This window comes from Rutidosis leptorrhynchoides, unplaced genomic scaffold (assembly GCF_046630445.1).
Source record: "Rutidosis leptorrhynchoides isolate AG116_Rl617_1_P2 unplaced genomic scaffold, CSIRO_AGI_Rlap_v1 contig51, whole genome shotgun sequence".
Classification (NCBI taxonomy): domain Eukaryota; kingdom Viridiplantae; phylum Streptophyta; class Magnoliopsida; order Asterales; family Asteraceae; genus Rutidosis; species Rutidosis leptorrhynchoides.
The window spans coordinates 1-72089 of record NW_027266737.1 but is presented as its reverse complement, the minus strand read 5'-3'; the positions used below and the strand labels follow the sequence as shown (position 1 = coordinate 72089).

General features: G+C 33.3%; 3 protein-coding genes across 6 annotated transcripts; 2 read left to right on the top strand and 1 right to left on the bottom strand.

Moving 5' to 3' along the window:
* The first annotated feature begins 7442 nt into the window (after window positions 1-7442).
* Window positions 7443-9500, top strand: LOC139884144 (probable trehalose-phosphate phosphatase J). Its single transcript, XM_071868218.1, has 10 exons — window positions 7443-7712; window positions 7805-7945; window positions 8037-8108; window positions 8209-8295; window positions 8370-8447; window positions 8546-8647; window positions 8738-8885; window positions 8985-9055; window positions 9185-9277; window positions 9450-9500. Exons 1-10 carry the CDS (start codon window positions 7443-7445, stop codon window positions 9498-9500), a joined length of 1113 nt encoding a protein of 370 aa, XP_071724319.1.
* A 46911-nt stretch (window positions 9501-56411) lies between these two features.
* LOC139884145 (PLAT domain-containing protein 3-like) lies at window positions 56412-64529 on the top strand. The gene is made up of 2 exons (XM_071868219.1): window positions 56412-56489; window positions 64089-64529. Exons 1-2 carry the CDS (start codon window positions 56412-56414, stop codon window positions 64527-64529), a joined length of 519 nt encoding a protein of 172 aa, XP_071724320.1.
* Window positions 64530-65611: 1082 nt separating this feature from the next.
* On the bottom strand, window positions 65612-67613 carry LOC139884143 (uncharacterized). Of its 4 annotated transcripts, XM_071868216.1 has the most exons (6): window positions 67497-67613; window positions 67339-67412; window positions 66705-66816; window positions 66326-66628; window positions 65875-65884; window positions 65612-65841 (listed from the first exon to the last, which is right to left on the bottom strand). In XM_071868216.1, the coding sequence occupies exons 1-6, from the start codon at window positions 67611-67613 to the stop codon at window positions 65612-65614; spliced, it is 846 nt and encodes a 281-aa protein (XP_071724317.1). The 4 variants fall into 4 exon arrangements, with proteins under 4 accessions (XP_071724317.1, XP_071724315.1, XP_071724316.1 ...); XM_071868214.1 differs by having other exon boundaries at window positions 65612-65884; window positions 66317-66621; window positions 66686-66816; XM_071868215.1 differs by having other exon boundaries at window positions 65612-65884; window positions 66317-66628.
* Between the last annotated feature and the right edge of the window lie 4476 nt (window positions 67614-72089).

Sequence of the window (72089 nt, the reverse complement as noted above, 5' to 3'; positions counted from 1 at the left end):
TTTCCCTTAAAGCTCTTTCATTCGATTTATTTTTATGCTTGTTTACTTTGTTTAATTCGATCATCATGTACGTATATTCATGTATATTTAATTTCTATTAAATTAATATGTATTCATCGAGTACATTATATTACTCATGTGATTACTAAAATTCAGTAGCATATATTCAAAATAAATTTCCCTATTGTGTTTTTATTATCGCAACTTTTGCATAACATTTCCAACAATCTTAAAGCATAATACTATTTATATTTTGATTATTCTGCTGAAAACTGGATTATCGCATGTTTTTCAAATCTTGTTAAGAATCGGAATGTCACATCTTCATGTATCATGATCGAATTGTCACATGTTCATGCATTCTCTTGAAAATCGAATTGTCATATGATCATATATATTTTTTGGATTTATGTTCTTCGTAGATTTATGTATATGATTAATTATTTTGAATTTACTAACGGTTTGTTCAGGATTTATTTTTGAAATTTTATTCAATACAATTCGAATACTGATTATTCGAAGGTAGTATGGTTCAAATCGAACTCTTGCCTCTGTGCATGCATCCCGACGCATTCGTCACCGTAATTGTTAGTTGCGTGTTCTGAAAAGTCAAAGTCAAGCAAGGTTTGTCGACCCACCCCATGTTTGTAAATTATAAGTAATTGAGGTATGATCTCTCAATTCTTTTGTATATGGTGTTTCAGTGGCGATAAGATTTAATTTAGGGTTTTGGCTTGCTATTATAATTTAATTAATTAAGAACGTGAATGTCGAAGCATGGGTTTGCTTGTTGGATATTAATTAATTAATTAATTGAGTTAGTAGTGGATTGTTCTTGATCGGTTCGGCTTGAATTTCAAAGTCTTGTTTTACTTTGAGTCAATTAATTGCAATCACGAATTAATCATCATTAAAGATTAAAATCTAAATTTTAAGGAGATGGTGTGTTGTTCTTACTTCTTACGTGGTGCTGTCGCTATCAAAGTTTAATGGAGTATAAATTTTGTTTATATCATGGTAGCTATTATTCACATGTTAGATACTAGTATTTTGTTAATTAATCATCATGATTGCTAGATAATTAATTAGCCAAATCATCTAGTCATTTCTAAATATTTTGAATATTATTTTGCTCATAGCTTGTGAGGATGGTGATGTCTTATATGATAAATATGGATAAATAATTGTATTTTTTGTTTTAGTTGTTTATCAGATTTGACAGTTTGTTCCTCAGAATTGCAGCATGATCATTTCAGTCCTTCTTGTGCGATCAGCTTCCCTGAATTTAACAATGGACATTTTAGTCTACAGAGTGACGATTAGATTTGAACTTTCACAATTCTGACAGTATGGTCCTTGGGTTTACACAGTTGACGTGTAAATCCTAGGCTGTCCGATCAGCCCCCAACTTTAGCAGCTTGTCGTTTTAGTCCCTGACTCTCTGTTTTGATCAATTTGGTCCTCTGTGGAGATAAATGTGTACCAAACAGTCCATTGGTTCACTAATTTTGACGGATGAGTCTTCATAATTATAAAAGTGATACTTTGTTACAGAAGGTATATTTGAGATAATTTTATTAATTATCGTTGGATCGGATTGGGATCGATATTTAGTCGAAAGGGAGACGGTCAATATTATTTGAACCTGATGTGGTTCAAATAACTTGTCTCCGTGCGCGGAACAAATATGGACATATTTCAATATATATGTTTTGCGAATATACATAAAGAACTTTATGCTCATGATCGATATATCTACGGATTAATCGATGGATGGATTAATAAGTGCTACTTATTAAGTTTCTAATATGTGTTATTAGATTGTGGAATGTTTGATTAATACATGAACTTAAAAGTTTAAGTGTCATGTTTTAAAATCAAAATTCATACGACATATTTTTCGTGAGCAGAAAGAATGTAAATTAGATGGATTTGTAATAATAGTCTAATATACTTATAACATGATTAATATGAAAATATTAATATGAATAAGTAATGACGAATTATTTTCTAAGGAAAATAATTAAGGACTCTATGCTAATAAATATTAAAGCTAAACCTTAGAAATTTTTAATAGATATGAATAAAAGAAAGAAATGTATACTTTCTTATAGAGAAAATTTACAAAAGTATAAGTTGTATACTTTCTTATAGAGAAAATTTACAAAAGTATAAGTTCTTTATTTCAAAGATGATTCTTTGAGAATATATTTGAAAGGTAAAATCCTAGACTTATGATATTAAGTTCTAGAGTTATGGTTGATTAAAGAAGATAATCATTCTAAATGGGTTATCCGATATTGTATATTAATTTGTAAAGTAGACCGGTTCGTTATTGAACGATCTTGACTTTAAGATTAATATAAATAAATCTCTAATCCACAATATAAATTAAGTGATGAATGTCATATTGTCATTTAAAATTTATATATGGAATTTACCTTCGAATTGTGGGGGATAAAAACAAAATCTTAAATAGACTATAGTTTGCATAAGATGGAGAATATGTATGCATATTCTCATCTAATGAAATCCAAAAAGGGTTTATGGAGTTATTTAATTAACGATAACTTTCTTTAAGTAACTCGGAGGATTTTTAAAATATAAGTTAAAATAGAAGTCGAGTCTTCTATAAGTCTAAAGTGACTAGACATGTCGCTCATATTTTCTATTTTTATAGAAATATAGTCGATGGCTAAACAATGCTTAATTGCATACTTTGTGCATTGTTTATGAAGAAATATATAACTTGTCTTGTAAAGGAAGTAACTGTGAATATTAATTATTTACATGGGAAAGTATAAAGTTCTTTTAAAAGGTTAAGAGTTGTAAAACTCATAACATAATTAAAGAGTTATATAACCGTGCATATTTGATTCCGAAAGAATCATGATAAGAGAATTCTTTTGAGAATTTCTTGCGAAAGTGTACACGTGTTTAAAGTAAGATTTAGTAATGCTATATTTACTTGAATGAACAACTCTTACATTGCTGTAAAAGTTAAAGTAAGATTTATTCTTACGAGAAAGGGTTCTAATATTTCGTTAAGGAAATATAGTAGAGCTCAGTTGTGACTTTACTTTAAAAGTAAACTTGGTGGAACACCAATTATTATTTCGAGAAGTTTAAAGTCAACAACAAACTTGTTAGGAAAGTTTGTTCTTACTAATTTATCGTTTGGATATTATGACTTACCGATAAGTCTAATAGTCTAAAGATCCGGCATGCCTTTATTTAAGTGAATGCAATTTAGAGATCCTTTCTATGTGGTATGAAAATACCTAATGTTAGAAAGAATTCTAAAATATGGAAAGATGCAGGTAAGACAACTTCTTCCTTTATATATGGTTGTAAGGATGTAGTTCTTAAACCATAAAATTGAAGAGCTTTCAATTGGATAGCTCTCCTTACGAGAAAAACTCAAACTATGTTTGAAGACATAAGTTTCGCAAAATTGGAAGTTGCAACTTCAATAGAAAGTTAATAACTTTAGGTTATTATTAAACTTAACCCATTAATCATATGGATCTAAAATAGATCAATGTTGGATCTGGGGATGCTACAAGCATGGCTTCTGCGGCAACTACTGCTACAAGTTGCTACAACTGTAGTTGTTAATGTGGCTATGGCTGGATACAACTTATGTGGTCTACAATGAGAAATCTGAGAGGTTTCCAATCTACTTTGATGAATGACATGTAAGACTTGATGGAGTCTATAGAGAGCTATGCTTACTTTGTAGAAATGTCATTTGATTGGTAGATAAAATGCTTGATTGGAACCATACTAAGTGATATTATCAAATCACCAAGTAATTCGGTGAAATATGGGATAAAGCATATATGCTAGGCAGATATGTTTCTAGATGATATCATCATCAGAACATCTGAATGACGTCATGCGCGAGACACCAAAAGTATATATATATTTTTTTTTAAGATATATATAAGTCTTTTGAGAAGGACATTCCATGAGACTTGGAGAATTTGATAAGTTCACTAAGTGTTGAGCCAAATCAAAGCATGCAAACTACTGCATCTTGTCATAAGTCTTGAGGTACCCAACGAGTACCATGATTATGATAAAAATAGACTATAGATCCATGAGTGGATAATTATAATGCAGTAAAGACAAACGAATCCTCTAGATTGTTTGCGCGCATAAGAGAGAAACACTTGTTTTGTTCGATTTTTTGGAGGATGTTCCTTGTAAAGGAATTTATGTCAAAAGGACATGGAAAAGTCCAAATACAGACTTCTCTGTGAGAAATTATACTTCTCTAAGAAATATCTTATTGACATCGAGCATCAACAGATAACGATTGTAGATCTACTAATTGCGGTTAGAGATAAAGTGTATGTTCGACTGAAGGAATGGGTTTGAAGGCTATATCCAAGGATCACTCAATGGTAAACTCTATCAATGCTGACAGGAGATCCCTAAAACGTGATTCGAAGAGAAAAATTGAGTTGAGAGGGATTCTACCCGAGCACTGAGGGGTTCATTCCCCTTGATCATTCTGTTGTTGAACAATAGTGCTACCTGCATCATGCGAGGTTGAGTTTTAGAACTCTTAATGATTCTTGCAACTCGATATTTGAAGTACAACGGGATATTTTTTAAGTTTAGCTTAAAGCAAGAGACATCACCTATAGAGTAGGTATGGCCGCTTTGAAGAAAATACAGGCCGTATTTTTCAGAAATCTTCCTGAAGGTACCAAGTTGTTCAGGGCCTAAAGAACAGCAACAGAAACTAGAATGATATTAGAGTGAATATCATGTGGGTGTCATTATCTTGGTATACACAAAAAGGCGGAATAATTCAAGACATCGCGTACACTAATCCACGAGTATATCCGATGGTATTCCGCTAGGACCGATTCAAAGTTAAGAGCTATCGAGCGTCAATGTGATATTCATTCGTTAAATTCTCCAAGTGAGTCTGCATATAAAGTCATATGTTGATTTCCATTCATGTGGGGGATTGTTGGACAAATTGATAATATTAGTCCGATCAATTGTAGTTTGACTGGAGTTCTTAATAGGTTCTACTGTTCGAATGTTTAGAAACTAGGTGTTGATGCGTAGTTCTTCATTTATAGATGAAGATTGAATATTCATATGACCAATTTGATCCATGATGAATGAGAAATTATGTTGAGAAGTTGGAGGATTTTGTTAAGATAATAAGCACTTTGTTTATTATCCCACATTGCTCATTTACACAATAATAGTTGTGCTTATATAGATTCTCAGTATAATGGGTCACTTGACTTGCATGTATAGATGAAGTCTACAAGTGTCCATAAGCGAACATAGGCCTCTAGATCGTGTTTTGGGCCTCAGTCCAATTCGGGATGACTTGGGCTTTGACCCAGGTTGACTTGGCTTATGTTTTGACCCATTTCGGACATGTTTGGGCTTCGGCCCATTTAGGCCCAGCCATAAATTCGGCCAGGCACGCTAAGACTGTCCGATTTGACTTGTTCGAACAGATTAGAATTGTCTGTCTCACATGTGATTGGATTTATATTTATCTACTAGTGTTATATTTCGTGTGCACTCAAAGTCAAAGAGTCCTTTTAGGAATCACCTACCCTTTTGGCTGTAAATACTGGACAAACCCTTCATAATTTTCTACACCGAAAATTAGGATTTTATATCAGTTAGTCTTTGCATCCATTCTATCTGCGTCACGTCTACATAATCTAGAGAGTTTAGATATCGTAAGTTACAGAGAACAAGATTAAATTTTATCCTCATTATTTAGCTCAATAGTGGTTGTATCTTGGAAAATTTTACGCCGTTCAAACCGAAGCATAATACGGGGCGTATTACGCTTTAAGGAAAGCGGGAACATCGACCTCCACTGTTTGTGTCTTTCTTTCCCTTAAAGCTTTTTTATTCCATTTATTTTTATGCTTATTTACTTATTTAATTCGATGTTCATATATATATATATTCATGAATATTTAATTTTTGTTAAATTAATATATATTCATCGATTTTATTATATTACTCATATTACTCATGTAATTAATAAAATTCAATAGAATAAAGGATCCAGAAGGAGAGTGAAAATAGAGGGTCGATGCAGGAGAGATTTAACTATCATGCGAATTGCGAATGAGTGAAAGAACTTAGTTTCGCCGCTGGTTTTGCTTCTTACTCAACGACCATTACATTTCTGGCTACGCTAGTTGTTAGTTTTGTGGCATTTTACAAGAGGCGCGCTTCTTAAATAAACCCTTTTTAGTACCGCAAATATTAATAGGGTTCCCTTCCAAGAAATAATTATACTTTCTATCACTTCCATTTTCATTATCTAATTAAATAAATTGGACAAAGTTCCAATTAAGAAAGCATCCACTTTAATTAATAAACCAATGTGTGCATTATGGTTATGGTTATGAAATAAGACCCGTGGAATATTTAACAACCATGAGACTACACATATAATGTGGCATGTCAGTTTTTTTTGAATTGTTTTTGAAATTAAAATTATTCTACGGATAAATAATTAAGGGAAAAATTTATCTTTTATAACATCAAATAAAAATATAATATATGACAAAATTTAAATTTTATCATTTTTATTTTTAAAGATATGTTTGCAATTTGTTTTAATATGTCTAATAATAAATTTAATATAATATTATAATATAATAAAATTTTAATATTTTTTTATTATTTTGTAGCATAAATAGAAAATAATATTAAAAAAAATTAAATACCAAATATATCATTAAATTAATTATAACAATAACAAAATATAAATTTTATCACAAATCATATTTTTATCGGGTTGATCGAAGAATTTCGGGCTATAGTCGGAGCCAAATTTTTGGCAATAAGTAAGTAAAATGGGGTATGGTACAATTATTATGTAGGCAGTAAATAATAATCGAAGAAGATAGACTGTCAGTCAAAAATAACAGAACCGAAAGGAAGAAAAGAGTAGAAGACGGCTACATACCAATACTGACGGCCCACGTGTCAATAAGAATGGGTCCCCACCGAATCCCCTTTTCAAGTAGTCAATTTTTTTTATTCTTAAAATTAAAAGGTAGGTCCCTTTGAGTTTGTGTGGGTTGGGGGCGACTCATGATTTATATAGTTCTAGTGTCCGCTAGTGAATGGCATTCGACTATAAATCGACAACGCAGACGTTCTAAGTCTCTCTCACACACATTCTCTCGAACACATCCTCTGCTCTCTTTTATTTCCTTTCATTCCCAACCTCTGTGTAATAAATAAAACAGAGCACTCGAATATCTGTTTTCTTCTCCCAACCTCTGTGTAATCGAATGGGTATGTCTTTTTCGTTTTATGATTTTATAACCAAGTCAAAATCAATTTTGGGTTTTTTTTTTTTTTTTTTAATTAAATTGAATGTATATATGGCGCTACTTGTAGTGAGTTTCATTGAAGAAAGACCAAAGATGACGAGTCAAAATGTGCTAATCTCCGAACCAGGAATCATCACTCTTTCCGTATCGAAACCAATCTTCACCGCCGCTGCCGCCACCGCTCAGAAGCCACCGCCGGCTCCCGGCGGCTACATAACTATATCCGCCAAGAAGCTTCTGAAGAATCTGGAAATCAACAATGGAGCAAGGATAAACGCCTGGGTGGAGTCAATGAGAGCTTCTTCTCCTACCCATATCAACTCAACTCCTTCTTTCTCCAAAGATGACTACAATTCTTGGATTGTAAGTATTAACTCATAAAAATAAAAATCCCATTTTTACTTTTGAGTTTTGAATTAATGTTGTTGTTTTTTTTTTTTTCTTTTTTTTAAAAGGACCGACACCCATCAGCTTTGGAGAGATTTGATGAGATTATTGAAGCATCCAAAGGAAAACAAATAGTGATGTTTTTGGATTATGATGGAACTCTTTCACCCATTGTTCCAGACCCAGATAGAGCTTTCATGTCCAAAAAGGTTGGTTTTTTAATTTTATAAAAGTTTTAATTTTTTAGATATATTTTTTTCTTCAGTTTTGTTGACTAAGAATGTTAAATGGGTAAATTAGATGAGAAGAACAGTTAGGAAGCTTGCTCAATGTTTTCCCACTGCTATTGTGAGTGGCAGATGCAGAGATAAGGTACATTCCCTTTGCTCTAAGCTTTCTTATTTCAATCTTTTCAAGTAAAAAGTTTTGACTTTTTGTTGTTGTTGTTGTTGTTGTTATATTGCATGTTTAGGTCTTCAATTTTGTTAAATTGAGAGAGTTGTACTATGCTGGTAGTCATGGGATGGATATCAAAGGACCAGAAAAAGGATCCAAACACATGAAAGTCAGTCCCTTTTCTATGACTTCATTTTAAAACCTATTTTAAAAAATTTATTTCAATCTTCCTCTTACGATTCATTAAACTTTCTTCAGGAATGTGAATCTATTATGTGTCAACCTGCGAGTGAATTCCTTCCAATGATTGATGAGGTCCGTTCATTTACAGTAAAGATAGTTGTAGTAACTTTCACATGAAAAGTTACTTTTTTCCTTAGTTAACTCTTAGTGCTAATATGAAAAATTTGCAGGTATACAAGATATTGGTTGAGAAAATTAAATCCACTCCAGGGGCTAAGGTGGAGAACAACAAATTCTGCCTATCTGTGCATTTTCGTTGCGTCGAAGAGAATGTAAGGCATTGGTTTTGTCTTTACGAATTCTCATTCACACTCAATTACACTCTTCTCAAAATCTGTTGGATTAACTAGTAAATATTGCAGAAATGGAGCGAATTGGCGAAGCAAGTCAAATCAGTTCTACAGGAGTATCCGAAACTTAGACTGTCTCAGGGAAGGAAAGTTTTAGAAATCCGACCAACTATTAAATGGGACAAGGGAAAGGCTCTAGAATTTTTATTAGAGGCTCTTGGTAAGTGAAAAATTAAAATTATTCTTTGCTAATTGATTTCAAGAGATTCTAGCAGATAACAAGCTAATTATAATATTCTGCAATTGGGATTTTCTATAGGATTTGCAAACTGCAAAGATGTTTTTCCTGTTTACATTGGAGACGATCGGACAGATGAAGATGCGTTTAAGGTATCCAATGTTTCAAAATTTGTTCAGAAATGAAAAACCAAATCTTATTATGTACTACTACTGTTAATATTAAATGAAATGAAATTAATAATTCTTTTTTTGTCTGTCCTTGGTGTGGAAATATAATAGGTATTGAGAGACAGAGGGCAAGGTTTTGGGATTCTGGTCTCTAAATTTGCAAAAGACACAAGTGCGTCTTATTCTCTGCAGGAACCAGATGAAGTAAGTACATATACATATACTTGCACTTCTTTTACAGAAAAAACAACTACCTCCGTATCATAATAGATGATGTTTATGAATGCGTTAACTGAGAGCATCACAAACCAACGAAAACGATAATATATATGCAGGCTTATTATATCTTACATACTTTCTTTTTAAATTTGTTCAGGTTATGGATTTCTTAAGAAGATTGGTACAGTGGAAACAAGCTATGGCATGAAATTAACTAAGAGGAGGGGAAACTTAGATATTCCTACTCTCAAATCTTAACTAGGAAATTTTAGGTGATAAGATAACTTCTTGCTCAAGTTTAGATAAGAAAAAAAGAAGGAAGAATTATGTAATAGGTGGTACAAATTCTTTAGGTGCCTCTTTTGTTTTTTCCTCTTCTCCTTTTCGTCTTCAATGGCCTTGTACATGTAATTAACCAACTCAGTATAAGGGTAAAAAGATATTGTAATCAATTTACCTTTTGTTTCGTGGGTAAATCTAATGAAATTCACGTATGGATGTGTCCATGGCCATACTACCTAGCTGTCCACGGCAACAGATTATAAGTTCAGATAACTTCAGGAAACATATACTGTAGGAAAGATATATAACCTGAGGAAATCCAATGGCATATATAAATAATTTCCGAACTTCTAGATTGACCAGCTTGACACGGAAAACAATCATGGAAGTGAAACAGAGACAATTAACAACTGTAACCATCATTAGGGAGACGTTGAGGATTTACCAAGACAATGAAAAACTTAATTGAGGATCAAGTAAACTCATAGAATAGAATCATGCAACGCTAACGCCAAATATGATCAACAGATCATAAGTTGTTTCAAACAACAATTTCTAGCTCTTTGTTGGTGTCCATCTAATATCATTTTCTTGATTTTTTTTCCAACGCTTCACCCCAAGATGTTTTAAGCAATAATCCAAGATTAAATCCCAAAGTTAAGGGTTTCCTCGGCTTCAACGATTGCTTCAGATTCAAGCTAGGTCAGGGATTTTAACTTCTAATTGGTTGGAGGATGAAGTTTCAAAATACTAGCTACGATGAACTGATCACTAGTCGGAGAGTGAATCAATAGATCTAGATATATTTTTAGGTCTGTTTGGGTATCTTTAGCCGACATTTTTGAAACTAATCTCTCGTTTAAACTGTCAGCGCACAAAATCATAAGGAATTGGCCATATATTTTTCCCATTTGTACAGAAATCAATAGAGAATTATGTGAAAGTGAGAAGATGGAGAATCGGGTTCTGTAAGAGAGTGAACACCACAAGGAAGAATAACCTTTTTTTTTTTTTTTTTTTTTTCATTTTCTTGAGAGATTCTAATATGTATATTCTAAAATACAAATTCCTTCACCACCAATGGCGCTAGTTAATTCCAGGAACTTTAGAATTCATAAGAAATTGGATCTTGGATTTAATTAGTACTCGGGGCTAAATTAAGGCTTTATTTAATCTTTATTGTAAACTTGATGCTGAAATTCCATAAAGTGGTCTTAAAACTACTTAAATCAGTCTCTCTCTAAAAGCCTCCCAACTCCATTGAAAAAACCCTACAACACATCTCCGTGCCCTGCCGCCACCCACCATCTCCGGTGGCGGCGGGGCACTTCTGTCTTTTATTTTTAATTTTCTTTTACAACTCTCTTTATCGATCTCTATTTTCTTCCTCTCTTTCTCTTTTTCGGTTAGATGTTTGCTCCTCTCCTCAGATCTGGTTCAAAGCGAGTTCCAAAAAATTTCGACGATGCGGACTCGCCGAAGCTTCTTTGGATATGGGACGTTTTTTTCAGGTTGAAGGTCGGTGGAGGCAGCGTCTTGTGGAGGTTTCAGAGCCGACACCCTTCCAAGGCGGAGTTCGGGTGGCAGCTGGACTCTGTGCCGTTAGATGGATTGATTGTGGTGACCGGTATAGGTTGTAGCTGTCGGATTTATTTTTTCATTGCTATGTTTATTTTTCGTCTTTATGTTGTTGGTCTAGATCTGGTGTTTGGTGATGGTGGTCCATGGTTTTGTCTTTCTGGTGGTACTAACTATGGCTTGGAGATTGAAGCTCGGCTTTCAAGTTTGCTTTGCAGATTGAAGTCGTTAATGTCTTCTCGATTTCAAACTTTGGACTGGCGTGTGATTAGTCATGTGTCGTTCTTTGTTTGGAATTCGTGTGTCTCTCGGCCTTTTTGGAGTTTTTACCTTCAATTATGGATGCTGTCTCTCCAATCAAAAGTATCGGTTATAGAAAGTTTCGAGAAATCGATCAAATCTTGCCAATCATACAGCATTTACCGCGCCTTTAGCTGCGGTGATTGTCTAGTATTTTTACTATGGTTTTTTAACTTTCGAGTTAGAAAGATTCTAAGCTGGTGCTCCTTAGCCGCGAAGAGGTGTTGGCCCTCGATTAATCGATCAATCAACTTCGCTATAATTTATACTACTTGTATTGGTTTAGTTGTTAAATATGCTCTGTACTTAGCTAAATTCCAACCTTATATTACTTAATCATTTATCAATGAAATACAAGTTTGCATAAAAAAAAAAAAGAACTTGATGCTGAAACTGTATGAAGTACCTAAATTTTGCGTAATCAAAATTTAAAATTTATTTATCAAAGAAAAAAAAATGATCATACAAAATATATATATTTTTAAATTTTGGTGGACTTAATAATTAATCAATAAGGACAACAATATTATAGCAAGCATTATTGGACCTCGCAATTCTACTTTACTAATATTAGTACTTAAAACGTCAACATTCATTTTCTATATTCACCAACTTACCCTAGAGAAAATGTCAAACAAAAGGGCTTTTGCCATTAGATATATGCTTGCACTAGCATATATCCATGCTGATGAAGTCCTACTAGCTAGGTTTCAAGTTCATGCTAGAAAACAAATTAACATGGCATATTTAGCGAGACTTTTGTATAAAGATAAGGTGATCATAATAAGTGGTTTATTTTGTGGGAAAGTGCAAGGCCCCATAAATTGTAGATCCTAATTAATTTTCTGTAATATACTACTTTAAATTGCTACTTCATGCTGAGTCAAAAGAGATAAGTTCTGACAGAGAGATATTTTAGAAACATGCTTCCCTTCCCTGTGTATATACTATGTATGTCATCTGACCCAATTTGATCGACCTTTAATTTTTCTTACTTTCTTCATATGATCGTTCTCTCTTTTCCTTTTTCTTTTTCCTTTTCCTTTATCTTAATTTGTTTAGTAAGAGAATGACCACTTGGATTAATTAATTAAGAGCTTAATTAGTAATTCCTTGACCAGCTGGCTGCTGCGCGCATGGAATCAGGGAGACTAATCATTAACGTGATCGAGTTTTTTTAATGTCATCTATCCTCGATCTGACGAAAGATTTTGATCTTTGAAAAACCATACAGGGATAGCGTGGTTTAAAAACAAGCTAATGACAAATGATGCTCATGCTATTCTCGATCAGATAATTATCTCCCAATGTACAGTTATGGAAAAATAATTAATTGCTCCAAGACTAGAGCGTGACTGGTAGTTCTATATATAATTGTAATAAGAAATCTTTTTATCTTATCCTCTCTGATTTATTCAAGGATGCCTAGCTAATGCTTCATTATATGTGTAATTAAGTCCACATGTTTGCTGCTCGTGATCCTTGAAATGATATTACTAGCTATCTACTGAAAAATGAATAAGTTACTTCTATTAGTTGACTCTCTCTAGTTTTATCAATTACCAAATGTTTAATTATGACAATGATAGATGAACAGCTAGGCATCTTGGGTGCGTAATTTCTTAAACAAAACATAATTTTTATTAATATGAACAACTTGCAAACAACCTAGGGGGCCCTTAAACGCACATTTATTGTCATACTATTTTAAAGTCTAGAAACAATGATAGGAAAGGTTAGGAAATGGAAAAGATTCTTTCTATGTGAAACAAAATTGATTAAAGAAAAGAGAAGAACAGCACGACTTTAGAAGCAAGTTACATTATAGTATCTGGTTTCCCATTAATCTAATTGTTAGATTAAAGTCATGTTTGTTTCGTTTTTTGAAACACGGGAAAGAAGATTTGGGAGGATTTTATTGCAGTTTAGTATTGAATTTAATATAGTGAAATTTGGTTACCAGTTAGGACAAACAATGGAACACACACCCACACGCACATTATAGTACTAACACTCGAATGCTCCCTCTGGTCCGTATAGCGTAATGAAATTTTTTTTTTCACTTCGAATATATTTTTTAGATTAAAATATCGTTTTATTAAATTTATATATATTTAAATTATTTTTTTCAGTCATATTTTTTAAATAAACTTTTATAATAAAATTATAATTATTCTATTTGCATAAACATTCATGATCATGAAATAATAAATAAAATATAAATATATATTTTTCTATCATTAATTATTTTTTTTAAAATTCGAAATTTTCATTGCGCAACTCTCGAAATGAACTCAAAGGGAGTATAAAATTTTTTCTCGGCGAAGAATAGCTTGTAATCAAATTTAATATAACTAGAAAGTACGATATTCAGGGCAATGAAATAATAAAAACAATTATGAAATAATAAAATAATAAATACTCCTTCTGTAAAATCAATTATGACGTCTTCCAAATCCCGCGAAGTCAGAATTTCTTTGATTCAATGACATGGTGGTAACATCAAAATAAAAAATATAAAAAATCAACAACATGGTGCAAGCTGCAACAAACAAAATTGAAAAGAAAATTGTTCAAAGTTACTCCTTACATATGGAGATATTACCAATAATTTTTTCTTTGATAATAATAAAGTTAAAAAATGATTATGTGTAAATCTCTGAGGATTATGTGTAAGACTGAAATTTTGTACTGATCTAATGATTTAAGGGTTTGTATATTAAATTGTTGGGGTTTTGAGCGTTTCTAATAATTAGTGTTTGGAAAGAAAAGGTGGGTGATCAATAATTCCAATTCGCGTTAAGGCTCAACATCTGTGAGCTGTTCCATGATATTTGATCTCTTTGTGTGCTGAAGGAATGTTTTTGACTTGCTTAGTGTGTTATTGAAGAAGAAGACTTGTAAGAGAAGAGATCAATCATTTGGTTGTGCAGAGAAGGTGTTCGATAGAATGGGCGAGAGAGAGGAAAAGAGAAATATGATTGAGACAGAGAGAGGGAGCCTTCCTTCATCAATGATTTGACGCCTACATTAGCTAATTTGTTCCAAACGACCTGAAAAGCATGCACAAATTACCATTACAGTTTGAAGCATAAACACAATTAATTATCTGAAACATAAAAATTGGCAGTCGATGTGATTATTGTACCAGCAAAATCAAGGAAATCAGCCATTGTGATTATTTTCCCTAGTAATGTTTGTCTGATTGCTCCCAGATTTTCTCGCCTATCAGCTTTCCAGTTTTTTCCTTGTGTTTATAGATTTTCTTAGTCTAGATTAGTGGCTTTCATTAATGAAATACTTAACAAAAGAAATTGGCCAATTGAGTCTTTGGAATATAACGAACAAAGAATGAAAATTTACCATGTACATGTATATATATAAGCTGTTTGGATATGTGAAATAGGAAATAGTGATCATGGAAACGAGGAAAAACAAATGCAGTGTAGCTAAAGCTAATGAAGCCATAGAAAGAAAGCAAGGCCAAAGAAAGAAATTTCCTGGTACATGAATTAAGTTATTGCTTTAATTAAAAGGTATAGAGTCATTAACCAAATAAAAAAGTTGAAATCCTTTGAATTTAGCAAAAATCCCCTTAGAAATAGACATTGCCCCAATACTAATACTTGAATTTATTTTAAATGAGGGATTTTTACACACCTCACAACCAATAGCGCATATAAATAGAATGTTATACATAAAATACCCTAATGGGAGAGCAGAGGCAGAGCACATATTGCTCACGCAAAATTAACTTAACTCTCTATATTTGGGGACTCAGATTTTCAGGAACCCTAAATAAAAAATATATACAAGGTTGATTTAAATATCTACGTACCTTCCATTATGTATTTGATTCAGCTTATAATGTTATTTTTCGTAGAAAAAAAAATATTTCTAATTAACGTTAGGTTTTTCCTTTTTTTTTTTTTTTTTTTTTTCTTTTGAAAGGGAAACCCTACATATGATCGATGGTTGAATGACGAGTTGTAACCCACTTAAGAGAAGTCGTGTTTTGATGTGAAGAAAACACATGCATGGGTCGACACACACTTGAGTTAAGTAGGACCTCTAATTAAGCTTTGAGAAATCTCGATCGATTTGTTTTCTTTTGCCGTGGAAAGAATATTGAAGTCCACTATATATATTCTATCTAATATCCATTTATCATTGGTGTGCACGCCCTACTCAAATAGAATTAATACTGTATCTTTTTATTTCTATGCACCAATTATTGGCAACGATAAAGAAACTAACAACTACAAAACCCTAGAACATTTTATATGGATGGTAGAAAACAAGAGATAACTTCCTCTTACTTATATTTATATATATATTCAGTGGCGGATTTTGGAGTTTTTATCATAAAATCGAAAACAAATCCATAATCTAAATATTTGGTATTGTAAACTTAAATTTTAATTGTACCGCGAAATTTTTGATCCAAGACATGATTTGAATCTATCAAAAATTTATTTTCATACAATTATAAAATCATTATATGTAATTTGTGTTGACGATATAATTTATTTTATTAAAGTCATAATAAAAAGATATTAGTTTAAAACAAAATGGCTTGAAAAAAACCTTACAACTGTGAGAAAAAAATGAGATGACATGATGCAAATTACAATAATACTCATAAGATAGTTGGAAAAAAAATATTTTAATTTAAAACAAATTAAGATGGCTTGAAAAAAAAATACAATTATAATTATAGGAAAAAATATTAGATGACAAGAATCAAAAGCTTCTAGACTAATAAGATAAATAGATAATTGAAGAAAAATTAAAATTCTAGACTGAAAAGATAAAGAAGGAAAAATATGAAAGGAAGTAAAAAATTTGACTTGAATCCAAAACCTCATGTGTTAGAAGTAATATTCACTCCACCATGCTAAAGACAATGTATTGACTCATCTTGTACATACTAATTTTTATTTTCAAAGTCATTTAGGACATATACTCCCAACAGGACTTGAATAGATCCACACCTGTAGATAGTAGTTATAGAGGTGTAACGTCCCTCCTAACCTTACTAGAGACTAAGAGATTGTTATGTGTCATTTCTTAATATCTAACTAGATCGTACATAACTATGTTTCAAACATTATCTCACATAAAAAAACTATTATATAAACATACATTCTAACTCAACACCATTTTAAATTCTTGCTAGACAAACTAGAATAACGTTATTGTGCAAATATACTTCTTTCGTCCATTTTTATATGTCACTTTTAATAATATTTTTTGTCCCTTATTATATGTCATTTTTAGGAATATTAAAGTGAAATTGTTTTTTCTACCCTTATAACATAAAATACTGAATTGTATCTTCCTGCAAGTACAAAATTACTTTATATATGAAAAACAAAGTCCAAAACGAACTTGGACCATCAAATCTGAGCCACCGGAAAATCTAGCCTCGTCGGTTCCTGTTCAAGTAGCTGAGTACACAAACAACCGATTCGGTTGAGTCGGATCGGGAATCGAAGAAAGCCATCTACCGAAGACAGCAAATTCTTTCACGAGGGAAGCATAAACCAGAACCGAATCCGATTTTTCCGATTGATTTGGGGGCATAATGGTGAGTGCTTGTTCGAAAAATCCAGACATTGAAGGAATATCGCTATTTTGTTCAAATGACGAAGAAGGAGAGATGAGTGACCCGGATCTGGATCGACAAATTCAGCATCGTCGGTGAAGCAAATCGGTTTGGTTTATTTGGGTCCTTTGGTTGAGACTGGATTGCATTCGTCTCTAGTGACGCCATTGATTTTTATGGGTTTATAGCTTTCTTCATCCAACCGAGCATGTGATCGAAGGATCTGGTCTCCCTGACCAAAACCACTACGGTTTTGATTGGAGAAGAAGAAGACTGCTGCTATTGAGATTTAAAGAGCAGAAGCAACCAAAATGAATATGGACCAGATCTGAAGTTTCGCCGGAGTGCTCGTGCCGCCGTGACGCGGCGAAAGAGAGACGGAACTTCATTTTTATTTTCTGTTATTTTGATTTAAAAGTAAAGTGTAATTTATGATAAAGTTAAGGGTATGTTTGTACATTCAGATATTTTAATGTTTGAAATGTGAGTAATTTGTATGTTTCCTTAATTTCAATGAAATTGGCAAAAGTGACATATAAAAAGGGACGGAGGGAGTACACAACAAAATGACTAAACATGAAGTCTACAGCGGCATAGCCCGACCTGAAATGTCCTTGAGAAACTATGTCTCGTGCGCGTCCCTTCTTCTACTAACTAAATTGGAGGAAAAAACATAAACAATTTTTTGAAAACGTAAGCATAAAGCTTAGTGAATGAATTATAAGTTAGCTTAGTGAATGAATTATAAGTTCTAACAAGTTTTCAATTTTCATAACACATTTATGTATCAACTATCAACATATATCATAACAGCATATAAAATTATTTAAAATATTAGACTTATAAGTATCATTAGAAAGTTCTGAACAATATACTTTAGATATATCGTAAACATAATTCAAGTCATGAAAACTATTTCTAAAATAGTCTTAAAAGAATTTTAAAACTGGTCACTTCTGGATTATCTTGGCCCGGATAACCAGCCTTGGTAGCAAGGTGACTTCAAGATAGTTACGTAAATATATGCAACCCTTCACTCCCGTTGTAACCATAACGAGAATCATTCAGCTAGAGGTCTAGCCAGCATGAATGAGCGTGTCATATGCGCATAACCTATCACTAGGTGGTCCGTAGACCTGACACTATCTGATTATCCATCAATTCTTGATATGTACTCGAGGTTTTTTTTTTTTAAATCATTCTAAAAAGATTTATCTATTTTATCAAGGTTCTTCCAATTTCTAGAAATCATACATACATATATCACATTAAAAATCCGTAGATAAATATTTTCATGATAGATTATATATTGTCAACTCCTAACAATCGAGCTTTCTATTTTCATAAATACTCTCATCTTGTTATACTCAAGCTCTCTTAACAATCGAGCTTTCTACAACAATTCTCGAACTATTGTCTACTTCTATAATCGAGACGTAATTGATTTAAGATCAATATTAATATATTGTCAACTCCTACATGTAGATGCAATGCATGAGAGAAAAGTATTGTTGTAAGTTCAATTTACCTATTCAAGAGTATGGTAGTGAAGCAAAGTAAAAACATATGCTACATCAAAACAAACAAAATTCTAAACACCAAAACTCAACAGATTTCTCAGGACTGGTCTAATCTTTATCTTACAAGCGAGAGTTGTAGTCTCCACATAATTTTTCTTCATCCAACCCCATGTAAAATTTAATAAATCAAATCAAATATTTTCATAATAATTCTTTTTTATTTGGAGTTACTAGTATTATATGATTAACTTATGGTTCTTATTTCCGATTATAGTAATTAATAAACATCACTACTTAGAAATATCATACAACGTCTAATAGTGCAAATTAACAAATTATTAATTGTATTTAACTTGGTAAGAATTCATACACTATATGATTTATACATAAAAGAAGAGAGATTTCAGACTCGCCTTATTGTAGTACTTTACTTATAAATTTGCTTTATTAACTAAAAGTTCAGTATTGGCTCTGTGCACAAGCTTGGAAATGTGGGGGTTTGCTTTCTCTTCTACCATAAGCTAGTAATCTCAATATATATCGGTATCTGTTTATAATTATATAATTGTTATTAACCATTTTTTTATCCAATGATTGTATAGACAAGTAAGATTTCAAGTGAGAATTGTTGACTTCATTGCTCTTTTTTGAAAAGCTAACCGACTAACATACCATCCAATCTTGCATATATTTTACTGAGCTTTATTATATTTTATATATTTAAGATATACAGAATAATTCACAACCATTTTATAATTTGTTTTATATTTGGTAATTTCCTTCTTATATCAGCCGTATATTAAAATAATAGTTTGATTTTTATATCAATTAATTCGAAATTTATATTTCATCAAATAATTTACGATTATTTCAAATATAAATTGAATTTTATGTTATACATACAGATGATCATGAAAATATATGCATGATTATATTAACGTTAAAATGTCTAATGTTTTATCAATATTTTTTAATTAGAATTGTGGGTGTTACAAGACATACCTATTTGAAAAGTTATTTAGGATAAAAATAACCCGATTCACGAATTGGGCCTGAAAACGAACTGCCTTACAAGTAATATGATTCACCAAACGAGGCGCGTGTTCATCTTCGGTCCAAGGACCGAGGCAACGCTCCGCCCCCAGAGAAAGACACGAGTCTTCTTCCGATTCCCGAGGTGACGATTCATAGCGTTGGGCATGTCGATACGTGTCCCCTAGGCCCGACAACGCCTGACGATTCGTTTTTTCAATATTCGAAATTCAAAATTGAAATTCGGAGGCTACTAAATAGGCATCCTATATATGCGGACGAGGCACTCGATCGAACAAATGTTCGCCTGAAAAATAGCTAGCCTCAATGCGCCAGTTGTCTATTCGCCGCAAGCCATCCCCATCCGTGAGGGGCAAAATTTACGGAACAAGCTATTGGTAAAGAGCCATTCAGCCAAAAGTTGAGCCAGATGATGAACACGACGGGAATTATTGAACATCCGCATACACAAATGCCCTTGCTTGCTCCCACCAGGTATAATCATGATATGAGCAAGGGGCAAATGTAATGGAGAAATTCAGCCGACCGAGTGCCTAGCTGGTCAGATTAGCTCGACCGGAATGTCACCCGGACAGGCTCAGTCAGCCGCCCAACTCGGGTGGCGGAAACATAGTCTCGAAAATAATAATAAGATAACCTTAATAAGAAGATTACGAAATATCAAATCTCTTGATCAAGAGATTAATTTCTCTATAATCTCTCTAAAGGTCACACCTCTAAACCCTAATCACAATCTTAAACATTATGATATTCTACTGATTATAGAGAATAAAAGTTCATCTTCTCTACGTGAGAAACCTACTAAATTGATGTAGCTATACGTCCCTTACTATGGTCTCATGGCGAGCCTTGTTGGTCATTATAGACCGAAAATATTTAAATGTAGTTACAACCTCCCGTCTTCCCTATTCGTCTTACATATTTCGATCGGACCGTTATTCTAACGTGACCCTTATCTCACCATAATCTTTTTAATCGTAACGCTATCCTTTCAAAAAAATTAAATTAAATTGGCATGTGAAATATTTATTTCTCACTCTATGCATGTATAAAGTTTATACATCGATCTTAACATCTATATCTCGTTTTTCAAACATAAAAATAAAATACATCTCTGTATAAAATTCTGCCGCACTACAAGTTTTTTTTGAAAAGTGATTTGTTTATGAATAGGGAGATAATATATGAGACTATATTTAAATTAGAAAAAATAAAGAGAGTTACAAGTCCTAAAAGTCTAGGGAAAAACTACGTCTTGATCGATGGTGATTGTGTGTTTTCAACAAGTCCATGACTTTTTACAAAACTATAAAATAAAAAAATAAAAAAATAACTGTATAAAGACTTGGCGAAGAAGTCATCAAGCTGATCCTTCTTAGTAATCTCGAAAAGTGTATGACATTCATAAAGTGCTTTGTGCGCTCATGAAAAATTGGGTTCCGAATTGTCTCAACGACCCATACTTACGCTGGCAGTGTTCCTCTTCGTGCACCTGGCTATACGATTTTCGCTGCATTGCCGTGTCGGTTCAGCAACTTATATTTGATATTCGGCAACGCACCCGTGCATCGCTAAATCCTTTTTTCCGCATGGTGAGAATAAGCAACGAAAAATAGATATAGAACGAAGTTAATACTTGCTGCGGAAACAAAATTTACAGCGAAAATGTGAAAGATTGCCAAATTTACAGTCATCGACGTGTGGATCAATCTTTAACAATTGCAATTAACTTGATTTTATAAACTGATCGGCCTTATGTTTATGGAACTTGGTCATTGGTTAAGAAAGCCCATGGTCACATCACATGCGTGGATTCACATGTGAGTCAGATGGCTTAGTTATGGGGAACAAGTTGTTGAAATGCAGAAATAGATACCTTACACTACTTAAATACTCACACCAGTTGTATAATTCCAACACAAAGATGCTCGGCAGTGTCTATCAAACTACAGAGACCAAAACAGAAAATATTCCTAACTAAACTAATTTTATATTTATAGTGAGAAAGATTTAATACAAAATAATTTCTGTTAGGAGCAATTCCTAGTTCAGTTATTCAACATTAAACCTGTAAGAAGAGAGATTCAAAGATATGAAACCTTAAAAACTCAGCAAATTGTAAAGAAAGGAAAAATGCCTCAGCTTTCATTAAAAAACTAAAAGTGTGTACAAAGGACTTTATATAGTCCACCAATACATAAAATCCTACTAGACTTTTGATTTTCTACTTAACAAACCACAAATGGCGAAATCTCTACATAACAAGAGCATCCAATGGCTCGAAAATAAAGAAAAAGAACAATAACTAATTCTACTTTTTCTGTCACTAACAGACAAAAGTGACTGCTGGTGGTGTTACCAGTAAAGCAGACGGCCAAAGAAATTTCCATGTAGGACACATGACATTTGTTTCATTTGGTTTCCTGCTCCATTGTGTTGGTTCTTGCTTAGGCTAGGAAATAGAAGAAGCTTTCCATAAGGCTTTATTACAGTAGGCTTTTTGTCGAACACCTTCAATGCCTTGAGTAACTTGAGCTCCAAGGTTCTTGATGCTCTCGTAAAACACTCCTCTTCTTCTCTCGTAAGATGTCGAGCATTCTTCCACTGTCTTCTGTATATTCTCACAAAGTAGGACGCATCTAAATAAGCTGTCATCATCGGACTATGATGAGCTTATTACACTGTCCAATGAACAAGCCACAAGTTGGCTGTTTCATTAGACATTGACTCCTAACACATTACTCTAACCTAGTTATGACTTACTGCATTGACAATTTCAGAGACAGACATGTACAGGAATGATGCCTAGATTATCAGCTAACTGAAGAACCCTAGACTTTTACATTTCAAACTAGACTCAAATTAACCAGCCGTTATCAGTTCACCATTACATTCACAACAAAACCCACAAAGACTCAAGTAATGCAGATTCGTTCTAAGTTGATTAAATAAACGACGACAATTTAAGCTCTAACACAAGATCAGTGAACTACTCACAAATTAATACGCCGATACTAGTTTGTAGGATGATCAGGAGCAAAACCCCCATAGTTGTGTTGCTCGTCGACGTGTTCCGGCTGATCAATTTTCCGGCGTTCGTTCCTCGTCTTTCTTTTCTGTGTGCAAGTTGACCTCCATTGCTTTTTATGTTTGACCGCTGAGCCATTCAATTAGATTGATGTGCTCTAATTGATTCGGTTTGATTTGGTCAGTTATGCCTGCAATGTTAATTACATATTCTAATTGACCCGGTCCAGGCCCATCCTTTAAGTCTTTGGTTACATATATGTATTCAGATTGATTCGGTTTAACCTTGACGGTCAAGCCGGTATCAATTTGGTCGTCAATTACTTGAGTGAACATACTGAGATGAGTTTCGGTTTGATTACCGACTTCTTTCTCAATTGGTTCAATACCAATATTGATCCCAATTCTGTCAATTTCACTGATTAGATCAGTTTTCTGGTTCAGTACAAGACTAGGATGAGTTTTGACACAATTGCCAACTTCTTTCCCAATTGAATCTACAAGATGATTAATCTTGCATTGATTCTTGTCAATTTCATGTAAGTGATAGTTGGGATGATTTTTGATAATTAGTGACAACTTCTTTCCGAATCGATTTATAAAATCGATCTCCGTCAATTTTATGATTTGATTCGCAATATCCAACATTCTGGTCTGATCCAGTAGTTTGGTTTACCACGTACGCTCCTCCTCTCAGCACCTTTTATTTCCCAGTTTTTGCATTGCAGTCCTTAACCTCAGTATTCTGTCTACTGTCATCCTTGGCTTCATTCATTCTTGGAGCCGATAGTTTACTTTTCCTTTCTGCTAGATCCCCACATTTTTTTCTGCTTCATTCACACCCTTAATCAAATCAGTTTCAAGGAGACTTCCTAACTTCCACATCATTCTATCAGCCACTTTTTCTAAGAATTGTGACTTCAAGTGCACTTTATTCTTCTTTGATTTCTTCTTATTCCTTACTAACGCCATCAAGTTCTCTATCACTTCCATTATAATGGGGTTTGCAAAATAACTATAGTCAACAGCTCCTCCTTTGTTTTGCAAACCTTGTACACCAATCATGTTCCTTAGAGCTTCAAATCTCCACCTTTGCAGAGGTTTAGTAAAGATATCAGCTAATTGATAGTTTGTTCTATAAAAAGCCATCCTGATCTCCTTTGCAGCTATCAACTCTCTCACATAATTATACTTTACCTCTATATGCTTGCTTCTTGAATGATCTGTGGGATTTTCTGCCATAGCTATAGCTCCACTTGAGTCACAATAAATAGCAACACACCTATTTTTCAACTCCTTCAAATCTATCAGAAGTTTCTTTAACCATTCCGTCTGCCTGGCTGCATGGTTTATAGCAACAAATTCTGCCTCAGTAGATGATTGAGCAATTATCCTCTGCCGTTTAGAGTTCCAAGAGAATACACCACTTCCAAAACTGCAACAATAGCATGTTCTACTCTTGCAGCCTTCACCTCTTGCATAACTGGCATCACTAAACACAAACAAATCTATATTGCCATTCTTATTATACCAGATCCCATAGTCAGCAGTTTGTTTTACATATCTCAAGATCCTCCTAAGATGCAAGGCATGGTATCTAGATGGATTAGAGCTGTAGCAGGCCAACAGGTTCACACAGCATGCTATATCAGGTCTTGAGGCACACAAATACATTAAAGATCCTACCATAATCTTGTATAGAGTGACATCAAACTGTTCTCCAGGCTTAGTTGTCTCTAACTTCAGCTGAAATTCCATTAGAGTAGCAAAGCCATTGCATTGTGTCATATGGAACTTTTCTAACATCTCAGCAACATACTTTCTTTGATGAATAAAAATGCCATTTATCCTCTGATCCACTTCAATTCCCAGGAAATAATTCATTTCTCCTAAATCAGTCATTTTGAACTCAGTCTTCATTATCTCCTTAAATTCCTCCACCAGTCCTTCTTCTATGCCAATTATCAAGATATCATCCACATATAATGAGCACATGACTTTTTCTTCATTTCTGTGTTTGACATACAGGGTTGCCTCACTTTGACTCCTCTCAAAACCATTTTCTACTAGATAACCATTGATCCTTGCATACCAGGCTTTTGGAGCCTGTTTCAAGCCATACAGAGCTTTGATCAATTTATATACCAAATGCTCATTACCAAGTTGTACAAAACCTTCAGGTTGTTGGACATACATATCTTCATCTAGCATGCCATTCATGAATGTACTTTTTACATCATTTGATGTATTCTCCATCCCTTGCTTGCTGCCAAAGCTATGAGCATCCGTATTGTTTCTAATCTAGCAACAGGAGCAAATGTTTCTTCCTAATCTACCCCATACACCTGCCTGTACCCTTGTACTACTAACCTAGTTTTATGCTTGTTTACAGAGCCATCTGGATTCAATTTGGTCTTGTAAATCCACTTAGCTCCAATAACCTTTATATTCTTATGAGGTTTTTCTAATAATATTCAAATGCCATTCTCTTCTATTGCCTTGATCTCTTCTCTCATTGCAGTTTGCCAACATTCTTCCTTCTCTGCTTGCTTGAAGTTTCTTGGTTCTACACTGTTTGACAGAACATATTCCATGACATGAGCCCCCAATTCTTCTTCTTCTATAACATCATCAACAGGAACATAATCTTGAAACCTTGCTGGTGCTCTGACAGTTCTTCTTGAGTGTCTCACTGGCACTGGTGATTGCTGTTGACTCTCCACTAGTGCATTCTCATTTATGGCTGAACTTGATGATCTTTCATTTTCCCCATCACCCTCTATCTCTGCTTCATCTAAATCTAATCCTGTCTTTGTGGATTCTCCATCTGTATTGCCCTGCAGTTGTGATTCCTCAGCAGGTGACTCCTCCTCAACTTCTGACATTCCTTCTCTAGGTGTACCAGGTTCCTCACTTAGCACTTCCTCAACATGAACAGGTGGTATTTCAGTATACACACATCCTGGTTCCTTCACAGTTGACTCAGTCCAGTTTCACTTCTCTAACTCATCAAACCTTACACTATGCTCTAAGTACATCTTTTCTTTTACAGGATCATAAATCCTGTATCTTTTGGTGTCACCTCCATATCCCATCATCACACCAGTCAAAGCCTTTTCAGACTATTTCTCCCTTTTTACACTTGGTATATACATGTAGGCAATACATCCAAATACTCTAAGTCTTTCCACATAGGGTTTTACACCAAACCACATTTCAAAACGGGTTTTTTCTTTCAGTGCCCTTGTATACAACCTGTTCTGTACATAAACTGCACTTGCAGAGGCTTCAGACCAGAATCTTACTGGTACCTTAGCTTCAAATAGCATGCATTTAGCCATTTCCACTATGGTCCTATTCTTCCTTTCTACTACTCCATTCTGCTGTAGTGCATAACCTACTGTTTTGTGGTGTAGGATCCCTTCATCTGCCAGATACTTCCTCATTTCAGTAGACATGTACTCTCCTCCTCTATCACTCCTTATTCCTCTCAAAGGTTCCCCACAGTCTGCTTGTGGTTCTCCTCTCCATATTTTAAACATACTGAAGACATGATCCTTTGTTTTCAGGAAATATATCCAGCAATACCTGTTGAAATCATCTATGAAGGTGAGAAAATACCTGTTACCTCCCTGTGAAATAGTCTTCATAGCTCCACACATATCAGTGTGTACCATTTGTAGTTTCTTTATTGCCCTCCACATACTTGAATGGAATGGCTGAGTATGACTCTTGCCAGCTTCACAGCCTCTACATACTAATTTAAACTTGGTGCATAGTTTAGACAGTCCTTCAACTGTTTCTTTCTTCTGCATATACAGTATAGTATCCAAGCTAGCATGATCATACCTTCTATGCCAAAGTTCTGTTATCTCTTTCCCTGTAGCAGTTACAAAAGCTCCCTCCACATCAGCCATTCTTAATATGAACATTTTGTTAGTTTGAGGGACTTTGTGCACCAGTTCCTTATTTACATTGTAGATTTTGCAAGCATAGTCTTCAAACAGCACTGAGTACCTCATTTCCAGCAGCTACCCTACATTGATCAAATTTTGATCCAGCTCAGGTATATAATACACTCCCTTCAGCAAAGAATGACCTGTTTTAGTGGTCAATTCTACATCTCCACTCCACTTAGCTTGTATCATTTCCCCATTTCCCACCTTAACTACTACATTCACATCACTATCTGTCTCCACAAATACTTCCTTCCTCTTAGTCATGTGGTTCGAGCAACCACTATCCACTAACCACTCATCATCTTTGTTTTGCTTAACTGCAGAAGCACATACTTCAGTGATAAAAGCATTTTCCTCCACTACTGAACTTTGATCTCCCTGAGCCTTTTTTCCTGAACCACCTGGTTCTTGATTTGAACCACCATGAATACTTTGACTTCCTGCAGAACTAAAGCTTTGTTGTTGAGAAACAGGAGAGTAGTTTTCAGGTGAACTATACCCTAACTGTGGCATTTGTTGTGTCATCATAGAGGGCACAAGAGGATAGTGGTAAGGAAAGCCTGAAGGAATGCTATGACCTGTCCAAGGAGAGTTTGGAAAGTTTTGTGGTGCAGAGGCATAGTGAGCTTGGTACATAGATTGTGATGCCTGACTTGGCATTCCAGATGATCTGTATGGTCCTCCTATTTGAGTTATTTGGGCCCTCACAGATGGATGAACAGGTGCAGGCCTACCAAAACTCATACTCTGAGGGTTTGATTGGTCCTTATACCATCTCTTATAACACACCCTTCTAGTATGTCCCTTTTCTCTACAGAACTGACATTCAACATTTTCATTCCAGAAGCAGTCTTCAACAGTATGATTTGGCTTACCACAGTATTTACATTCAGGGAAGAGGCCCCATTTTGAGTTTCTAGGAGTGTTAGGAACTCCTCCTATGTTTTGTGGCACTGTTGGTCTCCAATTATTTGCAGGTTGTATCTGGTAGGCCTGATAAGGACTATACTGTTGTGGTAGTTGTTGTTGCATTTCCTTAAACTGGTATGGATTTGAGGTTCCAGTTGGTTGCTGCAGTCCTTGACTATATGAATAATTTGTAGTCTGAGGACTGACCTAATTTGCATTATCTGATTGATTATAACCAGGCGGATTCTGAGGTACCTTAAATCTTTCACTCTTTAAGGCATACACATCTCTATCCTCTTTCAGTTTTTGTTTACTGTCATGCATTTCAAGAACACCAAACAGCTGCTCAAGTGTTACAGATTCAGGATCATTATCAAAAGCATATTCATAAGCACTTACTGCATTAGCATATCTACTTGGTATACTTCTAAGCAGTTTTTCTATCAGTTTTTCTTTCTCAACTACTTCTTTTCTCCTTTTCATTTTTAATATCAAATCTATGTACCTGGCTTTGGCAGCAGTTGCTGTTTCTTCTTCTTTCATTTCAAAGTTGTCAAAATTCCTCCTAGCTATTGTCCTTTGCATTCTTTGAGACAGAACTATCCCCACAAATTCTAGTTTTAAGAATTCCCAGATCTCTTTGGCAGTCTCCAGGTCTTCAATTTTCATCAGCACCTCCTCACTAACAATAGCTCTTAAGAAGACAAAAGCTTTAAAGTTTCTTTCTTTAGCAACCTCAAGATCCCTTCTTTCCTGTTCAGATAGATCCACTCCTTCATCCACACTATCTAAACCTTTCTCAACCAAGTCCCACAGTCCATTTATCATTAGATGATCCTTGACCCTTAAAGATCAAGCTCCATAATTCCTCCCATTCAAAAGAGGTATGACTACTTGTGTCCCAGCAGTGATACTAGCCTTCCCAAGATTATGTGAAATCGATGCTCTGATACCACTGTTGAAATGTAGAAATGGATATCTTACACTACGTAAATACTCACACCAACTGTATAATTCCAACACAAAGATGCTCGGCAGTGTCTATCAAACTATAGAGACCAAAACAGAGAATATTCCTAACTAAACTAATCTTATATTTGTAGTGAGAAAGACTTAATACAAAATAATTTTTGCTAGGAGCAATTCCTAGTTCAGTTATTCAGCATTAAACCTGTAAGAAAAGAGATTCAGAGATATGAAGGCTTAAAAACTCAACAAATTGTAAAGAAAGGAAAAATGCCTCAGCTTTCATTAAAAAACTAGAAGTGTGTACAAAGGACTTTATATAGTCCACCAATACATAAAACCCTACTAGACTTTTGATTTTCTACTTAACAAACCACAGATGGCGAAATCTCTACATAACAAGAGCATCCAATGGCTCGAAAATAAAGAAAAAGAACAATAACTAATTCTATTTTTTCTATCACTAACAGACAAAAGTGACTGCTGGTGGTGTTACCAGTAAAGCAGACGGCCAAAGAAATTTCCATGTAGGACACATGACATTTGTTTCATTTGGTTTCCTACTCCATTTTGTTGGTTCTTGCTTAGGCTAGGAAATAGAAGAAGCTTTCCATAAGGCTTTATTACAGTAGGCTTTTTGTCGAACACCTTCAATGCCTTGAGTAACTTGAGCTCCAAGGTTCTTGATGCTCTCGTAAAACACTCCTCTTCTTCTCTCGTAAGATGTCGAGCATTCTTCCACTGTCTTCTGTATATTCTCACAAAGTAAGACGCATCTAAATAAGCTATCATCATCGGACTATGATGAGCTTATTACACTGTCCAATGAACAAGCCACAAGTCGGCTGTTTCATCAGACATTGACTCCTAAGACATTACTCTAACCTAGTTATGACTTACTGCATTGACAATTTCAGAGACAGACATGTACAGGAATGATGCCTAGATTATCAGCTAACTGAAGAACCCTAGACTTTTACATTTCAAACTAGACTCAAATTAACCAGCCGTTATCAGTTCACCATTACATTCACAACAAAACCCACAAAGACTCAAGTAATGCAGATTCGTTCTAAGTTGATTAAATAAACGACGACAATTTAAACTCTAACACAAGACCAGTGAACTACTCACAAATTAATACGCCGATACTAGTTTGTAGGATGATCAGGAGCAAAACCCCCATAGTTATGTTGCTCGTCGACGTGTTCTGGCTGATCAATTTTCCGGCGTTCGTTCCTCTTTCTTTTCTGTGTGCAAGTTGACCTCCATTGCTTTTGATGTTTGACCGCTGAGCCATTCAATTAGATTGATGTGCTCTAATTGATTCGGTTTGATTTGGTCAGTTATGCCTGCAATGTTAATTACATATTCTAATTGACCCGGTCCAGTCCCATCCTTTAAGTCTTTGGTTACATATATGTATTCAGATTGATTCGGTTTAACCTTGACGGTCAAGCCGGTATCAATTTGGTCGTCAATTACTTGAGTGAACATACTGAGATGAGTTTCGGTTTGATTACCGACTTCTTTCTCAATTGGTTCAATACCAATATTGATCCCAATTCCGTCAATTTCACTGATTAGATCAGTTTTTTGGTTCAGTACAAGACTAGGATGAGTTTTGACATAATTGCCAACTTCTTTCCCAATTGAATCTATAAGATGATTAATCTTGCATTGATTCTCGTCAATTTCATGTAAGTGATAGCTGGGATGAGTTTTGATAATTAGTGACAACTTCTTTCCCAATCGATTTATAAAATCGATCTCTGTCAATTTCATGATTTGATTCGCAATATCCAACTTTCTGGTTTGAACCAGTAGTTTGGTTTACCACGTACGCTTCTCCTCTCAGCACCTTCTGTTTCCCAGTTTTTGCATTGCAGTCCTTAACCTCAGTATTCTGTCTACTGTCATCCTTGGCTTCATTCATTCTTTGAGCCGATAGTTTACTTTGCCTTTCTGCTAGATCCCCACATTTTTCTTCTGCTTCATTCACACCCTTAATCAAGTCAGTTTCAAGGAGACTTCCTAACTTCCACATCATTCTATCTGCCACTTTTTCTAAGAATTGTGACTTCAAGTGCACTTTCTTCTTCCTTGATTTCTTCTTATTCCTTACTGATGCCATCAAGTTCTCTATCACTTGCATTATAATGGGGTTTGCAAAACAACTATAGTCAACACAAGTGAGTCATGTTGCCTATGTGGAAATAATTCGGTGGTCGGACGCTGTCATGTAAGAAAGGCATTCGACGGGAAATGGCTACTTCTTGTCGACTATTTTCTATTTTTCTTTTGTTCCTTTCCGAGTCATCGTTTCGGCAAAAGTTAGACTTCGTAATTCAAAAATGTTATGGATTATATATTCTCTCAGTTCACTTCAAATATTTCGTAATAAAATTTATTTTAGATGATCTATTTATTTAAGTGTTGTTTTCTAAAATCCATATACATTTAAATTATTCTTTATATAAATATTTATGATTTTCAAATATTAAATAATTGACAGATATATAATTTTTTTTATCGATAATAATTTTTTTAAGATTCGCAACTTTGTTATGGCACTCGAAGCGAATCCATCAGAGTAATTACTTGATTAGTGTGTAAAATGAACTGGTTCGATCAATATGAAAACTGTAAATGCTTTATTTTTAAACTTCATTTTCTTAAGTCAAGAAATAAAAAAAAAACTTATGATGTAATAATATTTGGGAAATAAATTCAACTTTACATTGTTGAAGTCAAATTTTGGTTGACTGTAATTAAAGGTGAAGGGGCGTCTTTTGGTGCAAGTAAAAGATGCTTTGCACCGAGAACTAAAAGAAAATTGATTTCTAGGGTTTTGTTGCAATCAAATGTATGATTAAAAATGGAAATCCATCATCCAAATTAAACATTAATTGTTTGTTTACAACTAAGAATAGGGCCATGCAAGAAAATTGGTATCACCTTTACCATAATTACTTCGTTTCTAAAGTGTATAGTTATTGGAAAAAGATAAAGAGCATCGTGTTGCCTCGATTATTAAATGTATGAATAAAATAGCCAATTTATGGATGTTTAAAGTATTCCACCTTTGATCCAACAAATCTTTAAACATCATGTATTAAAATATATCCTTTTTTTTGAGCTACTCATAGTGGCCTATATTTAATATATCTTTTTTTTAAGCTACTCATAGTGGCCTATATTTAATCTGCTTTTATAATTAAGGTTTAAATGAAATAATAAAGTTGAAAAATCTTATAACTCTCCTTTTGTTAATCGACGAATATAATATTTCTCCCGTATTATAATATATAATGTTTATTTTTTAACATGATGGAATTAATTAGGTGTGTGAGAGTATTTTTGTCGAAAAAAATATTTTTCAATTTATGTATGATGGTTTACTCTATTTGAAAACTTTTAAAAAATATCTTTTAAAAAAATATATCCTTAATACATCTTATTAATTAAGAAAAATAGAAAACATGTATTTAAAGACGGAAATAGTACTTAAGTTCCGTCTTAATTAAGAGACATTCAATATAGGAATAGTGCCAGCTCCTGATTTTTCCGATCGATAAAAATGAGAGAGAATTAACAACAGAATGTCATGACTGTTGGAGTGACTTGTTTCATGAAACCTGCCTTCCAAAACATGATAGAAGGAATGATCTGCTCAAATATGAAGAAAGTAAAGAAGAAGAAAGATTGCAGAAGCTTACAGCTGAAGAAATCCAAGTCTCAGTTGGATAAAACCATAAAAACAGGGATCGATGCATTTGTGAAGGCTCTTTTAGGTAGCCTAGATGATTCTAAGTCGAAGAAGACCAAGACTGGGTTGATTGGAGAGGATGCAAGGAAGATTGAAGGTGAATCTGCAATGTTGTCTGTCAAGGATGAGTTTGCACATCGACAGAAAGATGAGGACCTTGTTGTGCCTGCACGGAAAGTTGGAAGAAGTCGGCAACAACGCTTGTCTGACCGAACGGAGCATCGTCGGAGCTCAGGCGATATATCAAAATGCTCAGGAGGAAGTCGGCAACAACGCTTCATTTTGTAATTAGCCTGCAATTTTCCAAAATGGAAACGCCCAATTCAAAGGTCAGGGTTTCCCATTTTAGCTGCTACAGTGTTCTTAAGACTCTCCGTTTTTAGGTATCAATAGTAATAAATTAGGGTTTGATATTTCTTTCGTTATAGTTGATCAAAACAATCGATTCAAATCTCTAAATTCATTATAATAGCTGTTGAGAATCGAATAGTTAAGTCAGTTTCATCGATTAATTAGTAAGGAATAAAATGTCTGCTTGACTTGGTATTTGTTTATCTTTGTTGCTGTTAATTGAGGATTTCTACTACGAGTTGTTTTTAGCTGGGATTTTGATTCAGAAAGCATACATTGGTACTTTTGAAGATATTTGTATGCGAACTTTGTGAAGAAAGAGCTCAGAAATGATCATGGTATCAATGTGACTAGTTTAGCACTTTTCTATACTTTTGATTTCAGTTTTAGTAGTTGAAATGAAGAAGTTTTTGTTGAGAAAGATCAATTTTAGTATGGTAAAGATTTTTGCATTGGTGTTGTGCCATTTGAAACTCATAATCAAAAGTCAAGTACAAAGTCAACCATTTGCTCTTGTGTTTGTTCTTCTGCAAATTCGAAGTTCAGTTGCAGTTGTAGTGAAATCTCTATTCCAGTCTTTTGCAGTCTCATTTGAAGATTAGAATGAAATGCAATGAAGTGAAGAGCAAGAAAAAACTCAGTCGTTTTGAGCATTTTGACAGTTTATGCCTTGTGGTCCCAAAAATACTTTTTCTTGCATTTCTTTTTTCTACCTGTAATTTGTATTTTCAAGGATTGTAATTCAGACTTATGACATCTAGGTTAGGTTGTGGATCAGTATATAAGGTCTTTAACCTTTCTTTTTTCGATTATGAGCTTTGAGATTAATGAAAAATAAATATGCAATTTACTATTTTGAAAGTTTATCACTTTGTTTATTTTTTTAGTTTTAAATGCAATTTATTTTGTGGTTGCATTGGATTTGAGAGTAGCCTTAATACTAAAAACGAAATCATATTAGACTTAGGATCCAAACATATTAGATTCTAACGATTAGTCTCAGATTAGATTCAAATTTCAGCATAAATATGATTATCATTCACTCAGCTACAAGTCTTGTGTTCTGTTTCCATTAGTGTTGTTCCGTTTTTCTATTTTTAGGTCTTGTGAACTTGTACTTCACCGGTGTTGGGAGTACTTAGTTGACCATCGATAGTATCGAGAGCCTCTGGTTACTTTACTGGGATCTGTGAAAGAAAAAGGAGAAGATGACGTTAGTAGCAGCTAATACAGGTAATGATAGTGCTAGAATAGATAAGTTTAAGGGTGAGGACTTTGATATGTGGTCTGTTATTGCTAGGGACAACTTAGAAACATTTGAGTTACTTGGAGAGCTAGAAATCACTAAAACTCAAAGGAAGAAAAGACAAGATGATCTAGATAGGGATAAAAAGGCTCAAATCTGGTTGAGGAGTGTTATAGATCTTAGCGTATTGAGGAAATTAGTTGGTTGTAAGTAATTAAGGAGAATTAGGATACATTAAAAGTAGAATATGAGGGGACTGCACTAACGAGGAGAACGAGAGCTAAGAGAGCATAAAAGAAGTTTTATGACTTTAAAATGAGAGATGAATAGACTGTTAGTGGTGGTAGGACTATATTGATGGAAATTTTGCAGGAAATGAAGTTTTATAATGTCAAATATGATGAAAAGAGTCTAAAAGTTAGATTAATGGAGAAGGTCCCTAGAAGATTTGAATATGTTATCTTTAGTTTAGATAGAGAATTCAATAGAGATCCTGAGTTGGTGAACTTGGAAGAGTTCTTCCATGCCTTGAAGATTCATGAGAATAGATATGGAGTTAAGGAGGAGAAAGAAGAAGCTGCAGCCTTTAGAAGTGAGAGATTCAGACACTCACAGGTTCTACCAATTGCCATTCCTGCAAATGAGTTCCAAATGGGTCAAAAAGCCAATCTTGGAAGTTCTCTACAAGTGAATCAAGCTCAACAAATTCAATCTCAGCCACCTATAAGTCAAATTCTGCAACAACAAGCACCACAAAACTATCCAACCTACCAAAATCCACCTTTTCCAGCCAAACCAAGCTTACCATAACCAATCCTACCAGCCAAACTACCAAAGACCACCAAGCCAGCCTTATCAAAACCAATTACACCAACAAAATCAACCATGGAGGCCTAAAGGAAGATGATTCAACAACTTTCAAAGCCAAAGACCACAGAATTGGGGAAATTTTCTAGAATGCAGGCATTGCAAGAAGCATAACCACTCTGAAGCAAGTTGTTTTCGCCATGAGATGGTCATTTGTAGCTATTGTGGAAAAAAAGGCCACACTGATATGGCATATTACAATAGGTGGTGTGATGATCAATAAAAATCAAAGCAAGTAATTTAAAAGATTACCACAAATCCATCCATTGAAAAGACAAGCTCAGCAATACCAACACCCAAGCCAAAATGCCAACTTTACACCTCTTGGACCATAACAACAATCTGCAACACCAACATATCAAGCAAACTATGCTTCAGCACCTCAAATGCAATAATGTCAAGCTCCAATGAACTAGATGAACTACTTTGCACCTCAACCTATTGCAAGTTATCCACAAGTACCTCAAATAACCTACCACCAAAACTGTCCAAACCTAACCAGCCCTTCAACCAATCCTATAAGCCCTGCAAATCAACCAAACCCCCTAAACACTCAAAACAAAGAAGCTGGAACCTCTCAATCAATTCTGAAAAGTGAAAATAGAATTGAAGAAAGTGCTTTTATGGTGGAAAGTTCGTCTGTGAATAAGGTAGAGGAGAAGAAGAACACATGGATCATAGATAGTGGATGCTCTAACCACATGACAATGAAGGAAGAAGTCTTTGTGGAGAAAAACTCAAATGTTGTGGCTGCAATGAAGTTTTGAAATGGAAAAATGGTGCATGTAGAAGGAAAAGGAACTGTGGAGCTGGGAATAAAAGCTAGTAAGTCAATCCTGGAAGATGTCTATTACATTCCTGAGTTAGATCAAAACCTGATTAGTGTAGGACAATTTCTTGAGAAGAAGTATGATGTATACTTTGAAGATGGAAAATGTTTGATCTTCAACTTTGAAAGGGAATTAGCTCATAGAGTTCCCCAAACAAACAGAATGCTAAAAATTAGAATGAAAGATGTAGAAGGAGCATTCTTTGGCAACATTACAGAAACAACACAGTTGTGGTATAGAAGGTTTGGTCATATTGGACTAGATAGAATTCTGACAATGCAGAAGAATGAGATTGTACAAGATATTCCAAAATTTTATGCAAAGATGAAAGGTGTTTGTGAAGCCTGTGCAAAGGGAAAAAGTCAGAAAGCTTCATTTACACAGAGCTATTGGAAATCCACACAGAAGTTACAGCTTGTGTACACAGATGTTTGTGGACCAATTGAAATGCCATCTGTTGCAGCCAATAGATACTCTTTGGAGTTTATAGATGACTTTACCAGATACTCTTGGATCTACTTCATGAAAACTAAGGATCAAGTATTTGGAATGTTTAAAAAATAGAGAGCACAGGCTGAGGCTGAAGTAGGATGCAAGTTGAGGTATCTTAGAAGTGATAGACGTGGGGAATACATCTCAAATGAGATTAAGTAGTATTGTGAAAAAGAATGCATCTTCCAACAACTGACTGTGCCTTACCGCCCTGAACAAAATGGGATTTCAGAAAGACAGAATAGAATAGTGGTAGAAATTATAATGGGATTTCAACTCCCATAGAGAACTAGCTGAAGATGGAACCAATAAAACCAGGTGATGAATTTGATTCTACTGCATAAATTTATTAATTGGTTGTAGTAGTCACATGCTTAATTAATTTTAAGGTCAGCTAAGCATGCATGTCGCGTGTTTTAATTCTCTCGGAGTCATATTGATGCTTCTACCACTTGCTATGTAATTTTGGAAATTACATATTTATATATATTTTTTATATGTTTATGTTAACTCTCTTGAAGTAATTAATGATTTACCAAGTGTACAAAAATTTATGGCATCATATTTGTTACGATCCGAAAGGCAAGGCTGAGTTCCGCTAAATTAAGATTTAATTGGAAGTTTGTGATTAATGTGCAAATAAGATTTGTGACACTTTGGTACTCGGATTTCATGATGGCCATCTCAGTTGAAAAAGTTATAGGATCCAGCTCCAAACTTTGAGCATTTTGTCGCTTAGGTCTTTGATCCTCTATAGAGATAAATGTACCAAGCAGTCTATGGTTGCGTACTCTTGAGGGATGAGTCCTCAAAATTATGTATTTTATGTTTTAATACATGAAATATGTTATAAATAATTTAAACAATTATCTTTGGATTGACTTCGATTTATCGAACCATTTTGTCTCCGTGCGCGAAACAAATAGTGAAAATTTTATGTATGCTTTGCGAAGATATTTAAAGAGTTTTACGCTCATAATTGATATATCTGTGGATTAATCGATGAACGGAATAATAAGTATGACTTATTAATTTCTAATATGTGATGTAATATTAGAATGAAGAAATTTGATTAATACATGAACTTTGAAAGTTTAAGTGTCATTTTTGTAAAATCAAAATTCATATGATATACTTTCCGCGAGGGGAAAGAATGAGGATTAGACGAATGGTTAATAATTGTCGAATGTACTTGTAAACTTTATTAATATGAAAATATTAATACTTACGAGTAATATATGTTATTTTCGAAAGAAAATAAATGGAGAACTCCATGTTGCTATATACTAAAGTAATTCATATAAGTATTTATAGAGATGAATAAATGTGGAGACCCATAAGGTAAAATAAATGATAAATGTCATTAAATTTTATAATATGGAGTGTACCTCCGAATTGTGGGGGTGTTTGGCTAAAGTAGTCATGCCAAAATCTTAAAATATGGTAATAGGTCCAAATAAAGTGGATTGTATTTTCATTTCTTATGGACATAGAGTCAAAGTTATTGATTTCTTGCGTATAATTCGGAAAACTCGAAAGTTTGTGGAAACACGATAATGAAAGCAATCATTGCGGTGTTCCTTGAAGAAATTCTCCGAATGAGACTACACAGGAAACTAGTACTTCTAAACGATATATGGGCGAAAATGATGATACCATTCTCGAAAACGAGAATGATGTCGACAACTAAAATTTACAAGTTGAACCAAGACATAGCAAGAGAGTGAAAGTTGCCAAGTCTTTTGGCTCAGATTAAAAGAGGCGATGTTCACTCCGAAAGCTCCATCATGGAAAGAGGCCATAGATTGTGAAATATAGTTCATTTAGCATAATCTTATGTGAGAGCTAGTGGAATTACCTCCGGAACACAAACCTTAAGTGTGTAAGTGGATCTTCAAGAAAAAAATGTAAGTTGATGAATGATAGACAAGTATGATGCGAAACTTGTTATCAAGTGAGTAGACTTCTATGAAAATTACTCATTTGTTATGAGAATAACTTCCATACAAATGATATTAGCATTTACGTGTGTCAAGAATGCGCTAGTTCATTTGAGGATCGTTAAACAATGTTTCTAAACGGTGATCTCGAAGATGAGATCTACCTGCAACAACCTGAATGGTTTGTCACAAAATGAAACGAGAAGAAGGTTTGTAGAGTTGTAAAGTCCCTCTATGGACTAAAACAAACTCCGAACCAATAACATTTAAATCTATTCAAACCATGTTGAAGAATGGCTTTAAGATCAATGAGTATGACAACTGCATTTATATAAAAGACATCGATAAGAAATGTCATTGTTTACTTGTATTGTAGATGATATGCTTATTATGGGAAGTAATGTAAATATCATAAAATCTATAAAAGCGATATTTTCCAATGTCTTTGAGATGCAAGACATGGGTGAAGCCGATGTAATTCTAGGTATTAAAATTATTCGTTCTCCGGAAGGATTAATTTTGTCTCAAACGCATTACGTTGAGAAAATTTTATAGAGATTTTGTAAAAACAATGTTGGTCAATCAAAAACACCTATGGACATGAATTTGAGTCTTCAGAGACATATTGGTGAAGGAATACAATAAGTAGAGTATGCGCACATAATTGGCAATTTGTTGTATCTTACCTCGTGTACAAGACCGGATATTGCTAATGTCGTAAACAAGCTATGTAGCTTTATTAGAAATCCTAATAAGGAGCATTGAACTACTCTTGGTAGAGTCCTAAAATTTTTAAGATATACAAAAGACTATGCACTCCACTATAAGTGATATCTAGTCGTAGAGGTACTGCAATGCCAATTAGATATTCGATGAAAAGGATAGATTAGGCACGGGTGGCTATGTATTTATGTTGGGAAGTGCGGTTGTGTCTTGAAAATTCGCAAAATAAAGTTTTATAGCAAGATCGATTATGGAAGTAGAATTCATAAAGCTCGATCTAGCCGGTGCAAAAGCCAAATGGCTTAGAAACTTTCTTGGGGATATTCCATGATAGCCTAAACCCATTACAGTGATTGCATTACACTTCGTTAACCAAATAGCTATCGGATAGCGTTCGATCTAGCCGGTGCAGAAGCTGAATAATTAAAAATTTTAGAAGATGATCCAAACTTGTTATTCATAAGCCATATTTAGTGTTGATATGAATATGAAATAGATAGTCAATTTTGCTATGTTGAGATCAAATGGAATGTGAAGAGTCACAAACCCATATTGATCATGTAATAGAAACATGAGCTATTTATATAGTGTAATGTATAACGGGAAGTTAAGGCACATCCGAAGAAGACACAATATGATGAGACAATTGATCTCTATTGGAATTATCTCGATTAACTATGCAGGGTCACAAGATAATATAGCGGATCCGCTCATTAAGAGTTCAAATAGAGATATTGTCTATTTAACGTCAAGGGGAATGGGACTATGTAGGGTCACAAGATCTCCAAATCTTGATTCAAAGGGAAACAGAGTTATCATGAATCCATGAGCATTATGGGGGAATCATTCCTTAACCTATTCCTTGAATGACGGACAATGCTGAGTAATGAAAAAGTTAAGTAAAGCTTTTAATGATTTTTGTATCATGATTTAGTTGGAAAAATCAAGTGGGACATAAGAAGATGTTCTTCACAAGACGTCACCTATATGATTATTGAAGTGGAGTCACTTCTATGAAAATATGTGGACTATATTTTCTAGGTCACTCATGGATGTCAGGAATGTCTAGGGCCACAAAAGGACACAACGTGAGGAACAAATTACGTCGTCAAAGAGTGGGACATGTGATTAGTATTGTCTTGGTTAACACAAAAAGCTGAACAATTCAATACATCGCGTTCATTGGTTAGAACGTAAATCAGATGCTATTCACAATGGAAGGTTCAAGGTTAAGACTACCTAATCGGCGACACACTTTTGCAAACTCTCTCGTGTCTGCATCCGTGTAAAGCTAATTTCACATTCATGTGGGGGATTGTTGGATAAATTTTAGCTTATCCAAATATTGAATATGAAATTAGTATTGTATTTGGAATCTTAGAATATTCTTGGCTGTAGACAAATAATTTCAAATTAAAATGGCCAATTAATTTGAATTAATTCGTCAGTTTTGTGGGTTTTAATGGTTGTCATTTGTAGCTATTAAAACACTATTATTCGGCCTATATAAGAGTAATCCAAAATTCCAAAATAGTTTACACTACGGAGAATTCATATTGCATTAGTTTTTGAGTTTGAGAAAGTTTGGCGACCAAACGTTCCAATCATACCTTTTCATACTAGCGCTCGGTGCTCGAAGGTATATTCTGTTGTATCATGGGAGACAGTTGCCGTTAGCGTTGTGCGTCGGAGAACGCGGTAAATACGTCTTACGAAAATCGATTCTAAATTGAGCCTCGGTTTCGTATCTCTTCCCTTATTTTATTTATTTGTGATCACATGTTTATATGTTTGTTGTTTAATAAAATCGATTATGTTTTATTATATGCAATTGTTGTCACATATACTTGAATTATTCCCAACAGATTATTTTTATATAATTAATTAATTTGTTTTTGAATCTATGAAGAGGATTAAGAAGATAATTATTTAATTTTAGCAGTGTACGTGAAATTGAATCATTAGTGCCACTAATATAGCAAAACACGATTTCTCTTGATTGAATTTATATATTTTTACTTTTAAATTTTAATTAGTTATATATCTCTTGACAACTAATTTCTTACATGTCACTTTATATCTAGAATTTTACACATATCATTATATGATTTGCATATGTAAAGGACGAGATGGTACATAGTTTGTATGTAAGAATTTCTCATCAATAATATCATTAATTAACAAAGTAAACATATAAACAATTTAAAAAATCGAAAAAGATGAAACAAAACTATCTAAATAAACACAGTTTGTTTCCAATTTTTGAATATTCCGGCGAAGATCATATTTCAAGACGTTTCCTGTGAGCTTACCAATTATGAATGATTTATTCTCATAATTTTTTTTTGAAATACCTAATACAATCTACCCACTTAAATTTCACTCCCCAGAAATCGAATCCATGACCTCCCGTAGGAGGCAAACGCCTTAACCAATTGGATCACGCCCTGATTTATTCTCATAATTTAAATTGAATCAAAGTTGACAAAAATAACTGGTCTGATTTATTATCATAATTTAAATTGAATCAAAGTTGATAAAAATAAAATCAAAGTTGACAAAAATAAAAGCCAGTTTGAGGACAACGTTTTTTTTTGAAAAAGCTTACATTATATTGATTTCTAGTGGGTTTAAATTTTATTAGTATATAGATGTAGTGACCAGCAAATTTTGGAAGAATTTATTTTCTCTTAATTTTATAAGAATTTCTATTTTAATGGTTGCTTGAATGCGGCTATGATATACATATAAATTGATAGAATATACGAAATCAAACTTGTTAGATGTATAAGTTCTTCTAAGGAATTCTTGATTACAATTGTAAGAAAAAATAAGCTTTTAATCGAGCAAAACATCTCTATACTTTCATCTACTATAAGATTATAAAAGCATGGTATAATTTAAGACACAAGCCTTAGTCTTGCATGAATATATTCATGATAAACATCATCTATTTGAGAATATTTATGAAACAATCTATATATTAGATATCTATTAACAATATAAAACTAAATTCATGTCATAATCAAAAGACCAAGATAAAAATATTAACTGAAAAAGAAAAAAAGGTTATGTTAAACAAAAAGTATCAATAGATTTTTCTTAGGATGGGAGCCCTAGAGCGAGAAAAAAAAAACACACAAAAATAAAGAAAACTAGTATCAAGGAGCCCGTGCATTGCACGAGATAAATCAATTAAATATAATAAGAAATGTTTAATGAGTGTGCCACTTGTCATTATAGGAGATTAATTTTGTTTTTAATATCTATTATAGGAGAGTTTGTATCCAATACTAGTATATTAGTATTAGTATTGATATCAAATTAACAAAAACTAAAAGCCTTTATATATAATTGTGGAATTTAAATGTAGAATAACATGTAATATATTTATATGGCTTTGGTTTGTGGCACAAAATTACTCCTCCCAAATCCACCATGTGCTTCTACCAATAGCTCCTACGAGACCAGTTACATAATCATTTTAGAAAGAGCTTATTTTCTAGACACAAACATGATGTGCAATAGGATCTTTATCAGGGACTTAATTTGAAGGGTTGGCATATTTTATACTCTAGAGCCATTTTTGCACCTGCGAGGGGCAATATCCAGGCTATTGAGGCGCTTTCTACCATTAAAGGTATAGAATTAGCTTCTTTCTGTAAACTTCGGTGTTTCTCTATTGAATCTGATGCAAAAAATATTGTAAACAACATAGTTAGCATGCCTTTTATTATACATTTCGCCAACACTAAATCTCTAATGTAGTTGACAATCTTAAAGAGGCTTTGAGCTCTTTTGAATATTTATAAACTTAATATTTTAAAAGGAGGGGAACAATCTTGCTCAAGGTATTGCAAATTTAAAAAGTACAAAGCTAGAACAGAAGATTGTTGTAGTGATTGAAAGGTCGGCGTCATTTTGCACTATGACCCTAGGTACCCCAGAGTTGACACTTCTCAAGATAATGCCTTAGTCCATAGATTGTGTGAGAATTGTTCAAGGTACATTGATTATTATTGCGTAAAAATTGGCTTTGTTGTTACGAATTGGTTTGTGGCTAGTGGTGGATTGTGGGAACCCTGTGCACGAGAATCTCCCAATAATTATTTTGATCAGTCGAATTATGCCTATTAGTGGTCTGATTGGTGGAATTCACTTTAGCAAGGAAGTTGACAACAGGAACAGGCTGGATTTTGATTTCTACAACAATTAGTTTCTCAAGCAATTTATCAAATCCAATAGGAGTATCCATGACATTGATTTAAGTAATGGTTTGATGGTTGACTCATTCAATGCTTCCGGTACTTTTTTCGTGATGTCCTTAGAGTCCATAGGTATTTCATAAGTGCTAATTTTTTTTATTTGATGGCAATGCCCTACGTGTAATCAGTGATAGATAATGTCCCTTCTCGAGTGTTTTAAGTTGTGCCTTAACTTGTTAGATCTTACCATGTGATCCAAGGCTTGTTTTATTGTTTTGACTTAGTGGGGAACGAGATGATGGAAGGAGTACTAAGCGTGCCAATGATGGCATTTAACATAAGATGATATTGTTTTAGCAACTATTGGTAAGTTGGGTTGGTAGTAGAGGTACTGCCAATGTTGATGGTGGGTTCTAATGGACTGAACCCTACACTCCTAACTCGGAAAGCACAAGATTCAAACTGAAACACAACAAACACAACAACACACAAGCACAAAAATGTAGAAAACTCATGAACTAAGAACAAATTACACTATAACAGAGATTGTGATCATATCCTTCATTATTTCGATTTGATTACTGATTCCTAAAGACTTAATATCGGTATCTAGATTGTTTGGGACTTAAATAAACTAATTGGGGTGATGGATTCTATGTTTTCTCTCAAACTAACACAAGCAGACTTTTGAAACTGATAAAAACATGAACATGGAGTCTGAAATTGAAATTTTCCATTCTAAATTGAAAGAGACGATTACAAATGTTTATATAGGTGATCACAAGCCTTACCCTAACTAACATAGAATTTAAAATTGAATTACAAGTTGAAAAATGTCAAAACCAAAAAAGAGAAAACCGAAAAAGCAAACCTAGAAATGGTTTTCTTTTTGCACTATCTCTTCATTTTGAATCTTCTATGATCTGAGATTGGTTTTCACTCCTTGGTAATTCTCAACACGTTTACTTGTTGGTAGAGCTGTAACTGAGGCAGAAATTATAGTTTTACATCTTCTCCAAATCGACAACATTTTGGTTGACTTTAAGCTTGACTTTCATTCTGAGCTTGATCATCCATATAACATCATTTGAACTTCTTCTATATGCTTCTACTAACTTGAACAAAGTTTAACTGGATTGAAATAAACTTCTAAAAATTATTTCGATTCAAACTTCGACTAAACTGAAAAAACTGAGTAAACCCACTACCGTCATCTTCAACCAAGCTTTAGAATTCCAGTTTTAGCATTCAGAAACCTTCAATGGACCTTCCTTAATGATTTCGAATCAATAAATCCAGCTGCAACAACTTCTAATGAAAAGCCCCAATTTCAGTTCATAGTTTCCAACTCGAACGCACATTTTGAATTTCAGACCCAGGCAGACCAAAGTAAGCTTGCAAATTACTTCATAGACACTAAATGAAGCTACCCACTTCATTAGTTTAACATAATTTTATTCAGAAGACGTAAAAGAAAAATTTGAAACATGAACAGTAACTAACAATCCTAGAATTAGGATCTTTTGATAAAGAGAATTGTAGGCTAATTCGAGGATATGTCGTTGATCCTGACGTTATCCTGAATCTGATGGTGGGTGGCTTGACCTCCGCCAAATCGTTCTCCGGCCGGTGGAATGCCGTCTTTGTTTTCTTCAGTCGGACTCCCAAGGTTTGCATCTGCTACACCAAGGTCCCTGAGGTTTTGACGATGTGCGCCATCATCCTTTATGCAGAAAACTTTATCTTCTTCCCTGTTTGATCCTTTGATGCATTATTTTACTTCTTCCTTCTTGTGAAACTTCATCAATACTTTCAAGATCATCTTCTCGATCAAATTGACAGAGATTGCCTTCTTCTTTGCAACTTTCTTCCTTCTTAAGCTTAATTGTTTCCTCTTCAAGTGTTCTCTCCTCTTCTCTATTTCTGCAGCAGAATTCTCGATAATGGAAGGAATGTCAAGATTCCTGAGACAATCCAAACCAACAGACATTAGTGCAAGTGTGGTTTAGTCTATGAAGCCTACGAGGTTGTAGCTAAAATTTGATAGCCCTGAATGACAATGACACCGACTGAGCTTTGGCCAGAATTTGATCGGAGAAGGGAAAACAAGCAAAATTGTCAAACTATTTCGCGGACAGACAACTATTGTGACTTTCTAGGGCTTCTCCAGTCGTAATACAACAGGAAATAAATCTATTACTGATGATAAATTAAAATTCAGGATGTCTTCTTTCTAATGAAATAAGAATAACCCTGATTGGATGAGAGATGAGACAAATATGGCTTGTTGAAATTTAGTCAATGGTGAACAACTTCTATCAGAAAGAAACTTAGTGCTGGATTCTGACGACGATAAAGAAAAAAATTGAACTTCGATTGAGACAATTCCAAAATTGAAATTGCACCTCAAGATGTCTTCTTTAAAGTTGTTTTTTATTCATGTTAATGGGATGAAAATTGAGAGAGCAACAACGATTTTAGTAAGACTTGACAGAACTGGGCGGGCGAAGAAAAGATGAACGAACAATGATGATTTTCAGGTTAGTTGACAAACCGGTTGATTTTCAGAGAATCAACGAAGCTGGAGTGTTTTTAGAAAATACACAAACTTGATAAAAAAAACTCAGGCTTCTTTTTCTCAAAATCAATGTCTGATTTTTATTTCCTTCTTGAAACAGATTAAATAGGAAAAGAAAGTTCATAATGGAAAAGAAAAAGACACGTTCTTTCCTATTCCTATTACATAGAGAAACTAAAATAAATAACGTAACATGAAAATTAAAAGTCCTGGAGAATAAAAAAAATTCAGCCCAAATAAATTCAACACAAAGTGGGCAGAAAACCAACAAGCAAACCGATAGAAAATTTAAACCGATTCAAAGTAATTCAATCACCCCATGAATGGTTCAATCAAATTAATTTAAATCATGTGCCAACTTGACGAAGTAATGAACCAATCCTTGATATTCTTTCCTGGTCCTTCATGTCCTTGTCTCTCTTTCTTGTAGCTTTATAGTCCATTCCTTGTGCTACAAGAATAATAAGAAAAATGTCCTCGGAGCTTGCTTCCGAGTCAAGAAAACTAGGGCAAGCTTGCTTCATTCTCAAGCCAAACAAATATTCATCAATGGAGGGAGATGGTCCTCCATCACTAACTCTATTTTGACTGAGTCGCCTAATATGAAATCTTAACGAGTTACAACTGAAACCTATCTAATAATCATTTAAAATATAATTATCCTTTTGAAAGAAGTGATTAAAAGATCACAATTGATCTGCTTAAAAATATTCTAAATGGAAATCTAACTAACTATTCTTAAGTAATGGATTGGAACGGTTCACTATATACTGAACAAATACTAACTAAAATAACTTGCAATAAAAAAAATAACAAGTGCGGTAAAAACTGTAATGGATTAGTGTCTCTTCTGACTGGCACATGAAACCGAGACAAACTGTGGAATAGTTTTGGACTAGCTCAGCTAAATTGATATTTAACCAATTTAAGCTGATCTAGTTCAGTTTAACCAATGTTAGAAATAGTTTGTGATCTGAGGATCCAATGATCTGATGATCACATGAGTGCAATAATTTGTTTGTGCCATGAGTCCCTACTAAAAATGATAGTTTGTGTTGAGACTTGAGATTGAATTAATTCTAACTATGTCAGAGTTTAATTAATTCAATTTGACTAGCGTGCAAAAGATAAGTCTTTCGAATAACTGATAATGAAATCTAAAGACTTATAATCGAATCAAACTAATGATATTGCATTGGATGTGTTGGTTTTGATTCGAATAACAAATATAACTCTAAAGCGAGTAGCGACCCATCCAGTTGTTACACGATGGACATGGAAACAACCCTTAGTCGAATATGAATTCAGTGAGTATTGCTAAAAAGTAACTGTGGTAGAATTGCTCGTGCTAATAATTTGATCGCAGTAGTTTGAAATGTTGGATTGTTAAATGATTTTATTTTGGCACAAAAATAGATTCGAACAATACAAGATAACAAGAGAAAAGATGAGAGATTTTAGTTCAAACACTTTGCATCTTTTATTTATATCGCAATTCGATGTGTTAGCAAACAACTATTCTACGGGTAAAGAAACCAAATAGGAGTTCTTACAATATGAGAGAAAGCCTCTGAATTACCTAGTGACAAACACAAACCGTTTGCTCACTAGTACCAATAATTGTGATCTCCTAGTAATGCTTGACCTAGCCGGACAACCTATTATAAGATTCCGATTCTACTTAGCCGGTCTGGCTAGTACTCTCGACTCTATATTCTCAACCTTTTGAGTTGATGAACATATGACACCAAACAGGATGCGAGTGGAGAACCTCTCCCTCTCTATATCTTTCTCTCTCAAGAAATGTTGTTTGTGCAAATGATCCGGTGGCAAGAAGTACTTGTATTTATAGGTGAGTTGTTTGGCTTGTACGTCACTCATAAATTTGATTACAAGATCATATATGATTTAATTCTGATTGCATTTGATTCATTCTCCAAACATATATTTGGTTTCCTTTTATATCTACGCGACATAAATACCTAACCCAGAAGGAACATGATATGATTATGTTTCCTTTCTCTATTTACACACTTTGCTTTAGTTAGACAATATCTTTGATATTTATTTCTTTTTATGCTTTTTGTCTTCATTCTCCCTCATCTCTCCGAATCTTTGTCTTGATGAGGACATCTTCGATTCATAGTCTTTGATCTTGCCATCTTTGGCAATCGTACACGATTTGAATAATCATATTTTGTTCGTTGATGTTTAAAAGTGGCAATCCAAGTGATGCTTCTTATTTGAACTTCCATACATCATGAGACTTGATGATTTCGTTATGTTACAAACCGAATTTTGAAATGTTTTTATATTTTAATTTACACAAACATATGCTATAAAAGACTAATACATAAAATGTCATAATGTTTCTATTGATTAATACAACTATTAATATTCTTCTAGTTTATTTCTAAAATATGCTATGTCAAAAAATGATAGCCTAATCACATATGTGTATAATTGAATTATGTAAATGCGTCGATATAACACATGTCTTAAGAGTAGTCAACGAAAGTGCTCCAAAACTAGAGATATCAGGCCATGAAATTTGTAAAGCTGAACTTCAGAGGAGTTGCGATGAGATTGATGGTTATGACTCTACGAGTGGATGATAAAGTGTTGGTGGGAGACATAACAAGTGTTCAATGGAAAAAAGGTGATTGAAGTCGATGTTAGTCGAGAGGCCCTAACACCAAGCAAGTAAATATAATAGGCAAGTACTGTGTAATTTATTCAATCACTGAGTTACTCAAAATATATAATATTAAAGTAGTCTCATAAATAATTATAATGTCTTGATTTACAAGATAACATAATCTAAATTTAGTTGTGAATTGAAATATTGATCTACAAGATATCATAACAGTGAAGTGTATGCTTCGACCATATGTTCAATCAAGCGAATGGGCTAACTTTGTTAATATCAATTTCTAAATAGAGTTTTTTATGAAACCTTTTTTTACTTTAGAAATAAATATGTTGAGAAGTTATTATTGGTTTCTTGACGAATATAAAATCACATTTTATCATTAAAAACGATTAAGACATTTCCTTTTATGGGAGATCATGGATTCGAATCATGGAGGAGTGGATTTTAGAGCTAGACTGTACGGGTGAGTTACTCCGGCAAGCATGAGCCCTAGGAGGTGAACAAGCATAAGAGTTAGCGGATACTACGTAGTAGCTTATTTAATCCATGATGAAGACACGCCAAAATATTATCCGAGGCATCTGCTTATGGCCTTTTAATTAGATGCCAAAATATTAAAAAAAATTGATGAAGTCACGGGTGGATGCATCCGCTTATGCCTTTTTTGCGATGAATTTTGCAAATTTGTGAGACTTTTGGGAATACTGCGTCGATGTTTTTCCTTAAATCCATCATATGCCGAGCTCTAAATCTCTGATTGACCTGATTTTTAATGCATTTTAAAGCTAAGACATAGATCTAAAACTTTTATGTTGAGCACAATAACTGATTCATGGAAGTCGACTGAAATTTGCACCAAATTAGGTCCATGTGCATAGTTTTGTTAAATGCTTCCCGGAAAATTCATCATATATCAACATATCGATGTCCGATTGAACTACTTTTTAGGCATTGGAAATATATATGACTTTCAATTTGATCATATCGGCTGATTCGTAGCGGAAGATTACTGACATTTGCTCCAAAGTATGTTCATATGCATAGTTTCTTTAGCTGCTTTCCGATAAATTCATCATATTTCAAGCTCTAACATTCGATTGAACTGATTATAATGAATTGTAAAGCTAATATATAGATCTAGATCTTTCATGTTGAGCAAAATAGCTAATTCGAAATGGAAGTTGACTGAAATTTGCTCCAAAGTAGGTCCATGTGTATAGTTTCTTTAGTTGTTTTCCATAAATTCATCATATCTCAAGCTCTCCATGTCCGATATAACTGATTTTTAATTCATTCGAAAGCTAAGAGGTATATATCTACAACTTTTATGTTGAGCGAAATAGGTGATTCACAATGCAAGGCGACTGAAATTTGCTTTAAATTATGTCCATGTGTATAGTTTCTTTAGCTGCTTCCGATATATTCATTATATCTCGAGCTCTCGAGCTCCCGATGTCGGATTGAACTGATTTTTGATGCGTTGGGAAGATAATATATAGATATTTGACTTTTATGTTAAGTGCAATTGCTCATTAAAATTGGAAGTCTAATGAAATCCGCTCTAAAGTATGTCCGTGTGCATAGTCCTTCATAACTCAAGTCTCTAATACATAAACCCTAAACCAAACCCTGTAACCCTTACGTAGTCGAAATTTATCAAATTCCCGATTCATCCGAGATAAAAACCTATACGGAAAAGGAAATGGACCAATTCATTATTTACCCTTATAAAGCAATTCCCTTATCCTTATCCCTAAACCATGATCCCTAAATCATACCCTAAATCCTTACATAGTCAAATTTTATCAAATTCACGATTCGTCGAGCTTTATCCATTTCCTTTTCTGTTAAGGTCTTTATCTTCGATGAATCGTGAATTCGATGATTCTTGACTAACGTTAGGGTTCTAGGGTATGATTTAGGGATTATAAATTAGGGACTTGTTTATGAACCGGTTTTAATCAAACGATTCAATCGTACATCTAAATTACGTGGTAAATTGTGTAATTGAGGGTAATTATATTTTTAATATCATCAATGCACTAATTAGCGAATCCAATCTGTATTATTATGCAACTATCGAATCAAATTGGTTTGGATTAGGATATAAACCGATTTGAATCAAACCCTTCGATCGTACATGTAAATTACATGGTAAATTGTGAAATTGAGGCTAATTGAATTTTTCATGTCATCAATGCACTAATTAACAAATCCAATTTGTATTATTATGAAATTATGGAATGGAATTGGTTTGGATTAGGAGATAAATCGGTTTGAATTAAACTGTTCAATTGTACATCTAAATTATATGGTAAATTGTGTAATTGGAGCTAATTCCATTTTTGATATCATGAATTCACTAATTAGAAAGTCCAATTTGTATTATTAAGCAACTATAGAATCGAATTGGTTTGGAATAGGAGATAAACCGGTTTGAATCACTTTGTTCAATCATACATCTAAATTAGGTGGTAAATTGTGTAATAGAGGAGGATTACATTTTTGATATCATCAATGCTCTAATTAGAAAATCCAATTTGTATTATTATGTACTTATAGAATCTAATTGGTGTGGATTAGGAGATAAATCGGTTTGAACTAAACCGTTCAATCGTACATTTTAGATATAATAAGTTCACTAATTATCAAATCCAATTTGTATGATAATGTAATTATAGAATATCAAATTGGTTTGAATTAAGAGATGAACCGGTTCAAACCGTTCAATCTTACATTTAATTTATGTGATGAAGTATTTAATTGAAGCTAATTACAATTTTGATATCATAAGCACACTAATTAGCATATCCAATAAGCTTGATTATGCAACTATATAATTGAATTGGAGTGAATCTAACGGTTCGAACCCAGCAGTTAATTGTAGATCAAAATGAGCTAAAATAGAAAGATCTATGGACATGGACCAACTTAGGAGTGGATTTCAATCGACTTCTGTTCTGAATCACTTGTTTTTATCAACATTAAAGTTGTAGATATATATGTCTTAGCTTTCTAGTGCTTTAAAAACCAGTTCAATCAGACATCGAGAGTTTGAGATATGATAAATTTACTAGGAAGAAGCAAAAGAAACTATGCACATGGACCTATTTTTGGAGCAAATTTTAGTCACCTTTCGCTTCAAATCAGCTGTTGTAATCAACATAAAATTTTAGATATATGTCTTAGCTTTTCAATACATCAAAATGAGTTCAATCGGACATGGAGATGTTAGATATGATGAATTCACCAGGAAGTATCTAAAAAACTATGCACATGGACCTACTTTGAAGCGAACTTTAGTCAATTTCCATTTCGAGTCAGTTGTTGTTCTTCACATGAAAGTTGTAGATTTATGTCTTAGCTTTACAATGCATCAAAAAGCAGTTCAATCAGACTTTAGATTTATATATGATGAATTTACTGGAACGCATCAAAACAGAATTCCAGAAAACCATTAAAATCGCTGTAAAATGCCAAAAAAAAAAAGGACGTAATATAACTTCCGTAAAAACCTAAGAGGATTCATTTTGATTATTCTTTTAATTGAAGTGAATGATTAGCGGATTCCTTGTACCCGCCTATGTCATAAGCGGATACTATGTATCCTCTTGTATCCTTAATCTACAAGACTGCAATTAAAATGTTAATCATGCTTAAAATTAATTAAGTGCATTAGATCCGCTAACACCTTAAGGTTTTAAATTTTTTTCATTCTTTTATTTATTTCTTAGGGCTCGAACCCTTTTTTATAAAAAAAACCCGGAATACAAGATAGACGACAACAAGCAGCATAACACTGAAGTGTATGCTTTGACCATATGATAGCTCAAGCTAAGGGAACTATATCAAAGAACCACTTCTTACGTGGATTCTACCTGCCACATATACAATTTAATCTTCCACTCAATCTAATAGCCTCACCACTTTATCCATTATCCCCTATCTCATTCTTAAATGGACCCCACTTTCCCCTATCATTCAATATTCTTCAATATATAATCCCTCTATTCCATATTGTTTGTCCAAAAATACCTTTTTAAAAATTTCAACATGTTTTTTCATTTACAAAATCAATATGAATCTTTACCATACTACCCCCAGCTTACAATTTTCAGTGACAGATCAAATGTTTAGTGGGGAGTAGATCAAGATTAATTGTTAGGGGTAAATTAGTCAAAATATATATATTTATCCACTGTCTTGGTTTGTGTGAAATTGAATTTTTAAACCAACAAAAATGGAATGGAGGGAGTATTATTTTTCATTACATTTATCTTTTCCCATAAATAATTATATATCATAATATTATTTTTCAAAGCTTATTTATAAATTAAACTATATTCAAATGAAAAATAGATATTATGGATAAAATTTTTTATTAAATATCATGAAAATATATTATACGAACATGAACAAAATATAATTAATAGTTATATTAAGAAATACATTTTATTTTAATTATGAAAATAAAATAAATACGAGCAAATACGAATTGAAAAAAAATTAGGATGAATTCATTAATTTGATCTACCCGTTGTTGTCTCCGAACATATTCCAAATATGCTCCACTTAATCATCTTTGAGTTGACAATGCATTTGCCTATTGTGAAGGAAAACGTTTTTCTAGTGTCATATGCATTTGCCTATTGTGAAGGAAAACATTTTTCTGCGCGAAGTCGGGAGGAGGGTCACCGTTAATATCACAAGTTGATTCATTTTGACTTTTGTTAGTGCCATATACATAATCACTCTTGTTCATCCTTAACAATCATATTATGCATTATTATATATGGATACATGATATTGCTAAGTGTTGGGGTATCCCACATTCGTGCCGAACCACGTATAAATATTATACATTCATACATGATATTACTAAGTGTAGGGGTATCCCACATTTGTGCCGGACCACGTATAATACCAAATTGACCTTGTAAGACACCAAATGCTCGATCGACATCTTTCCAAGCTACTTCTTGGTGTTTGGCGAAAATCTTTTCCTTCTCTCCTAATGGGAAGGGTATTGTTTTGAAAAACTTAGGCCAAGCGGGATAAATTCCATCACCCAAGTAGTATCCCATATTGTATTATCTACCATTTACCTCGAAAACAACATCAGGTACGTGAATAAATCAGATTGATTTAACACATTTAGATGATTGTTTCACCTTGCCACACTAAAAAGGAGTGCGATATCCATAAATCTTGAGATCCGACCGCATCAATTATAATTCTCGATGCACCATGGTGGCCTCTAGTATGCATACCTTTCCATGCTACTGGGAAATTTTTCCATTCCCAATGTATAAAATCGATGCTACGTAACATGCCAGGAAAACCTTGTCTTTCCCCAAACGAAATAAATAGATGGTATCGTTTGCGTTAGGCTTACTTAAGTAATAGGGATCGAAAATCTCTTTCACTCCTTCGACGAATTTTTTAAGGCATTGGATAGCGGTGCACTCACTCATTTGGAGGTATTCGTCAAGCTCATCGGTAGGTGCTCCATAAGAAAACATTCGGATAGCAGCCATGCATTTTTGAATTGAAGATAGGCCACTTCTACTAGTTGCATCATTGTTTGAGTGAAAGCAAGGATATCAACTTTCTAGTTCATTTATTATGCGAAGAAATACATGTTTTCTCATGCGAAATTTCTGTCGAAATTGATAATCATCGTAGACTGGTTGGTCGGAAAAATAGTCCTTCCATAGACGAGCATGTCCATCTTCACGATTTCTCTCTATGTAAGTTCATTAACATCAACGTCTTCTAGAGCTACTAGCCTCTTGTTCGGTTACCTCTTGAACGAATCTTCTAACTTCTCCACTAAACTCATTATATATTTCTTGTTTAATAATATCACGAATGCCCATGCCTTCAAAAGGATTGGGATCTTCAGCCATTTTTGGTTAAAAGTACACAAATGGATGTAAGGCTTTAGTATGATGATGAGAGTATAGAGAGTGCTGATTTTTCTTTGGATGTATGAATGCTGAAAGTTTACATTCATCTTCTTACATTTTATAGAAAAAAGTTAGATCAACGACTATATTTCAAACGGATATATTCTTAACGGTCATAATTTCAATGACTACTTTTACAATGGCCATATTTTCAACGGTCACATTTTGAACAACTGCTTTCGCAACGAACCTTATCCTTGGTAGTTTCGTTGATGTTGCGAACATGCTTGTTGAACATTTTTGAGATAGATTCCAAAAAGCTATTTCTTGACTGATCAGTACCGATGACTGAATCCTTAGAAGTGTTAAGCCATGAACTTATGAATAAAAAATCTTCAGCCTAAGTTCATCTTACTCGTATGGTGGCGGTGTTCTCCACTTCATCCTCATCATGTTGATTAAGGTGATCAACATTGAAGTCAATAGTAGACATTGATTGAGAAAAAGTAGCCGGATGTGATTCTGGTTCAAGATCAGAATTTGGTGTCCCCATTCTAGAACCTCGTGAACTCATACCGGATTGGTATTAATAAGTAGGAAAATAGGAAAACGGTTGTTGCTATTGAAAAAATTGCATTTCTCTAGATATTGAAAGAGAATTAGAATATGAAATTTGTGTATATGGAGGATATTATGGAAATTAAGGATATTGTAGAAATTGTGAATGTTGTGGAAATTGTGGGAAACTATGCATTTTGAGTGATTGATTGTTTTTGTAATTAGAATTTTCGGGATTTAAATTTGGAAAATTTTGGTGGATTTTGTGAGAAATTAGAAAAACGTTTATTATGATAGGGATCCATGGAAGACAGGAAAAATAATTAGCTGCTCATATTTTGCTGCTCCCACCAATTAAAAGTTGCCATGTAGGAAAGGAGAAAAATCTGTAATTTTTTGAGTTAAGACTTGTTTGTTTGGTGTTTATTTTTAAGATCCGTATCTAAATTTTAGGATACATAACTTTAATACTTTTCCCTTGAGGTTTACCATTCCATTATAGGGTATAGTAATGTGTCATTATTTTTATGAATCCTAAAAATTGAAAAGTAAAAAATACCTACAAACAAACATGGCTTTATACTAGTATTTTATCATTCTTATATGTCTACTTTGAATTGGTGGGAGCAGGATTTTGCTTCTCCTAAGGAAGTAGCAAAGTTTCATTCTGAAGAGAATTGTTTTTTTATTTTAGTAATAAGTAGAAGATAGATTATTGATTTTAAGAGAAAAAATTGGGGATGTGTAATAATGGAGGAAGTATATAGTATTTATGAATAAATAATATTTTTTTAATTTTAAAACACAAACGGTCACTATTTTTCTATTAAACGGTATTCTTCATTTTCAAAAATTAAAAATTTTGAAAAAAGTGGGAAATAAAGAAAAAAAGTGGGAATATTTAGGACTGTTTTGGACAACAGTTTTGGGAGCGGATTCGCATAGCCGAAGTCACGTAGTACCGTGCTCTGGATAGATTGTTACGCGAAACCAAAAGTTGCTCAAATCCGACGATCGTAGGTTTCGTGAAAAATGGGGGGGGGGGGGGATATTTTTCACGAAACCTACGATCATGGGATTCGCTGACTTTTTTTCACAGAAGTTACACTCTTACATTTCATTCTCATAAAAATCAATCTCCAGCTCTCTCCTTTCAGAAAAACTTTCGACGCATCAATTTCACCATCTCAAGGGACGTCGACGCCGTTCCGAATGCTGTCTTGACCATCCCTTCGTGCAAGAACCGTTCGCGCACCACCCTGCACCGAATTCGTATGAAAATCATGTCATGCAACTTGCAAAGGTAAACAAGGGTTTATAATTGGGGATTTTCAATTTCAAGTTAGATTTGTCGAATTGAAGACTATTTACATTTAATTGAGTGTTTCTGATCACGAATTGATGTTAATTTTGTGGTATACTGGATGAATAGTATGACCTGCAGGATTTACAACCTATAGATCGATTCATTGTTGAAGAGTACCTTATGGACGTGTTTTTGTTCTTCAAAGGGTTTGTATATGCGGTTAGCTTGCTTCATCATTGATGATTAACGACTTACCTTGTGTGCTATAATAAGTGATTTCATTAGTTTTTCATGGAAAATTTCTTCTTCTAAATAAAGGTATAGTATGACATAATAGTGATTGGATACTATATTAGTTGATCTACTTACCTTGTCTTTTGCTTCATATGGTAACACATTGTTCAACTAGCATTTGTTAATTATTTCCCTTTATTGATTCTTGCAAAGCTAGTAGTAAATAAAATGTACATGAATTTCCACTTGATGTGCAATGACTGTTGCTGAAGTCAACCACTACATTATGGTTTCATCTTTGAGAATAAATAAATTTGGATTTCTTGCTGCTAATGTAAAGTAAGTTTTTTGTCATTTCATTGTTCTTTCTTGGGCTATTATAGGAATGAATGCCTTTTAGAAATGAGTCCACTTATATATCTGTAATATTATTCTATCTCTGCTGCTTCAGTTTATTTTGGGGAGTCCTCCTCTGTAATATTGTTTTGTGTAAAGTTTTTTTAATTTCTGTTTGAGAAGATGATCATCTTGGCATTAATGGAAGACTTGATGTCGAATTTGGATTAGTTCATGGCTAGCAAGAATGGCTGAAGATCAAAATGATCATGATTTGATCATGGCTTTTCTTTTAATTAAAGTGATGGATCCATGACATTACATTTCATGGTTGAAATTCAACATGTATCATCTAATGATCATCATGATTTTGATAACTTTAGAACTATTAAAATATATTTTCTCATTATTACAAACTAAACAATCATTTTATCTATCATCTTCTGCACAATCATTTGGTTATAGTTTTTTAAATATGTCTTCATATTAAGGAAAATACAATTGCATGAAAAATGGTAAAATGGTAATTCTGTTTACAATCTGTAAATTGAAAAATACGTTCCAAAGGCATAACAGGATTTCAGTCGTTAATCCTACCGATTCAATACAACCAATCAAAGGCTCGATGGATTTCCCAAAACCAACGCTCAAATCCTAATTTGGTCTAATCCTACTCCCGTCCTGAAATCCATGAAATCAGTACGCCCATCCAAAGCAATCCTTAAGGTACTCTTCATTTAGAAATACGAGAAAGGTAAGAAATAAAGAAAAATGGAGCCCAATGTCAGATGAGAATCGGTTCTTAGTTAGGCCAACTTTATCGAGGTTACTAACAAAAGGTTCTTAAATGATATGGCCTCATATGACACAAAAAGAATCCGGTTCACTGATATAATACATGGGTTTTTTAGGAGAGAGAAAACGAAAGGTTCTTAATTAAGAACAGGATCTAAATTGATAATAGAACCCACATTTTTATTTCCTCCCACCTCCTCTCTTATTCCAACTATTCCAACGTAAATAATTATTAATTTTTTTTTCTCTTTCTTTAAAAAACAATGTTATCTCTTCTCCTCTCCTCTCATTTTCGTTTTTCTTTTCTTTCAATTTTTTCTTTTAATTTTAAAAAGATATCCATTATTCATATTGGAAAAAATAAAATTTTTAAAACAAATAAAGTAAGTGATTGTTCGTACTTTTAAATAAATAATTAATATTTTTCTTGTAAATACTACATACTTCAACACAATATCACACATCCTTTTTTCTTTCTCTTCTCTCTTAAAATCAATACTCTATCTCCAACCCCCTCTATATTTGATTACGTGACATTTTTAGTCGTATTGCTAATACCGATTACACAACTTTTTAAGCAACATTTATCCAACCTTTACTTTTTTATCCTTACACTCTCACATACTTTTTGTTTTTTCTTTCTATTTGTTTCACTCTCTCACCAACCTTCTCTCTTCTCATTGGTTACTAAATGTGAGTGGGATGAGTGATAAAAGGTTATGTATGTATAATTTATCTTGAAATTGAAAAAAAAGGTCAACCATTTCAAGAAAAAACACTCTCAAAACGTCATCTATTTGTATACAAAGGAGTATTTCTTAATAAGAAAAAAAAATTATCTTCCATGATCCTCATCATAATAAAAGTTTTTCTAATTTTTCACAAAATTCATCAAATTTTTCAAATTCCAGTCCCAAAAATTCTAATCACGAAAACAATCAATTAACTCAAAATGTACATTTCCTCCAGGTTCACATTTTTCACAACATTCACAACTTCCACAAATACATCATCAACTCCAAGATGATTTAGTGGAGCTTATTTGGAATAAGCTCGGAAACAACAACGAGTAGATCAAATTCATGAGTTTCTAAGGGCCGAATTCAATATATTTTTAAAAAAAAAATTATTTGCTCGTATTTATTTTATTTTCGTAATTAAGATAAAATGTATTTCTTAATATACCTATTAATTATGTTCCGTGCATGTTCGTGTAATATATTTTTATGATATTTAATAATTAAAAGAATTATTCATGATATGTCTATTTTTCATTTGAATATAAATATTAAAAAATCTCATGTTTAAAAGTATATTATGATATATATTTGTTTGTTAGAAAAGATGTATATATAATATAAAATAATATATATTGAATAATTTTGAATGATAGTGAAAAGTGAGACCTATTTAAGAATGAAATGGGGGATAATGGATAAAGTGATGAAAATATTAAATGGGATGGGAGATTAAATTGTATATTTTATAGGTAGAACCAACTTAAAAATTGGTTCATGGATAAACATGTCCGTAGGAACCTTTCAATTTTCTCTTTCCAATATGCACCCCTATACTATATACTCTATCCGTGAACCCCCTTCTTTACATATCACGTCAGTCCACCTCATTAAAGAATCCTCCCTAATAACCCTAATAAAGATGGCCTAATGGGCCGATTTTGTTAATATCTCTACCTAAAAAGAGTCTTTTCGAAATTTTTTTCACTTTAGGGATAAAAATAAGAATTCGACGACGATAAAATACTCGAAAACAAATTGTAAAACAAGATGGAACCTGTTTACGTGTCTGGAAATTAATACCAAAATAATGTGGAATCCTAGATCATGATGTTTAAGACCCACGCAACTAATTCGATTATCAAATCGACAACACGAACAAGTGGAATATGAAATAAGACCATTGACGATAAAACCCTCTATATCGCTATGCCTAGGAATCTTATAGTAACAAGGGTGGAAAATTGTGGAACAAGAACGATGAATCCCGAATTAATCAATTCTCATGATGACGAGTTCATTCTAGAATCCAAAAGAATTGGCAGAGCCAAATTTCTCAATTTTCATAAAACTTCATTAACCAATAATATAATAAATCAAAGAGTATTTATGCTAATACAAGATAACTAACCACTAACTAATTAAGTAGAATTTTCGGAAGCTAATTGACTTAAAACAATTACTAATTAAAATTCAAAATAAATAAAATATAAAAATCAAAGCACATCACGTGGGATAGAATTCTTATTCTTCTTCTTGGTTGCCAAATGGTCCTCCAAGTTTCTTTAATTCATCTTATTCATCCAACATCTTTCTTGTTATATTCAATAAATTTCTTTTCAATCCTGAATTTTTCAATCTAATCTTTAGAAGGCTTCCTTTATTTTCGTAACCAATCTTTTTATGAAATTTTGACCAAATTAATATAATCTTCAAATGAATATGATTTGGTCCATTCAATCTTGTATCAAAATATGTTAAGTTAGAACATTAGAGAATTATATAGAGCATCTTGATTTGAGAAATTCTTAGATGCACATGATGTAATGAAAACAATCTATATATTTGAGTGCTTAAAAATACTTAATAATGAAAACAATCCATTTTTCTTCCTTCAACTTCAAAAAAAATACTTATTCAAAAATCAAATTTAATATTTATTCAAAACACCCCAAAGAAAAATAGAAAAAAAATTATAAATTCTGAGTACTGATATTATATTATTACAATATAATTATAAAAAAAAACATGCTTTTATGTGTGTAAAACTTCAAAAGGCATGATTTGTGAAAACGTTAAATTTTTTCTTCTTTTTTATGTGTAATAGTTAACTAGGTCTAGAATCAATTTAGTTCATATAATACTTTCATTTTAGTTCAATAAATCATATGATATAGTGATTAATAAATATATCATATGGTATTTGTATAATGAAAGATCGAATTACGATCAAATTGCAAACATTGAAAAAGCGTCACTTGGATTGTCACATTGGAGGAATCAACATATGAGATGTGTTTACACAAATCGGTTAGGATCAATGAGGTGGTAAAATTAAAGGTTCAGATTTAGAAGTGTAATTATCAAGATAAGGATCCGAAGAGATCAAGTTAAATGAAGACATGGAGCGTAAATGGAAACAAAATCGAAGATACAACCTAAACTGAATCAACACGCAAAAATATAAAAAGAAACATAATAAAATTTTGTTCCTTCTTCCTCAAGAATTTATGTCGCATATAAAAGGAAACATGATCAAATAAATGGAAACTAAATTTGATCATGTTCTCACTAGACGAAAAAGAAAAAGCATGCAGCTGAAGAAAGTACTAAATAAAAAATTGGATATCCGAATAAGAATGTGAAAATCAATCAGAATCGGATCAAAGCAGATCATGCTTTTGAGTGACGCACAAGACAATACTTGCCTATTAATAGAAGACGACTTCTCACAGAAGGTTTGGAACATTGAGTCAAGTGTACTAGCTGGTCCGGCTAAATAGAATAGGAGTCATTGAATAGGTTGTGCACCTGGGTCTAGATTTACTAAGAAATTAGCAAATTACTTGAAGTAATTGATCATAAGGTTTGTGTATTGCTCCTAAGTAATTTTGGATGCTTTCTCCTATAACTGTAAGAACTTCTGTCTGGTTTCATTACCTGCAGAATAGGTGTTTGTTAATACACCGAACTGCGATATGAATAAAAGACGCAAAGTATTTTCACTCGTGTTAAATCTCTTGTTATCTTTTATTGTGTTGAATTTATGTTTTGTGCCAAAAAGAACCAACAACATCTATATGCTCCAACAGTTCAACCTGTTGAACTATTCCATTTCATTATAGTTTACTACATTTAGTTTTACCTTTTAAATTTTAGTTAGTACTGGTTCAATTACCACTAAATTATTTCATTACAATTTATCAGACTATAAATTGTTTAGTCAATCTATTGTACTTGAAGTTATTAAAGTGTAATCTAAGATGATTGGCATATATTGTAAATTTTTATATACATAAGGGTATTTTAGTCAAAATTTTAATTTTTTTATTTTTGTAAAAATTGTATAAACTGGATGTATTTTGATACAGATGTATTATTATATAATTTTTAATTAAGACTTTAGTTTTTTATGTTTTTACAAGAAACTTTTTTATAATAAGATTGTGAATATAGATCTCGATTTATAAATTCGGCCTGTTAAACCGTGAAAATAACGGGTCAACATCTATAAATTTGACCAATTAAAAAAAAAAATTGAACCAATTATTTAAGTTGGTTGGATCAATGCAAGACTCTATAATATGATGGATTCATGTTAACCCCTTAAGATCATTAAAAATAAAATTAAATATAAATATTAAATACATGATTAAATAATTGAGAAAAAATAATTGAGAATATTGGTGATTGTTGATTTTCTTTTTCCTCATTTGATGTGTAGAATTTTTTTTCTTATTTTAATTATTAAGTATATTTTCGTATTAAAATACTTGCAGTTTTAGGTTTGAATTTTTGGATTAAAATGTATGATATTTTTCATATTTTCACTCAATGATTTCAATTTTATCCCCATATCAAAACACTAATACCAAACCCACTTTTTACATATCAAGCTCTCAACCACCAAAAAACACACAACCACAGCCTACCACCATTGACCACCACAGTCGACTTTCACAAACAATTGATCGACGTTGACCAAACGTTGACTAGCATTGATCCACCGTTGATCGGTCGCCATCAGCTTTTTTTAAATAAAACCTCAAAACTGAATGTATTATGATACGTATGTAGTATTTAGAGCATCCATAATAGGATCAAGACCAAGATCAAACCAACTCTAACACATCATCGCCACATAATCAACGTGTCATAAAAAACGGAAGTCGGTACTCGTCACTCAATAGACAGTCTTCACTTTGAGGCCAACTTTCATGTATGAAACAAAAAAGTAATACAAATTTAAAAACAAAAAATAAAAAAGTACACTAAAATTTATAAAGAAAACAATAAAGTAGGTGTGGATCTACCAGTTGGCCCTTCCCTCTTATTTGACTCTCTTAAGTTGACCGACCACTTTTTCAATTCACTCCAATAGAAAGGGTCTGGGTCAAGTCGCACCACGCCAAACTTAATCCTCCTATTAGAGGCGTTCTTATTCCCTCTGTTTGCTAATGTATAAGATTTCACATAGATTAAGGAAAGAAAAATAAAAGAAGTAATTTGACCAACATAGTCGTAATAGCATCATCACATTTTTTATGCATATACAATGCAAAAATGTGTTAAAAAGTTGGTGGTTAACCTAACTTTGAATAAATTTTATGAGGATATGCTTGTTGTTTTTTCCAAAAAAATTACTTCAATATGATCTACGTATGTTGTAGATGAATGTGTTATGATCACTTGTAAAATTTGACAATAAAATAAATTAAAAATTATATATTGAAATAAATTGTTTAATGTATACATAAAATGTTAAATATGCATAATTTAGGATAAGAAATAAAATAAAAAGAAGGTGATTTTATTACCTTAATAGTGTTAAATTTATATGTATTTTGAAAAAAAAAAAATATTTTTATTTTTATCTAATTTGAAACTGCAAGATTAACATAGAAAAAGGTTAATTAAGAATATGCCGATTTTCCTTTCTCCTCTTCTGATCGTAGAAATATATATACATCCTTCATTTCAATATATATATATATATATATATACATCCTTCTAATTTTATAGAGCATATGGCTGATTTCTTCCGCATTTACTCATTAAATACAAAAATTATGTTTTGAAATTTAACTATAGTAAAATTTCTTTTTATAAAAATAAAAATTATCAATAAAATTATTTAATAAAATTATGATAAGTGGTAAAATTTTTTTATTAATTTTAATAAATGTTGTTTTGTAAATTATATATTATATAAATATAGATAGATATGCATTTGCTAATCGATAGATTAATATGAATCTTTATTATAAAATATATATATATATAACTTTTAATTATAAAAAAAACATTTGAAACTTTTACTAGGCATCGTGACATGTTGTAATATACTATTGGCTAATGAATTCGAGATATCTATTATCTGTCTTTGATGATTAGATGTCTTATAATTAACTCTATATATCTATTTAAATGAATCTATCTATAAAATTAAAAACGGGGAGTAATTAAAAAGAGAATATAAACAAATATACACTTTCAACATTCTGTTCATATTGCCCTAATAATTAAACCATAATTTATATTTTTTTTAAATATTTTCGACTTTTTAGAGGTTTTATCCGGCGCGATTCAACCATATTAAATACTCTTTTCATCTCAAAATAGATATAAATTTTAACATATAAATTAAATTAAAAAAATTTATATCTATTTTAAAATGGAAGTAGTAAGATATTAGTCCAATAATTTATATATTATGGTTTGACATTATCTCTCTTAGAAAATTGATGGTCGAAAATTTAGAATTTATGAATAATAGATTGTATTAGAAATACCTTAAAAATTACCCTAAAAAAAAAAAAGAAATACCTAAAAATAAAACAAAGCCATTATATAATCAAAGCAAATGTATCGATCTCTCTTTGATCTAAACTCTCACATGTCGATCAACAGCACTCTCTTTCTCTCTCTATTCCTCTTTCTCTCTCCGCAATCGCCTCATCTGTAAGGTTTAATTCTAATTTTCATCATCATCCTATTCTTTAATCAATTGTGACATTCAAACTTGTAATGATATTAATTCGATTTAATTTTTGCGTTGATGGTAGGAAAATGATTGTGTGTACACAGTTTACGTAAGGACAGGTACGATCTGGAAAGGTGGGACGGACTCCATCATCGGCGTCAAGCTCTACGATGCTCACGGCGGGAACGTCGAGATCCCGAACCTCGAGTCTTGGGGAGGTTTGATGGAGTCCGGCCACAATTATTTCGAGAGGGGTAATCTCGACATTTTCAGTGGCCGGGCTGCATGCCTCGACGCGCCGGTGTGCGCGTTGAATCTGACCTCGGACGGCTCGGGCCCTCATCACGGATGGTACTGTAATTACGTGGAGGTCACCTCAACCGGACCTCACAACAAGTGCCAACAGAAGAATTTTGAGATCGAGCAGTGGCTTGCAAGCGACGCGCCGCCGTATGTGCTTTCCACGATCAGGAACTACTGTCAAGATGATGATGCCGGCAACAAAATCAAAATGGTGATTTGATTTATTGATCGATCGGTCTGTTTTGTATGAATTATCATTTGTGCGTGTAATAAGCCTCGATTAGTTCGGTTCGGCCAATTTGTTTTTCCGGTTAACTTAATATATAAACTAATTTTGGTTAAAATATTTTGTCTGTCAGCATTTTTGATAAATTTAAATATGGGAACAATTTAAATGTTCGTCTTTACATTTACAAAATAATTCATCCCAATTAACGCAAAATGATCGTCAGTTATTTCTACCATTATGGACACGGTTAAAGCATCCACCCATCGAAACCGTCGCCGCCATTATATAGAATTTAATTTTTTAAATATCATTATTACTAAAGATCAACAGAAAAAATATGTAAAGGCAAACATCTAAATTCTAACCCTTTAAATATTACCCGAATTATTTTTGTACTTGTCAGTGCCGTTTGTGTTTGGTTTGAATTATGATCCAATCAAGTAGGCACGTAGATTTTTGACGTTTATTATTTTGTCGTTGCCTTCTTAAAGGCATAATAATTGCAGACCAATAGTCAACAGACCAGTGTTGGCAAACTAGTCCTCCTCCTTTTGCTTTATGTTCAATTTGGTGTCTGTTTTTATGCAAAATTTCATTTATACGAAATTTTAGATTTTTTGAAGTAAAATTTTCATTTATACAAAATTTTAGATTTAATCTCTTTCTATCAAGTGATTGATATGATCAATACCATCATAGTGGCTAGGGCAAGAATCTTAGAAAATAATGTAGTAGGATCGATTTATCCATTGAAGAAATTACTCCTCTGACTCTCCTATAGTTGCTAGCTTGCGGGCCAAGCCAACTTAATGAAATTACCATTGACCAGGCTTCATAGAAATGGGCCTATCCCTCCATACGTGTTGTGTTATCCATTAGAAATATTCATATCGGTTTCGAAAAAAACATTGTCGAAACATAGCTCTAAAACATTACATGATCGAATAACTCAAGTAGTCACAGTTAATCTAAATCGTAAACTTATAAGTCGCAACACATACAGCACTAATAACAACATCAAGATACATAAATTTTAAAACAAACACGAAGTTAACTTATTAAGGAAGTTATTATTAAACCAGGGCAATGCTACTCTCACCGCCAGGAGGCTTGCGTACGCCGCCACGATAGTCTCGGGAATCTGATTTTCCGTCGGAAAATATATCGTTTCCGCTCATTTCTCTAAGCTTAGCTCTGCTCAATGATTTGTCTGCAGAGCCTGGAACAGCATCGCCTTTGAAAATATCATTTCCTGTCAGCTCATGGAACTTCTGGTCGTGTATTTTCTTCGTCATCTTCACTTCTGGTTCTTCGCTGAACAGGATGTTACTCTGACCTCCAGTTGGCTGTAAGGATTTTACAATAAGAACTCCCAATCATCAACAAAATGGAAATGAAATACAGAAAATCTAATGCAGGGCAAGATAAAATGCACGCGTTTCAGTGACCAAGTTGATGAAAGTCCAGTCTAAATTTTGGCAATTCTATAATGAATGTGGTGATTCAGAAAAAAATGGCTTTAATAACCAAGGATAATAGGACATGGGGGCAGGAAAAAAGTTTTGAACGTGACAGGGCAAGGATATATAGGCCCAGGAGCTTATAAAACGATAGTATTATTTAAAATTTAGAAAAGGGATTGGGACAGCAGGTCAAAAGTAAAGAAAATGTCAGCTTTCACATTCCTAGAGGTATGCTGATTGGTAGCAATATTAAGAAGTTCTTAAGAAAGAATGATTATCTCGAGCAAAAAGTTGTTGGAAAGTATTAATGCTCACATTAGAAACTTTGACGGATGTGCGGACAGTCCGAGGTGCAGGCTCTCCCATGTCTTTGCTATCTTTCTTGTCCAAAGAGCGAGCAGCAGCCACTGATCGAGGCTGAATTTCGGGAGGAGGGCCAAAGATGTCATTTCCGCTTATTTCCTTGTACTTGGCATTGGATATTTGCTTAGTCTTAGAATCTGAATCACTTTGCAACGTCCCACTTAGCTCTCGTTGCTTTGCAACCTCTGGTATAGAGGTAGGCTTCTTGGGGGAAATTTTCTCTTCAGTGCTGAATGATATTTGGCTGATACCATTCACTGCTTGCTATAATAGAAAACAATTTGAATTCCAATGTCTAGTATAAGACACACAGGCATCGACAAGAAGGAAACAAGTATACCTGATAAACTCGCAATCCAGTTTTATCGGATGCCGATGCGCCGTTTTCACCTTTGTCTGAGAAAATGCTACTGCCATTCATCTCCTTTAACTTATACCCTGAGCAAGGTTTTCTGGAAAATATAGAAAAAGAGTAATGTGACCAAACTTGAAACACTAAAACATAATATGGTCTTTACAACAATGAAGTAAAGCTTCCTTTTTTACAATTCACGTCTTGATAAAAAAAAACAAAACACAATAACAGTTTCACAACATATTGCGCTACAATAAGCACTAAGACACACACTACAGATCGGTGCTTATGCTTAAAAGTTGGGTTTTTGAAATTATACAATTTTTTTTAGTCACTGTAGTGTGTGTCTCAGAAAGTATCGATTTTTATTTTTTATTTTTTTTCTGTTCAAGCTTATGCTTAAAAGTTGGGGTTTTTGAAATTATAAATCAGCTTGAACAGGAAAAAAAAGAATCGATACTTTCTAAGGTCCAATGCTAAAAGATACAAACTACAGATCGGATCGAATCGAATCGAATCAATATTTGAAAAGAAAAGAAAGCATTCACAGATCTGCTTCCACATTGATCTAATACATGAAATCCAATAAAGAGATAGGGATAGAGATGATGATTATTACGCTTTGTTAAGATATTGAGCTTCATCTTCAGTGACTTGACCTCCAAAGACAACCTTGCTGATCTTATCAGATGGCTGAAATTAAAAAAAAAAAAATTAGTAATTGCATTATATATCCTACCCATAATAATATATAGATATGAGCTGAGTGGTACTAACGTGGTGGGTGGTGCGAGTGGCGGGAGAAGCGGTGGCCGGAGAAGCAGGTGGAGGTGTTTCCGACCAAGTTAGCAGATCTGAAGTTGACTTCCTCACTGAAGGTTGGCTCCTCTCCATTCTAGTTAGTTTCAAAGTCTCAAGTGAAGTGCGTAGTTAGTACTGAGTGGGTCTTACTAGATTTTATTATTTGAATTTAAAAGAGGAGATTTTGAAAAAGATCCAACAAAACTAGACAGCGTGTACACTTTACTGTCTCTTTTGTAGGTGTGGACTTCAGACACTTCTTTCATATTAAATTACACGTGTATTACTGAACCCCACAATTTGACAATTTCTTTTATTAAATAAATTATAATTTTATCGATATTTTGGCGAGGAGGTAGGCTATGACTAATCTCATAAACTCATTACAAATTGTTCTGTAAAAATAAAAATTCTCTACCAATGTCAATCTTTAGGAAGGAAAATTACATTTATAAGATGTGGCTGAAATATGACACAAGAAAACTCTAATCAAACAGTATACAAAGAATAACTAAATCAACACAAATCCATAAATTAACCACGTTGATAATGTCTAGCTTATTAATGTCGGTTGGAAACCCTCACTTGAATCTATTTGTTTCATTTTTTATCGGCAAATTCCTGTACTCAAAAACATAATAATCGATGTAAAGTTCTTATTTGACACGCAAGTAATTAAGAACCCCTCTTATACATTAGAATAAATTGAAGGAAGTTTTATTTTCAAGTGCGTAGATTATATAAGAACGCCATTTTTTCTCTAATCTATATTGGAATCCACATTATCTCTCATATACATATTTATCATTAATTTTTTTATAATTGTGCACATTTAATTTAATTTCTTCTCTCATACTAAGTTAGTGCATATATATAAATTAAAAACTCGCATTAAGTGTTTGGAGTTTTTATTTTATGAGTATATTCTTTTACTTTCCAATTTAATTTTGGTCAATGTGGCGGAATAATGATCGTAAATAAAACCTTGCATTAAAGGTGCTCTAACAATCCTATAATCTCTAATTATATTTTATAATGACAGAAAGTAGTGTTGTAGCCACATTCATTTTGGTATTCAAATGAATCTCCCTCAACTTAAAAAATATTACCAAATAATCCTTATATTTTTTATAAATTATATTTAAATATTCCTTAAATGAAGCCCCTCAATTTACGATTTATTATATTGAATCACACTAATTTATATTCTAGCTAAGCTACTGACATAAAGCCACTTAAATCCTACACCAATGACATAATTATCGTCGTATGTGGAGCGGGTTATATAAATACGTTGAGAAATATTATGCTAAACAAAAATAAATAACATAAATCTAAGACACCACAAACAAATATCCCGATCTGGTTGGAACTTAAACACCCGTCGTCAAAAATCCTAAAGGATCGACTTAAACAGCCTCCTCTATCGTATAGAAGACCAAAAGAGAGGAGAGACCCCTAATTTCTGGTCGGTGCCAAAACACCACCAACCACCATACCTGAAACAACCACACATGCTAAAAATAGAGATCATATGTCGAACAAGTCAGACTTTACCCATTTACTTTAGATCATACATAGAGATTTGAAAAAGCCAAACACCAAAAACAATCGGCAACCGCACTTTTGCTAGAGATAAGGTCAAAATTCCTATAAGAGTAAGGAGTTGATGAATCTGATTACTTGCATATATATTACACCCATTTATGCATTGGTCTTGCTAATTCTCAAGTAAAAGGATTTTAAGATCAGATTGTAGTTAGTTTTATTAGATTGTACTTGGGTTGTATTTTGTCATGATTCCAGGTTTATAGGGACAATTTGGAATAAAATTGAAAGTTATGGTTCAAAAGAGGCTTAGGACGTGAAGTATAGGGATAAAATGAATTAATCAAAAGATGTAACGTGTTTTCTAGTACTTAGTCGCGACGGTGTCATCGATAACTGTCGTTGGCAATTTCTTTGGGAATTAGGGATTTAAATTTGTGCATTAGAGATCAAGGAGAGAGCTAGGAGGAATCAAAAACATCAAGATAGAAGACGAGGTTCACATTGGATTTCATCTTTTAATTCTCCCTTTCTAAGGGTCGATGAATAGAATTGATCTTTTATTAGTTAATCAAAGTTAGCTTATTCTATGCTTTCGTGTTTATGCATTTATTGTCTTTTTAAAGGCTTGCTTAACTTTTGATTTGTTGCTTGCGTGTTGATTTAAGAGTATTGATATAAGGTAGAACTTTAAACATGAATCACTTGGTTGAATTGCTTTGCGGGAAAAAATAATTGCCATTATAGTATAGACACATCTAGGGATCTTGTGAATCTAGCTTGACTTCTTACTTAATATTGTTAATTGAATGCGTAGGCATCAAGATATTTGAGTTTAGTTTGGTTAATTAGGTTGTAAGAAACCGAGAGACTCTGCATTACACATGAACTTATGATGACATAGAAAAGTCCGGATTTATAAAACTCTGGAGTTACATTGGACGTTGTCAACCTTATAACGATTTTTCTCCAGTGAATTAATCTAGAGTGGGGTGTTTTACTTTAATTGTGAACTTGCAATTGATATCTGAGAAAACATTCCGAGTTAAGCACAAACCGATACATTCCTTAAGGACGATACTCAGTTTTCACGAACCATTATTCCTATTGTGAATGCGCACACTTGCGTATGCAAATTTATTCGCAACAAGTTTTTGGCGTCGCTGCAAGGGAATGGCAATCGGTTCTAATTAATTTGCATTTGTATTTTCTTTCCTTTGTTTGCTAATTTTTATTTGTTTACTTGATTGCTTTCATAACAAAAATTATTTATACTTATTTTGCTATACTAACGTCTCTAAAAGGTGTGCAAAACATTGTTTTGAATTTGATCAGTTTATACGCATCAATCGGGAAAAATGGCTAACGTGTAATCCTGAGATTGAATGAACGTGTAGGAGATTAATAAAAGAGACCAAAAAAGCAGTGAACATTCAGCCTCCACTTGAAATGGCTGAAGGTGAAATTGGAAGTATAAAAGATCAAGTGGGATTATCTTACATCAAAAATTGGCAATGCCTATTCTTGTATTGAAATGCCAACTTTCACTACCCCAAACTTTGAAATCAAGCCACTGATATTTCAAATGTTATAGAGTACTGGTCACTTTCATGATTTGCCAAATGAAGATCCAGCTTTCTCATAATATGAACTTCATTCATATTCGCAATACCTACAAACAAGCTGGAGTCATACCATAAGTAATTTGGTTGTCTATATTCCCATTCTCTTTAACTGAATAAGCCAAATTTGGGTTCAACATTGCCATCTAACTTAGTTAAAATATGGGATGAGATGGCTCATAAACAAAGTACTTTTCACCAGCCATGACAGCTCACATTAAAGAATGAAATTGTGTCCTTAAGGTAAGTGAATGGGGAATCTTTACCAGAAGCTTGAGAGAGATACAAGGATTTGCAACGAAAATTTTCATGGAGTGCCAACCTACATTGGAATACACATATTTTACAATAATTTGGAAGGCAACACTCATGCTTTGGTGGATGCAAATGAAGAGGGTTCATTAATGTAGGAAATGACTATCGAAGCTTAAGAACTATTTGATGCAAGGGTGCAAAAAATTGGAATGCTAGTAGGAATGCTCTAAGAATACACTAGGAGTGTATAATGTGGATTTGGCTACAAGTCTTTTAGCACAAATGGCAATATTATCAAAGCAGATGTAGAAAGTGGCCACAATTGTGGGATTGAATTTGATTCAGCAAACTCCCATGGTATCAATCGGTGTGGGAGAGATCACACTGAATAAAAGTGCCCTTATACGGGGGAAGAAGTTATCTATATGGGGAACTTCAAAAAAAAATCAAAACAACCCATATTCTAACTCATACAATTTAGGATGGAGAAACCACCCAAACTTTTCATGGGAAAATCAGGCTAGCTCTTATAGTACTCCACGACAGATGCCTCCACCAGGTTTTCCGAATCAACAGAAGCAACCACCACCAATACTAATGGAGGAGTTATTGATGCAATACATATAAAAAATTGACACCATGATTCAGAATCAAGCTACAACGTTGAAAAATTCGGAAAATCGAGCAGCCAGTTGGCTTCTCCCCTAAAAAACCGGCAGCAAGGAACCCTCCCAAGTAACAATATTGTCAATCCACAGTAACAATATTACTAGACATGGTCATGGTCCACTTCAAAACCGAACCGAGTCAAAACTAGAGTGAATCGATCAATATGGTTTCAGTTCCAAAATCGAAAATTAGACGGTTCCATTATGGTCTTTACTTTTTAAAAAATATATGAAATCAGACCTGAATTAAACTAGAACGGCTTAGAATCGAACCGTACACTTACATTTCCAATTCGGTTCTATAAAATTTATAATTCTAGTTGATTCCATAAATTTAAGAATCGTGATCAGTCGGTTCCGAACTGGACCATGGCCATGTTTGATTGTAACGCATTGACATTGCTAAGTGGTAAAGAAGTCAACACTGAACCAGAGTAAAAGGTTAAAAAAAAAAATCTCGGATAAAGAAGAAGAAC

Coding starts and splice junctions, on each gene's coding strand:
- LOC139884144 (XM_071868218.1), top strand. CDS start 7,443: ATGACGAGTCAAAATGTGCTAATCTCCGAACCAGGAATCATCACTCTT. Junction 8,296..8,369: donor CAGAAAAAGGATCCAAACAC/ATGAAAGTCAGT, acceptor TCTTCCTCTTAC/GATTCATTAAACTTTCTTCA. Junction 8,648..8,737: donor TTCGTTGCGTCGAAGAGAAT/GTAAGGCATTGG, acceptor TAAATATTGCAG/AAATGGAGCGAATTGGCGAA.
- LOC139884145 (XM_071868219.1), top strand. CDS start 56,412: ATGACTGTTGCTGAAGTCAACCACTACATTATGGTTTCATCTTTGAGA. Junction 56,490..64,088: donor TTGGATTTCTTGCTGCTAAT/GTAAAGTAAGTT, acceptor CGTTGATGGTAG/GAAAATGATTGTGTGTACAC.
- LOC139884143 (XM_071868214.1), bottom strand. CDS start 67,613: ATGGAGAGGAGCCAACCTTCAGTGAGGAAGTCAACTTCAGATCTGCTA. Junction 67,413..67,496: donor CCACTCGCACCACCCACCAC/GTTAGTACCACT, acceptor TTTTAATTTCAG/CCATCTGATAAGATCAGCAA. Junction 65,885..66,316: donor CATCCGTCAAAGTTTCTAAT/GTGAGCATTAAT, acceptor AAATCCTTACAG/CCAACTGGAGGTCAGAGTAA.